Below are 72,089 nucleotides of genomic sequence, written 5' to 3'. Positions count from 1 at the left end.
TGGCAGGAAGTGGAGCTGCTGTTACACAAGGGGGCAGGAGGAATACTTGTGGAGCTAAATGATCCACTGAGGAGCCTCTGGGCGCTCCCAGGCTCCTTGTTACTTGTGAATGGACACGTGCAACTACCCCAACCTGAGAAGATGCCTCAGGAATGAAGGTTTGGGTCACACCACCAGGGAAGCCACCAAGACCTGCTAAGGTGATAGCTGAGGGCAAGGGAAATTTCGACTGGATAATGGAGGAAGGAGATGATGAGTATCTGTTATGCCCTGGAAACTACTCCAATTCCCTCTCCTCTAAGTTTTCCCTTAAGACTGGAGGCCATGGGAACCATGGAAGAGCTGCTCCCCAAACCTACCTGGAAAAGTAGACCTATGTAGGTTAAAGGGTGGACTGTGGCTGCCATGGGAACAGACCAGATCTCCTGCTGTGGGGAATGTTCCTGACTGACAATTCCTCTGTATCTATCACCACGTTCACACAGAGGCTGTTACAGCTGTGATGGAGCACAGCCGGGTACTAGGGCAGACCCATTCCTGTAGGGCATGGACTAACTCTGATGGGAAAGTCAAGGACTCCCCATCAGCCTGGTCAAATTTTCTTGGAACTGAGCTGCAGTTTGAGACTCTTCCTACCCAAACCTCCCTCCTTCCTCCTCTGTTTTCATAGGGGTGTCATCATGATCTGAAGCCTCTCTCAGCCTACTCCTGCTTTCTTTATGCCTCACAGCATACAAATCTCTTGCACATCTAATCCCATCTTGGTGTCTGCTTCTTGGTATTTAAGGCCATCAGACTGGGTGAGATGCTCAAGGTTGTGAGCGCAGATAGAAATGGGAAGGGAACCGAACTCTGGGGCTCTCCAGCACTGAGTGAAAGAGAGGGAAAATGAACAACAGAGACCAAGAAGAGGTGGCCAGCAAAGTAGAAGAAAAACCAAGAGAATATGATGTCCTTGAAACCAAGTAAAGAAAGTGTACCCGAGAAAAGGAATGATTGACTATGTCAAGGATGCTGCCAGATTGTGTAAACTAAGGATCAGGGGTTTAGCAAGATGAAGCTCATGGTGACTTTGACAAGAGCAATTTTAGTGAAGGGTGTGGATGCTGCCTGATTGGCCTGGGTCTAAGAGAGAATTGTTCCTGTTGCACAGAGGAACTGAGAAATGGGGGAGTGGCTGACAGGAGAACTGAGGTCAGAGAAAGGATGCTTAAGATGTTCAAGATAACAGCATATTGGTGTGCTGACAGGAATGACCCAGTAAGGATAAAACATTGATGACGTCAGCAGAAAGTGAAGCACTGCTGGAGTGCTTTTGAGTAGCTGAGAAAGGATGAGGTCACTGAAGGGGGAAGCTCTTCAAAGAGTCTTCGCTCCAACTCCCTGCTTCTCCCAGGCCCACGCCTCGCCTGGGGTCAGTTAAGCTCAAGTCCCTGAAATAGAACAAAATTTCCTCCCCTTTTAACTGAGTGTTGCATCAGCTGAGGCACTCACCGCTTGAATTTTCAGTTCCCTCTTTGTGTTTGTAATCTAGCGATTTCACTTAGTCTTTTGTGACTTTTGACTATATGTTTAAACTAATTTTAAAACTTTAACCCATTTTATGTTTTTGTACCTGGAATTTTTTCTGGTTATCTCAGTCTGCCATCTTATTGGAAATGGGAATCTCCTGGAGTGAGTTTTTTCTCAAGTGCAGATCTTATTAGGGTACTACTTTGATGGTTTACAGTTACCATAGGAATAAGATCCTGGCTTTTTATGATGACATTAAAAACCTGTTTTTTTCCTCTCTGGCTCCTAGCTGTCCATGTCTTGCAGCCTCAGGAAACACTAAGAGGTCCTAAGACTCACCGTGCTCTCCAGTGTCCCCTTGTCTTTGCGTATGTTGCTCTCTTCCCTGGAAAGGCATCCCCCCTTCATGTGTTTAAAGCTTGCTTACCCTTTAAGATCCATTTTGGGAGCTGATGCCTATGAGGAATGTTTCCAACTCCCCTTATCCCCGAGGCTAGTTTAAATGTCTGTCTCATGTGCTCCCACACCCATAGCTCTGGGAAAGCTTTTCACCCTGAGAATCCTTTTCTATTTACTTCTGGGTTTCCTCTGTCCACCCAGCTCCTGGCTGCCTCCAGTATTCCCAGTGCTTCCACATCCTTGGCATACAATACCTTGGTAAATGTTTGTGTTGGGTGCAATTAGGTTTTCTGTATGGGTCACATTAAGTCTCAAAATAGTTTCAAATTTCTGGAGAGGGAAATATATCTTAACAATTTATTTGTATAAAATATATTTTATTGATTGCTAAAGCCTTTATACAGCATTGGCATAACTCAGAGAAATAAAGAATGTTAGAATTTCAGATCTGGAAAGAATCTAGAGATTCTTAGAGATTACTTAACTCACCTCCTTTATTCTCTGGATAAAGAAATGTTTCTTTGTACCAGTTTCTGTGTCTATCCACAGTGTTTGAGGATGCCTCTGTCTGCTCACACTTTCTCCCTAGAAGGAGTATTTTCAGTGTCTTATATCTTTGATAGCAAATTGAGTACATTTGTATATGTTTGTTGGCAATTTAGCTTTCTTCATTTTTGAAATGTCTGTTCATATCCTTCTCCCAGTTTTAATTGGGATGTTGATATTTTTTATATTTATTTGTAAGTGCATTTTATAACTAAAGATATTAACCCTTTGTGTCTCACATACATTGCAAGAGTTTTTCTAGATTTGTTTAACTTTCTTTAGAGTCTCTTCTTCTGTACCAGTGGTCAAATATGTCAGTTATCCTTTTGGGTTTCCAACCTTGGTGCCATTCTAGTAAGGACCTTCTTCACTCTAAGATTATAAGACTGTTCTACGTTTAACATAGTACATTTTATTATTTTTTTTTTACATTTCAGATTTTAGTCCACCTAATTTTTTTTTAATGTGAGAAAGTAATCTAACTTTACTTTTCCTCACATTTTTTAGTGAATTGCTCCAATGCCCTTTTTCCAGTTTTAAATATTACTGATTCAAAATGAAGGCACTGGCAAAGTTTCATTAAGAGCACAGAGCTGGGGGGCAGAGAGGTCTGGATTTGCTTGCTGAGTGCTAGCTCTGCCTCTTCCCTGATGTTGTGAGGTTTTAATGGAGACAGTTTATGTGTGGCACTGGCACCCAAGGGGAATTTACTAATGTCATCATGTTGGGCACCTTTATGGCTTAGTAGTAGTAGCACTAATGGATTTTTTTTCTTTTTTGGACTCTATTTTATTCTGTTGATCTGTTTGCCAGGATTGTAGTGCTTTAATCTTTTGCAGTTTGTTAGAGTATTTTATTATCTAATAGGCAAAATCCCTTCTGTGGACTTTAACTTTTTGTAAATAATTTTAAACATCTTTTTTATTGCACATATAACAGTGCTTTTCATTGCTTCCCTTTTCTTGTCATTAGCTATTATAAAAGCATCTTAACGTTTTTTAGTATTTTGAGATTTACTACTTAGGATTTTAGTATTCAGGATGTAATTCTAATTCAGAATTTTAAGAAAATATTGCAGACAATGGATTTCAAAGAAAAAGTTGAATGGTTTAGGGTTATTAGGATTGGCTTGATGTATCATGAAGAAGAAATTAACTTGTTATTTTCCATTGCTTCTGAGAACCAAATGAGGAAATAGGCTTAAATTGCAACATGGGTTTTTGTTAAACAAAAAATTAAAAAAAACAAAATGTAAGTCTGGCTAGGGAGTGAAGCATACTGTCAAAGAAAATGATAAACACTCTTCTTGGATTTTGGAACATCTGGTTCTCTCTTATTTCTCTCTAGAATCTTGTCCTGTGGAGGGGAAGGGAATGAATTCCTGCTGATTGCTTAAGGGGCTTTCTAACTTTAGGATTACATGAATGTTAACCTTTAATGCAAGCTATCCCGCATTTTGCAGACTTTCCATGCATGTCAGGAACCAAAGTGCCACCATTCTCAGCAGAGAGTCTAGTTCAATCATAGTTTTGCACAATAATGTACGTATCTTAAAACACTTATTTTTCTTTGTTTTAATCAATTTCTCTTGACTTGTCATTAGTATTTCAAGCATACTGCTGAATCATTATCTCTCTCTCTTTTTTTAAAGTCTTTATTGAATTTGTTACAATATTTCTTCTTCTTCTTTTTTTTTTTTTATGTTTTGGTTTTTTGGCCACAAGGCATGTGAGATCTTAGCTCCCCGAACAGGGATCGAACCCGCACCACCTACATTGGAAGGTGAAGTCTTAACCACTGGACCTCCAGGGAAGTCCCGTGAGTCATTATCTCTTAAAACATGTCTCTTCCCTTGTTTATTTTCTCACATGCGCCGTGGAACAGGAAGCAGCAGGAAACGATCCCTCACTGACTACTGTCATTTAGTGCTCTGCAACTTCTTCTGCTATTTTTTTTTTTAATTCACACACACACTCACTTTATTAATGCTCTGCCCAGTCTACAGCACATTACTGATGCTGCTTTACATTTGAGGAAATAGCAAAATATCACCAGTGAGCTGGAAACAGAGAAATAATGGAGACTTAGGGCATTACAGTTTCCAGAAATGTCTTAGTTTTCCAGTAACTTCATTGCTTTGGATTAACATCAATCAACCAAATATTTCTAGAGTTAGTCTTATAGTGGGTGTTGTGTGAGATTCAAAAGTAGTATTTATTTATTTAGTTATTCATTCATCATTTAGCAAATGTTTACTGAGAGCCACCTGACAGGTGCTGGGGATCTACTGGAAAGAAATTACACATAAAGGTTTCAGTCTAGCCAGGTTGGCAGATGTAAGTGTTATGAGTGCTATGAAAAAAAGAAAAGCAGTCAAATTTATTTATTCAACATACCTTTCTTGACCCACCTCTGCTTCGTGCAAAGCATTAATGTTACATACATTGGGAAGTGGATCAGCAGAGGCTTCCTGTGAGAGGAGTTGAGCTGCCAGCTGAAATGTAGGGACTTTCTGAAGTCGTAGGTGAATGAGTTGCCTTTGTAGTGTGTGAGCCAGATGTCACCAGGGAAGCACTGGCAGAAATTTCCCTCCTGTCTTCCTACTGCCTGCCACCCTGAGAGCCGCACTTCACATGGACTGCCATTTCAAGGGAAGCAGCAGGAGCAACTATGGAAGCCACCTGAAGCTGGCAGGTGGAGAGGTCACCAGAAGAACCTGCAGTGGCTGTGGAGGGAAAAGGAGGCAGAGAGAGAAATCCTCCCAGCCACGGAAGGTTCTGAACAGGCCCAGGTGAGGGTCTCTATAGGTCTCTATAGCCATGTTCCTGCTCTGTGCTCTGAAAATGGGAATTTCGATATCTTTTCCAACTTAGGTCTAAACCCTAAATCACATCAAGAACGATGCCTTCCCTCTCCTCAACCAACCATTCATTCCAGCAGCCATCAAATCAATCAGCCAAAACCTCACGTTTCTCACATTGGCTGGCCTTTCTCGTCGAGCTCTTCCTCCATTTCTTTCCCCTTCTGGATGGTTTCCAACCTTGGATGCACATTGGAATTATCTGGGGGGTACTTGAAAATACTGATGCTTGACTTCCATCCCAGAATTTCTGACTTAAATGGTCTGAAATATGGCCTGGGCATCATGATTTTTAAAAGCTCCTGAAGTAACTATAATGTACTAACAAAGTTGAGACTCGTTAGTCTAAACAATAATGTGATCAGTGCACCATCTAATTCACCAAAAGAAAGAGAGCACTGCTAATCATGTTCATGTGTTTGTTGGGAAAAAAAAAAATCACAAAAGCTTAAATTAGAACCATAGGGGGTTTTTTGTTTTTCTAAATTAATTAATTTATTAAGTTCTGGCTACATTGGGTCTTCGTTGCTGCACGCAGGCTTTCTCTAGTTGTGGCGAGCAGGGGCTACTGTTCGTTGTGGTGTGCGGGCTTCTCGTTGCGGTGTCTCCTCTTGTTGCGAAGCACGGGTTCTAGGCATGTGGGCTTCAGTAGTTGTGTGGCTCACAGGCTCTAGAGTGCAGGCTCAATAGTTGTGACACATGGGCTTAGTTGCTCTGCGGCATGTGGGATCTTCCCGGACGAGGGCTGGAACCTGTGTCCCTGGCATTGGCAGGCAGATTCTTAACCACTGCACCACCAGGGAAGCCCCTGAACCATAGGGTCTTAAATAGACATTTGGTTTAGGACTGTTGTCTATAAAGAGTTTCCAGGGAAGAAGATGAAGATGGCAGCGGCTGGGGGTTGGTCCTGGGAGACTGAGGGCTGCAGAGGACAGGCTGAAATGTGGTGTCATTGGGAGCACAGACAGCCTCCCACATTATAAAGGACATGCTCCCAGGGCCCTATCCCAAGACCTCAGAAGAATGGGCAGCCACAGCCAAGAAGTATAATATGCGGGTGGAAGATTATGAGCCCTGGCTGATGATGGCATGGGGTATGGTGAGGGATCCATGGTGTGTCTGGGACCACCCAGACCTGAGGTTGAACCAAGTCACTGGGACCTGGACGTGTACATCAGGAACTGTGTGCACATGCCCCCATGCCTGCTTCTTGGAATCTCATGTGTAAGCAGCTCTTCAGCTTCGTGGCCTTCATGTGGTTCATGTTTTGGGTGGAGGAGAATTACCCCACCCACCAGCCCATGCGTGGAACCAAAGCAGCATCCTTATACTAATCTGCACCTGGAAGGGGTCCATGATCCCACCAAAGAGCCTGTGCTGGTGGTTTACTATGAGATCTGGGGAGGCTTTGTGCACCCTAAGTAACTCCCTCATCCTTAGAGATTGAACCTTAATGAAATCCCTAGTGAAACAGTGGTGTGGAAAGAAAAAAGAAAAGAAAAAGAATAAAAGAGGTTCTAATCCAACTGTGGAGTTGTCTTGTAGAAAGAAATCAAGAAGGAGGCAGTACAGTGTTAAGTCTGTGGTGGTGTCATTGACTGAGTGTTTTTGTCCCCCTTGAATTCATATGTTGAAATCCTAACTCCCAATGTAATGGTAAAAGGAGGTGGGGCCTTTGGGGGGTAACTAGGTCATGAGGGTGGAGGCCTCATGAATGGGATTAGTGCCATTATGAAGAGACCCCTAAGAGCTGTCTCTCCCTCTTTCTGCCATATGAGGATACAATGAGAAGATGGCAGCCTGAAACCCAGAAGAGAACTCTCACCAGTATTCATTTGGTTTCAGTATCTGCTTATTGTTTAAGCCACCCAGTCTGTAACACTTTTATTTTAGCAGCCCAAGCTGACTAAGACATGTTGTGACAATTAATCAAGGAAACTGGCATAAGGTAAGGCAAAGAGTTGTAAACAAGCATTATCTTGTTGGATTTATCAGGAGAGGGCTTGCCCAGGGTTTTATGAGAAATTTTATATGATTTAATCATTTCCTTCATTTGGGCATGTGAACAAATATAGCTTAATGCATTGAACAGTGACAGATAGTCCTATGAGGAGTTGATTGCCTTCTTCAGATAGCTGAAGGGTTGTGTCATAGAATGAAAATTAAATTTATTGTTTGGAGCCAGAGGGAAGAATGAGGATCAAAAAGGAAATGCTACATGGAAGCACATTTACATTCAATATGAGGGGAGAGATATTATCTTTTCAAAATGCTGCCAAGTAGTGAAATGGGCAGCCCCAAGAGGCAGAGACATTCTTGACTCACGAAATATTCAAAGATTGCTAAATCTTTTATTGGTTATTCTGTTTGTGAGAGATGTGTATATGTTAGAGAGATGGTAGGAAGAGTCATGACATCCACAAGTCAATGTGATGTGAATGCACCTGTTTAAACATGTACATATGTGTAACACATATTTAACAGTGTAGAACTTAGATTTTTCTTTATTAAAAAAATAAAACCTGAAATGAGAAAAGAGAATGCAGCCAAGGTTGAGGCTTGGATCCTATGAAAGTCAGGACATGGGTAAGGGTCTTTCTTCACATCTCTATTCCTTACACTGCTTAGTGTCACTTAGGAAAAGTGGCCTAGGATAGGGTTGGCAATCTACCATGTACATACAGAGGAGGGGCTTGGGTCAGCCATCAAAAGACTGAGATAAAATGCAGTGTGAACTTGATGTTCTCTAACCTTTCTGTAGCGTTCTCCTGCCTTGCATGAACCCTATTCCTTGACCCTCGAATCTCCAAACTATCATGCTGCCTTTCTACTGTCCAAAGCTGACCCCTACCTTCAGGGTGTCTGCTGCAGAATGCCATCTGTCTCATGCCTGTAACTCAGTCCCTCCCCCTCCAACCTCCTCTCCAAACTTTCCAGTCTGTTCAATCTCCAAAGATAATGATCTGAGAAAGTTATATCAATATTAGTGTTTTGAATGGCCACTGGCTCACCTATCCTTAGGAAGCAAGAATGTAAGTGGAGGTAATGTAAGTGGAGGGATATGTGTGGTGGATTTGGAGGGTAGAGGTTGTGCGTGGACCTGGGCAGAACCTTTTTCTTGTCCTCGATCCTAGGGCCAGGCAACCTGGAAGCCCATTTGCAAGACTGCCAAATTTTGATTTGATTTATAGGTATAGAGATAAAAAAGTGCTACCCTTCTTAGACAAGAATTTCTTTCTTTTACAAAACCGGGCGTGTTATAGACATCGTTCCTGTGTTATATCAGGAATAATTTCTATGAATAATAACTATGAAAAAATTCCCATAAACAGTTCAATTTTACCTTGGAAGAGAAAGTAAAAATGGTACATCTTCAAAGTAGCAGAACAAATATTTGCATTCATAGAAAGGACATCATCTGTTTCCTGTAATGAACACCACTCTTGCAACACCCATGGGGCTTAGGGCTTCTCTTAAGAATTTTATTTCAGTGGAATGCCATAAAAGGATGAAACTGGGAGCTTTTTAAAAATTTTTAAATTTTATTTTGGCTGCATTGGGTCTTCGTTGCTGCGTGTGGGCTTTCTCTAGTTGCAGTGAGCAGAGCTACTCTGCATTGCGGTGCGCGGGCTTCTCATTGTGGTGGCTTCTCTTGTTGTGAAGCACAGGTTCTAGGCGTGTGGGCTTCAGTAGTTGTGACTTGCGGGCTCTAGAGTGCAGGCTCAGTAGTTGTGGCGCACGGGCTTAGTTGCTCCGCGGCGTGCGGGATCTTCCCGGACCAGGGCTTGAAGCTGTGTCCCCTGCATTGGCAGGTGGATTCTTAACCACTGCACCACCAGGGAAGTCCCCAGGAGCTTTTTTCTTAAGAAAAAAATAGCAATAGATTTTCTTCTGTCTGGGAAGATTTTTTGAATCATTTTCCCCCTGGTTTTTATTTTTATTTTATTTACTTATTTATTTATTTAGAGTATCCTCATCTTTATTCGGGAAGGGGAGAAAGGGAATTCTGGGTTGTCACCCACCCTACCCTGCTCTGGGGGCTAAGCTTGCTGTCCCCAGCCCCTGTTTCTTTCGTGGGTGATGGGGGGAGGACCAGGTGGGCGTGGGCATCGGGAATTAGTGGAGGGTGAGTGGGCGGGAGGGGGAGATGTGGGACGCCCAGGGCGGGGAGGGGCAGCTAGCATTGTGTTTGCATGCAGTGTCAGGGTGGGAGGCCAGGTGTGCCCGGAGGGGCCGGCAGGAGGACTGTCAGTTACACGTGTGTGAATTGGGGAAGTGCAGGTGGTGTTGGACCTCTTGAGGCTCTGCTCCCTTCTGAACTGGCCTCCCACTTGCACCTCCAGGCCTCAGCTTGCCTAATCTGTGGTATGAGCAGGTATTCACCCTTTGAGGCTGAAGGGGAGGAAGAGGGAGGCCGGGAGTCGGGATTAGGAGCAAAGCCAGCGGGTGGCACACAAGCAGGGTGAGGGCCCCAGCAGGCGGCTACCATAAATACTACCAGAGTTTAGCCAAGCCCGAGCTATAATGTGTCTTGAGCTGAACCTTCCTCTCTCTCTGTGTCCGACTCCCCTTTGTACTCCACCCTCCACATCCCAGCCACCCACTAATCCAGCTTCTCGCCATCATCCTCCTGGTGGGTGTCACTATCATGCCCGTTCTTGTATTCCTTGGAGAGGTGGGCCGAGGAACCCAGCAGAGAGAGCGAGAGGAGGCCGGTGTCTGCGCTAGCTGCCAGCAGCGAAGGGGGCTGCAGCCTCCCAGGCAGTGGGGTCAGGGGCTGGGCCAGAGTCCGCAGCTGGGACAGCTGGTGGGCTTGGAGCTGCTGTCGGCTGATGGGGCTCAGCTCAGGAGCAGTGCCCTTCTTGGCCCCCTGCTCTTGGGGAATGTAGGACCGGACCTAGGCACATATCCCATTCAGCCTCTTGAAGATTTCAGCCTGCTTGTGCGTCTTCACGTTCAAGCCGTAGGACATTTCGTAGTACGTCACTGTCGACTTTAAAAAAAAAAAAAATGGGGCTTCCCTGGTGGCGCAGTGGTTGGGAGTCCGCCTGCCGATGCAGGGCACACGGGCTCGTGCCCCGGTCCGGGAAGATCCCACATGCCGCGGAGCGGCTGGGCCCGTGAGCCATGGCCGCTGAGCCTGCACGTCCAGAGCCTGTACTCCGCAACGGGAGAGGCCACAACGGTGAGAGGCCCGCTGGACAACGTGAGAGTTGCGAGTTAAATTTTATCTGGAGCAAAATGAGGACTACTGCCCGGAAGACAGCATCCCAGATAGCTCTGAGAAACTGCTTCAGAGAGGCAGGCGGGAAGGTCAGTGTATATGTGACTTTGGTGAAGGGGAATACATGCAATCAAGCGCATATTTTTGCAGAAGGTTGCTGCTAGTCTCGTGAAGGTTACTGCTACTCACAAGGAGCAGTTGTCACCGTGAAGGATTTTAGTGCTTTTCTAAATACGAGGAGATACAGGATCTGGGCCCGTAAAATTGTCTCCTGAAAATATCTAACTATCTGAAGGCCTGTTCTGCCAGTTTTTCCCAGAGCACCCAGTGCCTCCTGTCTGCTCTCCAGCTGAGCTCCTTTCCGGGGGTGTTGAGGGTCAACAGCTGCAGCTCGTGATTGAATCCTTGTAGGGGTAGACGGCAAGTGCCCATGGAAAATGCCAATTTGTAGCTGACATCACATAATGACTCTGCATCTCCAGCTTCTCGCTGGCCTGCTTGTCACATTTGAGTTTCAGACGGTGGTACTGCGCTTGCAGCAGCTGAAACTCGTCTTTGATATGGTGGCGGGACTCTGGGGTGGTGAATTTGAGTAGCTGGGTTAGGTGCGATGAGCCGGATGCCTGCTTTGTGGAAACACCTTGTTAGTCGCGGTGGGGGGCGCGGAATGCTTCCCAGCTGTGCGCCCAGGCTAGGACTGCTCGTGGCGCCAGGTGGCTGGGCCTGTGTCCAGGCGGCACGGATCCGCAGCTCCTGGGGCCGCCGCCGCAGCCTCAGGCGCCCGGCCTCACCCGCTTCCTGCTTCCTCCTGGTTTTTAAATTCTGTCTTTTACATGTCTTATCCAAATTTTGTAAATCAGACTTCTCTCCCTCCCCTAAGAGCAGAAATAGGTCTTTTCTGTGTGGAGGTGTTTTTTTTTCTTCCATTGGGGATCAACTCTCAAGACAGGATGTGGGTAAGAATAGCAAACGTCTGAGAAAGTGAGCTGCAATATATTTTATTTCCCCCTGCCATAATCAAGGACTAGCAGTCAAACACAAGTTAAAATTTCCTTCTCCTCAACACTGTCAACCTCACTTCTAGAAATTCTTCTGGGAAATTTTATCTGGTTGACAACTGGAAGAATAACGCAACACACATGTTCACACACATACATGTTCATACACACACACAGCCGAGCTCTCCCTTTGGCCTCACTTTTGCTTTCACAGGCATTTATGACCAGTTTGAAAGGGGACTTATAGTGAGGTGGCAATGTCCTAAAATCTCATTCTTTGAGGAGCATGGCCCCCAGTAAGAGTTACCACCTGAAGTCGCATGTTTCCCTCGTGTTGTGTTCCTGGGTTGGCCAAGCCACAGAGACTGGGCAGGAAAACGACCCATTGGCATATAGGTAGGCAGGTTCACTCCTGATTATGTAGAATAGATCAGGGCTATCTTTCATGTATTTATGAATTTATGAATCACTGGGAATCTTATTAACGTATAGATTAGAATTCAGTGAACTTCTGGAATAGGGCCCAAGATCCTGCATTTCGATGTGTTTGCAGGGGGAGAGGTGAGCTCCTCTCCTTCTACTCCAGTCAACTTGAGCTCCTCCCCATGGAGTCTGCATTTCTAACAAGTTCCCAGGTGGCACAGAGTTCCTCTGTGGCACAGAAGAGCACCTCTCCCTGACCTCCTCTTCTCTACCTTCCCATCAGAAAATTTTAGAACTGGAAGGGATCTTGAACATCTTGTTGAATTACTCCTAAAATACTGGCCTATGGAGTGGTCTCGTCTGAACCACTGGGGGAGCTTTAAAAACCTAGACTCCCAGAAGTTCTGATTCAGTCCCAGGCATCTGTATTCTTTCAAAGCTTCCCAGATCAACTGGAGGTGAAAAAAGGCTTTGAACTATTAACTGTCTCCTTTTATAAATAAGGAAACAGGTTGTGAGTGATTACGTGACTTGCCCAATAAGACCTAGTTAGTGACAGCAATGGGACCAGAACTTAGAGACCCTTTCCAGCTCACCGCCCTCCTATTTCCTCTTTGGCTGCCCAGGGCAGTAGCTTATGCTAAGAAAGGAAAGCAACTTCCCACCCCAATTCTTTAGGATGAATAAAAGCCAAGTCCAGTGCTGTTTACTGGCATGCCATTTCACCCAGAACATTTTCCTCTGCTGGAAGCAAGCCCAAAGAGGTCTAATGGGCATTTGTGTCTATCCTACTCTGGCAGAAAGTTGCATGGACAAGTGCACTGTGGAACCGGAAATGGACGTGTTTCACATCATATTCTCCTGGGAGATAATTTCATACTTTAAAAGGTTTTTGTTCCTAGGTGTTTTGGACACCGAATGAAAATATCTGTGCTTTCAGTGGTTTCCATGTAATCAACAATCCTAAAATTGACATGTTGTAATCCTTTCTTCCTAGAACCTGAAGCTTTCTTGTTTATTTTCATCTCAGCTGCCATAGCTCCTGGATTGGGTTGCCTTTATCTGGTCTCTTTAATTTTTGGTGAAACACTGAAACTTTGCACGAAGTCAACTTCTCCCTCCTTACTGAGCTGTGCCAATTCGGAGAATGGAACTGTGGTTTGGGTTATTCCTTCTGTCTGGGTAATTCCTGCTTTACCATTGTTGGTTCTTTGTCTTTGAGAAGAAGAAAATCTCTATTAATGTTAAAGAAAAGTATATGCTGGTCTTGTTCCACCTAAACAGCCCTGTTGTCCAGTGTGAGGAAGTTTCCATGCTTTACAAGGGTTTTCTCTACAGTATCTGCATCTCCAAGCTGGACCATCTCCTCTCCACTTACAGTGAGATGTCTCATCCAGAGAACCTCTCCTCCCCATCCTGAAGCCACTCTGGGCTGCTCTGGCAATTAGAAACTCCAGCCTCTGGTCACCCACTGAAGGAATTTCCTGGTAAACAGGACATCTTGTGACCCATCCTTGGGTTTCTCTGCTAGAGACAAATCTATTCTTGTCCTATGAATGCTGCCTCTAGAGAAAGAATAAACATAGAAAGAGCCTTCTTCGAGTGAATTTTCTTTCTAGAGCAGCTTTTAAGCAAGTGGCCTAAGACTAATTCTTGCTTAGGGACACTGCAGACATCTTCAGGGCACTGACTTTCAGCAGGTGCTTTCATTATACAGTGGGCTTAGCTTGGACTAAGAATGAGATGGCTGAGTGCCAGGCTCAGCTCCCCTCTGCATTGTCAGATGTCCTAGAGAGCTTCAGGCTTCCCACTCTTATAATGGGGATAATGTCACCTGGACTATTTAAAATGAGAGCATGAAATGGAAATCCATGGGACATCCAGATATTTGAGGATGTCCTCCAACATCTAAGACAAAAAGCAAAATAATCAAGGAGAAACCTCCCAGAGGAAGCAGAGGCAATGCAGCAGCAGAATACTTTGGAATAAGAAGATATGCTATCCATAATAAAATTACTTAGATGCTATATAAAGATGGAATATTCAGAAACAGCAAAAAAAGCTTTTTAGAAATTAAAAATAAGATAGCAAATAAAAATTTAAAGGGTTGGAACTTAAAATTGAGGATACCATCAACTTTAAATTGTAAGTGGAGCAAAAAGACTAGGAGATAGACAATAGGAGAGAAAACAAAACAAAATAAGAGATCAATCCAGGAGGTCCAACATCAGTCTAATAGGTGCCACAGCAAACGAGAACAAGAGAAAATGGAGGGGAAGAAACTATCAGAGAAAGAATACAAGACAATTGTCCAGCACTGAAGGATAAAAGTTTTCAAATTTAAAAAGTTCACTGAGAACCCAGCAAAATGGTTGAAAAAAAGATCACATCAAGGCAGATACTTGTGGCATTTTAGATCACTAAGGATAAAGCTAAAGCTTTTGACTTCTTGACTTCAACATTGGAAATTAGATGAAAATGGAGTAATGTCTTCAACCTACAGAGGAGAAATGAATTTCATCCCCAGACTATCCATCAAGTATGAGTATAGAATAAAAACAGTTTTAGACATGCAATTTTTCAAAAACTTTACCTGTCAGACACCTGAGGAGGCTCAAGCACAAAGGGAGTTCAAGGAAGATGCACAGAACTCAAAGCAGGAAGCGCCTAGGCCTCATGGGAACTGGAAAGTCTTAAGGCAACAACCTTCTCCATCTTTTTCTGTTCCTTTCTGGAGCTGTGGTCTCTTACCTCTGCACATCTTCTTTCTCCTTTCAATGTAGACCACTTCTGTGAGTCTTTCAGTTTTTGTTCAGGCTCTGGCTTGACTGGGATTCTGATTTTGCTGGTGCTCATAGGGAGAAAATGAAGAGAGGGAGGCTCTTGAATACCTCTGACTAATAAGCAAAGACAATCACAGATTTAAGTTCCAGAATGATTCAGAGAAGCTATAAATCATTAAAGACCACAGTGCTAGCTGTGTATTACAACTTGAGGTGAGCGGCAGAGCCCAATAATTGTTCCCCAATATCCACTCTCTTCTTTCTTTTGATAATCAAACCCCCACTATTTACTTAGGTACATGACTGCCCAGGTAGAGACATTCACAGGCCTCAGTTGGAACTAGATGGATGTGGCCATGTGACTAAGTTTTGGTCAATAGAATGTTAGCAGAAATGATGTGTCCACTTGTAAGTAATGTCTTGCCTTTCACTGCCTCTTTATCCCTTCCCACAAACCAGAGCATGAATGGAGCTTCAAACACGAAGATCAGACTCTGGGCCAAGAGTCATCAAACTTTAACCCATGGGCTAGATGTGGCCTGCCATCTGTTTTTGTAAATAAAGTTTTATTGGAATAATGCCATACCCACTCATTTATATGTCTATGGCTGCTTTCATGCTACAATGCAAGACTTGAGAAGTTATGATGGAGAATGTATGGCCCACAAAGCCTAAAATAATTACCATCCGGCCCTTTGCAGAAAAAGCTTACTGATTCCTATTCCTGTTCTATGATTATGGAGCAACAAGGGAGAAGGAGCCTAGATACCCAAATGACCCCATGGAATGGAGTCTATTATTTGCCTAGATTATCTGCCTACCTCTGGACTATTACCAGAGAAAAATAAATTTCTCTCATTTGAGTCCCTACATGTCTGAGTCACTTATAGCAGCTTATTTAAACTTAGTATGGTACAAAACAATATTGTAACAAATTTAGTTTCCTATAATGAACATATAATGAGTAAATTTAATGTTTCCATAACAAATAATTAAAGGTAGCTTAGCCACAAGATTAGGGTTATGTAAGACAACACTAATTACTTAAGACAGGATTTAAAGGGAACTCTTACAATCATAACTCGATAGAAAAAAATGTGAAAACAACTTACAGAATATGTATATATCTGACAGTATGGTGTCATTAATGTAGTTTAATATTTACATTCACAAGTTTTTCAAAGTAAAAGTCTTCTAAATATTCTCCAGTTTTTACTCTTATTGAATAAGACAAAATGACTGGTTCAGTCTTGTCTCTTCAGAGCAGCTGTCTACAGGGTCTACTTTCTTGAAGTTCTCCAATAAACTGCAAATTGAGACATGTTCTTTGCCTTCAACTACAATTTCTAGCCAAGGCTGAATTTAAAAATATGCGTCTCAAGGTCGTGCAATCGTTATTACTATCTACTTCCAGAACATTTGCATCACCCCCAAAAGGAATTCCATATATATTAGCAGACACTTCCCTTTCCCCCCTTCCTCCAGCTCCAGGCAACCATTAATATGCTTTCTGGCTCTATGAATTTGTCTTTTCTGGGTATTTCATATAAATGGAACATGTGGCCTTTTGTGACTAGCTTCTTTCACTTAGCAATCTCTTCAAAGTTCATCCATGATGTGGCATATATCAGTACTTCATTCCTTTTTTCTTTTTCTTTTTTTTTTTGCGGTACGTGGGCCTCTCACTGTTGTGGCCTCTCCCGTTGCGGAGCACAGGCTCCGGACGCGCAGGCTCAGCGGCCATGGCTCACGGGCCCAGCCGCTCCGCGGCATGTGGGATCTTCCCGGACCGGGGCACAAACCCGTGTCTCCTGCATCAGCAGGCGGACTCTCAACCACTGCGCCACCAGGGAAGCCCTACTTCATTCCTTTTAATGGCCAAATAACATTTTGTTATATAGATATGACACATATCATATATGGATATGACACATCAGTTGATGGACATTTGGGTGTTTCCATTTTTTTGGCTATTAGGAATAAAGCTGCTGAGTACAAAAAAAAATATGTCTTATAGTTTTCTATTTCTAAAAGAGACAGGGGGGTTAAGCCTAAAGGAAATCAGAGGTCAATTATGGAGAGCTGTAAAAGGTTGCCACAGGACAGAGCGAAGGGGAAAATGAACAAATTTAATTAACTATTCTCACAGCTGTCCTCTTTATGTCTGAGCTTTCTGCATTTCACCTGATAAACTACAGGATAAAAATTTTAAAACAATGCAATTTAAAAAAAAAATTTACTCCAGAAATGAAAATATGTATTCATATGAAAGCCTATATGTGAATATTTAGAGTAGCAAACTTGGAAACAAACCAGTCTTTCAACTGACGAATGGATAAACACTTAACTCAAGCAATAAAAGCAGGATAAACTACTCCTCTGCAATGAAGAGGAGTGATTATTGATACATACAAAACATGGATGCATCTCAAGTGCATTATACTAGGGAAGAAAGCCAGATTTAAAGGCTATCCACTGGGTTATTCCATTTATATTACATTCTGGAAAAGGCAATACTGCCAGAATAGAAAGATCAATCTTTGCCAAGGACTGAGAGGGAAGGGTTGACTACAAAGTCCAACACAAGGGAATTTTGGGGGTAATGGAAGGGTATGACTTGATTCAGGCTATGGTTACACAACTCTAGGCATTTGTCAAAGCTCAAAGAACTCAAAACGGAAAAAAATAAATTTAACTATATGTAAATTAAAATGTAAATTAAGAAAAAATAAAAGGACACTAGAGGTGATAGAATTAAAATAGCAATGTTTGAATATTCTTAACCATGAAATTATGCACGTATAATAACAGGGGCAGAGTGAAATACACACAATCTTGTGAAATCTACTCTTTGATATAGAGACACAAAGATGAAATTAAATTATTTATATGGAACTAAATTATCCCTCTCACTGTTTTTTTTTTGTTTTTTTTTTTTGCGGTACGCGGGCCTCTCACTGTTGTGGCCTCTCCCGTTGCGGAGCACAGGCTCCGGACGCGCAGGATCAGCAGCCATGGCTCACGGGCCCAGCCGCTCCGCGGCATGTGGGATCTTCCCAGACCGGGGCACGAACCCGTGTCCCCTGCATCGGCAGGCGGACTCTCAACCACTGCACCACCAGGGAAGCCCCCTCTCACTGTTTTTGTTTTTGGTTTTTTGTTTCCTTTTTTTTTGAATTTCACATAACAATTTATTTTTATTTTTTTTAACATCTTTATTGGAGTATATTTGCTTTACAATATTGTGTTAGTTTCTGCTATATAACAAAGTGAATCAGCTATATGTATACATATATCCCATATCCCCTCCCTCTTGCATCTCCCTCCCACCCTCTTTCACCCACCCCTCTAGGTGGTCACAAAGCACTGAACTGATCATCTTGTGCTATGCGGCTGCTTCCCACTAGCTAGCTATTTTACATTTGATAGTGTATATATGTCAATGACGCTCTCTCACTTTGTCCCATCTTACCTATCACCCTCCCCATCTCCTCAAGTCCATTCTGTACGTCTGCATCTTTATTCCTGTCTTGCCCCAAGGTTTGTTAGAACCTTTTTTTTTTTTTTAGATTCCATATATATGTGTTAGCATATGGTATTTGTTTTTCTCCTTCTGACTTACTTCACTCTGAATGACAGACTCTAGGTCCATCCACCTCACTGCAAATAACTCAATTTCATTTCTTTTTATGGCTAATATTCCATGGTATATATGTGCCACATCTTCTCTATCCATTCATCTGTCAATGGACACTTAGGTTGCTTCCATGTCCTGGCTATTGTAAATAGTGCTGCAATGAATATTGTGGTACATGACTCTTTTTGAATTATGGTTTTCTCAGGGTATGTGCCCAATAGTGGGATTGCTGGGTCATATGGTAGTTCTATTTTTAGTTTTTAAAGGAACCTCCATACTGTTCTCCATAGTGGCTGTATCAGTTTACATTCCCACCAACAGTGCAACAGGGTTCCCTTTTCTCCACATCCTCTCAAACATTTATTGTTTGTAGATTTTTTAATAAGGGCCTTTCTGACTGGTGTGAGGTGATACCTCATTGCAGTTTTGATTTGCATTTCCCTAATGATTTGTGATGCTGAGCATCCTTTCATGTTTGTGGGCAATCTGTATACGTTCTTTGGAGAAATGTCTATTTAGGTCCTCTGCCCATTTTTGGATTGGGTTTTTTGGTTTTTTGATATTGAGCTGCATGAGCTGCTTGTATATTTTGGAGATTAATCCTTTGTCAGTTGCTTCATTTGCAACTATTTTCTCCCATTCTGAGGGTTGTCTTTTCGTCTTGTTTATGGTTTCCTTTGCTTTGCAAAAGCTTTTAAGTTTCATTAGGTCCCATTTGTTTATTCTTGTTTTTATTTCCATTTCTGTAAGTGGTGGGTCAAAAAGGATCTTGCTGTGATTTATGTCATAGAGTGTTCTGCCTATGTTTTCCTTGAAGAGTTTTATGGTGTCTGGCCTTACATTTAGGTCTTTAATCCATTTTGAGTTTATTTTTGTGTATGGTGCCAGGAAGTGTTCTAATTTTATTCTTTTACATGGAGCTGTCCAGTTTTCCCAGCACCACTTATTGAAGAGGCTGTCTTTTCTCCATTGTATATTCTTGCCTCCTTTATCAAAAATAAGGTGACCATATGGTGCATGGGTTTATCTCTGGGCATTCTATCCTGTACCATTGATCTATATTTCTGTTTTTGTGCAAGTACCATACTCTTTTGATTACTGTAGCTGTGTAATATAGTCTGAAGTCAGGGAGCCTGATTCCTCCAACTCCATTTTACTTTCTCAAGATTGCTTTGGCTATTTGGGGTCCTTTGTGTTTTGATACAAATTGTGAAACTTTTTGTTCTAATTCTGTGAAAAATGCCATTGGTAGTTTGATAGGGATTACAATGAATTTGTAGATTGCTTTGAGTAGTATAGTGATTTTCACAATGTTGATTCTTCCAATCCAAGAACATGGTATATCTCTCCATCTGTTTGTATTGTCTTAATTTCTTTCATCAGTGTCTTATAGTCTTCTGCATACAAGTCTTTTGTCTCCTTAGGTAGGTTTATTCCTAAGTATTTTATTATTTTTGTTGTAGTGGTAAATGGGAGTGTTTCCTTAATTTCTCTTTCAGGTATTTCATCTTTAGTGTATAGGAATGCCAGAGATTTCTGTGCATTAATATTGTATCCTGCTACATTACCAAATTCATTGATTAGCTCTACAAATTTTCTGGCAGCATCTTTAGGACTCTCTATGTATAGTATCAGGTCATCTGCAAACAGTGACAGTTTTACATCCTCTTTTCCAATTTGGATTCCTTGTTTTACTTTTTCTTCTCTGATTTCAGTGGCTAAAACTTCCAAAACTATGTTGAATAAGAGTTGTGAGAGTGGGCAACCTAGTATTGTTCCTGATCTTAGAGAAATTGTTTCAGTTTTTCACCATTGAGAACGATGTTCGCTGTGGGTTTGTCATATATGGCCTTTATTATGTTGAGGTAGGTTCCCTCTATGCCTACTTTCTGGAGGGTTTTTTTCATAAATAGGTGTTGAATTTTGTCAAAAACTTTTTTCTCCATCTATTGAGATGATCATATGGTTTTTATTCTTCAATTTGTTAATACGGTGTATCACATTGATTGATTTGCCTATATTGAAGAATCCTTGCATTCCTGGGATAAACCCCACTTGGTCATGGTGTATGATCCTTTTAATGTGCTGTTGGATTCTGTTTGCTAGTACTTCGTTGAAGATTTTTTCATCTATGTTCATCAGTGGTATTGGCCTGTAATTTTCTTTTTCATGACATCTTTGTCTAGTTTTGGTATCAGGGTGATGGTGGCCTCATAGAATGAGTTTAGGAATGTTCCTCCCTCTGGTATATTTTGGAAGAGTTTGAGAAGGATAGGTGTTAGCTCTTCTCTAAATGTTTGATAGAATTTGCCAGTGAGGCCATCTGGTCCTGGGCTTTTGTCTGATGGAAGATTTTTAATCACAGCCTCAATTTCAGTGCTTGTGATTGGTCTGTTAATATTTTCTATTTCTTCCTGGTTCAGTCTTGGAAGGTTGTGCTTTCCTAAGAATTTGTCCATTTCTTCCAGGTTGTCCATTTTATTGGCATATAGTTGCTTGTACTAGTCTCTCATGATCCGTTGTATTTCTTCAGTGTCAGCAGTTACTTCTCCTTTTTCATTTCTAATTCTATCGATTTGAGTATTCTCCCTTTTTTTCTTGATGAATCTGGCTAATGGTTTATCTATTCTGTTTATCTTCTCAAAGAAGCAGCTTTTAGTTTTATTGATCTTTGCTATTGTTTCCTTCATTTCTTTTTCATTTATTTCTGATCTGATTTTTATGATTTCTTTCCTTCTGCTAACTTTGGGGCTTTTTAGTTCTTCTTTCTGTAATTGCTTGAGGTGCAAGGTTAGGTTGTTTATTCGAGATGTTTCCTGCTTCTTAAGGTGGGCTTGTATTGCTATAAACTTCCCTCTTAGAACTGCTTTTGCTGCATCCCATAGGTTTTGGGTTGTTTTGTCTCCATTGTCATTTGTTTCTAGGTATTTTTTTTATTTCCTCTTTGATTTCTTCAGTGATCACTTCGTTATTAAGTAGTGTATTGTTTAGCCTCCATGTGTTTGTATTTTTTATAGATCTTTTCCTGTAATTGATATCTAGTCTCATGGTGTTGTGGTTGGAAAAGATACTTGATACAATTTCAATTTTCTTAAATTTACCAAAGCTTGATTTGTGACCCAAGATATGATCTATCCTGGCGAATGTTCCATGAGCACTTGAGAAGAATGTGTATTCTGTTGTTTTTGGATGCAGTGTCCTATAAATATCAATTAAGTCCATCTTGTTTAATGTATCATTTAAAGCTTGTGTTTCCTTATTTATTTTCATTTTGGATGGTCTGTCCATGGGTGAAAGTGGGGTGTTAAAGTCCCCTACTATGAATGTGTTACTGTCGATCTCCCCTTTTATGGCTGTTAGTATTTGCCTTATGTATTGAGGTGCTCCTATGTTGGGTGCATAAATATTTCCAATTGTTATATCTTCTTCTTGGATCGATCCCTTGATCATTATGTAGTGTCCTTCTTTGTCTCTTTTAATAGTCCTTATTTTAAAGTCTATTTTGTCTGATATGAGAATTGCTACTCCAGCTTTCTTTTGGTTTCCATTTGCATGGAATATCTTTTTCCATCCTCTTACTTTCAGTCTGTATGTGTCTCTAGGTCTGAAGTGGGTCTCTTGTAGACAGCATATATAAGGGTCTTGTTTTTGTATCCATTCAGCCAATCTGTGTCTTTTGGTGGGAGCATTTTGTCCATTTACATTTAAGGTAATTATCGATATGTATGTTCCTATTCCCATTTTCTATATTGTTTTGGTTTCGTTATTATAGGTCTTTTCCTTCTCTTGTGTTTCTTGTCTAGAGAAGTTCCTTTAGCATTTGTTGTAAAGCTGGTTTGGTGGTGCTGAACTCTCTCAGCTTTTGCTTGTCTGTAAAGGTTTTAATTTCTCCATCAAATCTGAATGAGATCCTTGCTGGGTAGAGTAGTCTTGGTTGCAGATTTTTCTCCTTCATCACTTTCAGTATGTCCTGCCACTCCCTTCTGGCTTGTAGGGTTTCTGCTGAGAGATCAGCTGTTAACCTTATGGGGATTCCCTTGTGTGTTATTTGTTGCTTTTCCCTTGCTGCTTTTAATATGCTTTCTTTGTATTTAATTTTTGACAGTTTGATTAATATGTGTCTTGGCATATTTCTCCTTGTATTTATCCTGTATGGGACTCTCTGTGCTTCCTGGACTTGGTTAACAATTTCCTTTCCCATATTAGGGAAGTTTTCAACTATAATCTCTTCAAATATTTTCTCAGTCCCTTTCTTTTTCTCTTCTTCTTCTGGAACCCCTATAATTCGAATGTTGGTGTGTTTAATGTTGTCCCAGAGGTCTCTGAGACTGTCCTCAGTTCTTTTCATTCTTTTCTCTTTATTCTGCTCTGCAGTAGTTATTTCCACTATTTTATCTTCCAGGTCACTTATCCATTCTTCTGCCTCAGTTATTCTGCTATTGATCCCATCTAGAGTATTTTAAATTTCATTTATTGTGTTGTTCATTGTTGCTTGTTTCATCTTTATTTCTTCTAGGTCCTTGTTAAATACTTCTTGCATTTTGTCCATTCTATTTCCAAGATTTTGGATCATCTTTACTATCATTATTCTGAATTGCTTTTCAGGTAGACTGCCTATTTCCTCTTCATTTGTTAGGTCTGGTGCATTTTTATCTCGCTCCTTCGTCTGCTGTGTGTTTTTCTGTCTTTTCATTTTGCTTATCTTACTGTGTTTGGGGTCTCCTTTCTGCAGGCTGCAGGTTCATAGTTCCCGTTGTTTTTGATGTCTGTCTCCAGTGGCTAAGGTTGGTTTAGTGGGTTGTGTAGGCTTCCTGGTGGAGGGGACTAGTGCCAGTGTTGTGGTGGATGAGGCTGGATCTTGTCTTTCTGGTGGGCAGGTCCACGTCTGGTGGTGTGTTTTGCAGTGTCTGTGGACTTACTATGATTTTAGGCAGCCTCTCTGCTAATGGGTGGGGTTGTGTTCCTGTTTTGCTAGTTGTTTGGCATAGGTTGTCCAGCACTGTAGCTTGCTGGTCGTTGAGTGAAGCTGGGTGCTGGTGTTGAGAAGGAGATCTCTGGGAGATTTTCGCCGTTTGATATTACGTGGAGCTGGGAGGTCCCTTGTTGACCAGTGTCCTGAAGTTGGCTCTCCCATCTCAGAGGCTGAGCCCTGACTCCTGGCTGGAGCACCAAGAGCCTTTCATCCACACGGCTCAGAATAAAAGGGAGAAAAAGTAGAGAGAATTAGTAGAAGTAGGAAGAAAGAAAGAAAGAAAGAAAGAAAGGAAGGAAGAAAGAAAGAAGAAAAGAAGGCAAGAAGGAAAGAAAGGAGGGAGGGAGCGAGGGAGGGAGGAATGAAGGAAGGAAGGAGGGAAGGAAGGAAAAAAGACAGAAAGAAAGAAGATACAGTAAAATAAAATAAAGTATAATAAAATTATCAAATTAAAAAATAATTATTTAGGAAAAAAAAAAGGGACGGATAGAACCTTAGGACAAATGGTGGAAGCAAAGCTATACAGACAAAATCTTACACAGAAGCATACACATACACCCTCACAAAAAGAGGCAAAGGGGAAAAAATCATAAATCTTGCTCTCAAAGTCCACCTCCTCAATTTGGGATGATTTGTTGTCTAAAGGAGGGAAGGAAGGAAGGAAAGAAATAAAGAAAGAAGGTAAAGTATAATAAAGTTATTAAAATTAATTATTAAGAAAAAAATTAAAAAGAAAAACAATGGACGGATAGAACCTTAGGACAAATGGTGGAAGCAAAGCTATATAGATAAGAGCTCACACAGAAGCATACACATACACATTCACAAAAAGAGGAAAAGGGGAAAAAATTATAGATCTTGCTCTCAAAGCCCAGCTCCTCAATTTGGGGTGATTCGTTGTCTATTCATGTATTCCACAGATGCAGGGTACATCAAGTTGATTGTGGAGCTTTAATCCGCTGTTTCTGAGGCTGCTGGGAGAGATTTCCCTTTCTCTTCTTTGTTCTCACAGCTCCTAGGGGCTCAGCTTTGGATTTGGCCCCGCCTCTGCGTGTAGGTCGCTGGCAGGCGTCTGTTTTTTGCTCAGACAGGATGGGGTTAAAGGAGCCGTTGATTCGGGGGCTCTGGCTCACTCAGGCCAGGGGGAGGGAGGGGCTTGGAGTGCGGGGCGGGCCTGCGGCGGCAGAGGCCAGCGTGACGTTACACCAGCCTGAGGCCCGCCGTGCGTTCCCCTTGTCCCTGGATCCCGGGAACCTGGCAGTGGCGGGCTGCACAGGCTCCCCAGAAGGGGGGTGTGGATAGTGACCTGTGCTCGCACACAGGCCCCTTGGTGGCGGCAGCAGCAGCCTTAGCGTCTCCCGCCCGTCTCTGGGGTCCGTGCTTTTAGCTGCGGCTCGCGCCCGTCCCTGGGGTCTGCGCTTTTAGCCGCGGCTCGCGCCTGTCTCTGGAGTTCCTTTAAGCAGCGCTCTTAAACCCCTCTCCTCGCGCACCAGGAAACAAAGAGGGAAGAAAAAGTCTCTTGCCTCTTCGGCAGGTCCAGACTTTTCCCTGGACTCCCTCCCGGCTAGCCGTGGCGCACTATCTCCTGCAGGCTGTGTTCACGCCGCCAACCCCAGTCCTCTCCCGGCGCTCCGACCGAAGCCCAAGCCTCAACTTCCAGCCCCGCCCGCCCCGGCAGGTGAGCAGACAAGTATCTCAGGCTGGTGAGTGCTGGTCGGCACCGATCCTCTGTGCGGGAATCTCTCCCCGCTTTGTGCTCAGCACCCCTGTTGCTGCGCTCTCCTCCGTGGCTCTGAAGCTCCCCACTCCGCCACCCGCAGTCTCCGCCCGCGAAGGGGCTTCCTAGTGTGTGGAAACGTTTCCTCCTTCACAGCTCCCTCCCAGTGGTGCTGGTCCTGTCCCTATCCTTTTGTCTCTGTTTATTCTTTTTTCTTTTGCCCTACCCAGGTACGTGGGGGAGTTTCTTGCCTTTTGGGAGGTCTGAGGTCTTCTGCCAGCACTCAGTAGGTGTTCTGTAGGAGCTGTTCCATGTGTAAATGTATTTCTGGTGTATCTGTGGGGAGGAAGGTGATCTCCGCGTCTTACTCTTCCGCCATCTTCCCAGCACCCCCCTGCTGCTCTACCTTAAATTTTATATTGGATATTAAGTTTGGCTATAAAAATATAAAAGGTCAAACAGTTTTACTTGCTATTTAAGCTTATACAGATGTATCTTAAATTGCCTGGCTTGTCTTCCATTTTAAATATTTTTACACTATTTAATTTTTAAAAGTGTTAAATTGGTGGGTTGAAGATATTACCTTATAGATGTATATAGTATTTGCTGCTCATTGCAAATATATGTAGCTCTAAAAACGTAAGAAAGTGAGATTTTAATAAATAATAAATGGGAAAATAAAGATGAATCAATAATAAAATAGAAGACATGGGGCAAAGGCAGAAAAGCTTAAAAATGAAATAATATTTAGTGAGCAATAAACTGAGCAAACCATATAGAATGAGGAGGTTTAAATGGTAAAAAGAAAAGGTTTAAACTAATAAGATAAAAATCTTAAAAAAGTGAGGGTTGTCTCAGGTATGATATTCATTTTTTCAGTTTGGGTGTGCAAAAAAAATGAAGTGGGGGGGAGCTTTCCTTATATCTCCATAAGTAGGCTCAATTCAGTTTTTGCTAATGGTAGAAAACTTAAACTTGCCAATTCAATTTAATTCAGTCCTTCCAGTTTAAAACAGTCAGTTTTGTCTAATTGCTCTGTTCTTTTAACATTCTCCATCTTCCTTCTTCCTGGGGGTAGCCTGAGACTCTAGGGGCTGCACAGTGTCCTGACTGTGAGGGAGGGATGCCTGTGAGCGGGCCAGCCTCTGCCCTCACTGGTGTCCTCTCTCTGGGCTTGACCTTGTCCTGTGTCCACCCGGCTCCCTTGCTGATGTCTGCAACTCCATCATAGCTTGTAGTCAGCAAGTTCCACGTACATTGCTTCCTCTTTGTCGCAGTTATGAGCCCTCCTCCTTCTCAGCTCTCTGTTCTTCAGGGCAAATGCCAATTCCAGAGGCTCTTCTGTGCCACCCAGGTGTGCATGGGCCTCTTTGGGGCTGCTGTCAGGGCTACTTACATGGATATCACACTCAGCATTGCTAATTCATTGCCTTGAGTCAGGCTGGACTTGGGGCTCCTCTAGGGCCCTTCTCTCAGTTTACCCAGGGAAGGGAAGTACAAAACTCTGTTCTTGAGGCCCCCCAAACTCATCAGAAAGTCCTAATCAACCCTACAACATAGGGGCTCAGCCTGCAGGAAAAGCAGCCTGGGTCCAGGCTCTTCTCAGAAGCTGTGCATCTCAGGTTTACATCTCCCTTTGTAGCCACTGGTTGAATTCCCATTTCCTTTTAGGATGGGAAACATCTTTGATAACATCATGTACCTCTCCCCACAGAGGGACATAAATAACTTCCTCTGAGGCCTCCAGGCCCCCCAAATTAGAACACAAACAAGGCACTTCTGGTTTTTGACAAGTAGGAGACTAGCTCAGGCTGCTGGCCTCTTCCTCCAAACCCATCCCTGGAGGGGCCTCAGAGAGAGAGGGAGGTGTACGGAGCTGAAAAAAGTAAAAAAATATAAAGGGAAAATTTGAGTGAAACCCTCATGGGAAGCCATAAGGGGAATATAGCCTGGTAAGTGGGAGGTAAGGACGGAATGCTGGTCATATGCAGGCAGACATCCAACTCCCTGAATGTCCCTCCTCTCCCTCCATTCCCAGAGGCCAAGGAGAGTATAAAAAGGGGGAACTTTTAAATAGAACAGCCTCTGGGTAGAAGAGATAAGTAGGGATTCCTGAGGGGCCCAGTTACCTGATGAAGAGAAAAAGCAGGAGTGGTAATTTCAATCCGGGCACCACAGGCACTGAGGTCTGCCCTCATTCTTGCCCCTTAGGCCTGCTGGGAAAGCACAGGCTAAGGCCCTGGCATCAGCCAGGAGCATGTTGCTAATCAAGGCAGCTGTGGAAATGACTGCAAATTGTCTACTAATATTTGTTTTTTCACAAAATGAAAAAAGAATACCCATGTTTTAGCTGAACACATGATTACCCAGAATAAAAACTGAATTTCCCGGCCTCCTTTGTAGCATTCATATGACAAAGAATATTTTTTAACAACTATATGCTAATAAATCTGAAATTTATAAAAGTGAATTTCTGAGAAAAATAGAAAGCTAATATTGTCACAAAAAATAACTTGAACAGGCCAATAATCATTAAAGCAACTACAATTATAGTCATCAGAGATCTCCCCCAGTCACCCTAAAACCTCCAGGCTTAAACAGTTGCATAGGCATAGATATAGACAGAGGTTTAGATAAACAGCAAGATAATGCTGTTTAGTGCAAGTAGTTTCAAAAAACATGCCCCAGCTCTTTTCATGAAGCTGTTTTACACTTGTTTTCAAAATTGCATAAGGAAACGAAAAGCAAAGAAAGTTACAGGCCCATTTTCACTTATTAACATAGAAATCATAAGTAAACTATTAGTTAATCAAACCCAACAGTATATTGAAATATATTAGGTTAAAGTAGTTTCTCCCAAGAATGCAGGAATGGTCTAACATCTGAGAAATCTATTAATGTAATTCATTACTTCAATGCAGTAAAAGAGAAAAAATCACATTCATTTCAATAGTTATAGAAAAAACACTTGATAAAATTCAACACCTAAAATAAATAAGAAAATAAATAAACTCTAAGGAAAGAAGGAATAAATGAGAGCTTCCCTAATTTCGTGAAGTCTATATACCATAAACTAATGGTAATCTTCTTTCTAAATGGAGAAAAGTTAGACACATTTTTTTTTAGCTTAATAAACAAAAAAACAGGGATTATCACATTACCACTATTTTGTTGTCATGGTAGCAGATGTCCTGGCCACTGCAATAAGGCAATCAATCAATCAATCAATTGATCAAATAAAACATATAAGAAATAAAAAGATAGGAAAAAAGCTGTCACTAATGGCAGATTAAACAATTCTGTACAAAGAGAATCCAGGAGAATTGACAGACACATTATTGGAATTCATCAAGATTACTTGATAAATGATCCTTATACAAAAGTCAGTTACAGGGACTTCCCTAGTGGTGCAGTGGTTAAGAATCTGCCTGCCAATGCAGGGTACATGTGTTCGAGCCCTGGTCCATGAAGATCTCGCATGCCACCGAGCAACTAAGCCCGTGTGCCACAACTACAGAGCCTGCACTCTAGAACCCTCGAGCCACAACTACTGAGCCTGCATGCTACAACTACTGAAGCCCACGCACCTACAGCCCATGCTCCACAACAAGAGAAGCCACTGCAATGAGAAGCCCGCACACGGCAACGAAGAGTAGCCCCCACTCGCCGCAACTAGAGAAAGCCCGTGCGCAGCAATGAAGACACAACGACCCAACACGGCCAAAAATAAATAAATAAATGAATAAATTTATTTAAAAAAATCAGTTACATTACTTTACACCAATAAGTTAGGTCAATGTAATTTTTTAAAATAAAAATATCATTTTTAAGACCGATAAGAAACAGAAAGCACTGAGAAGCAAATATCACAAAATAGGTACCAGATCTTTGAGGTGAAGATGTTAAAGAAGACCTAAATAAATGGAAAGGTTTATTACTATTTTGTAAATAGGTAGATTAAATAGAAAAAGTTTATTTTTACCAAGTTAATAATGTTAATACAACAAATCTTGAATTAATAAATGTTAATACAATAAAAATTCCATTTTTGTGGAACTTAATAAGCTGACTCTAAGTTTTGTACAAAAGAACAAACGGCCAAGAAAAATTAAGACAAATAAGCAGGGAGACATGCCTTATCAGATATCAAAATTGTAATGACGTTAAGTAATTAAAGCAGTGTGATGTAAGTACAGAGATAGACAAATGGAATATGGAACAGATTAGAGAGTCCAGGAACAGACCCATGCAAGTAAGAAAACTTGCTAGATAAATAAAAGAGATGTCCATACAGATCAGCAGGAGAAAGATGGACTATGTGAGAAATGGTTCTGGGGAAAATAGTTAAGCACAGGAGGAAAAATAGAACTAGAGCTCCACATCTCACCACATACAAGAGGTGACCCAAGCTGAATTAGACCTTGACGTCCAAGGCAAAACTTTAACTCTTTTGGAGGAAAATTGAAGAAAATTTCTATATGTTAGGGTGTGAAAATATTTTTTTAAAAAGACAAAATAAGTTCAAACCATAAATGAAAGATTGGAATATTTGACTAGATTTTTTTCAAAATTCTGTATTACAGAAGATAGCATGGAGGAAATTTTAAACTACAGACTGGGATAAGGTATTTACAGTGCAGGCGATGGACACAGAATTGGTACTTAATATGTAAATGATTCCTAAAAAGAAAAAAAAGTTAACACAATATAGAAATGGCAAAGAATATAGATAGGCAATTCATGGAGGAACGGGGGTTTAACCTTAAGAGTAATCAAGGAAATGCAAATGAAAACCACAGTGAGGTACCGTTTCACACTTGTCATATTGGTAAAAATTTAAAAGTCTGACCATCCCAGTGGGTGGAGACAATATGGATCAACATTGCTGGGGTGGGAGAGGAGAGAGTAAGTTAGAATGATCACTAGAGCAATTTGGCAAAATTTAGTAAAATTGAGAATGCGTATTTGCTATAATGCTGCAATTTCACTTCAAGGTGTCTACCCTAGAAACTCTTGAACAGGTACACAAGGAGACACATAGAGGATGCTCACTGCAGCATTATTTGTAATGGCAAATAGGTGAAAATCACATTGATGTCCATCATCAGGAGAATGAATAAATAAATGATGATGTCTTCATACTAATTTATTGGCCATGTGATCTAGAAGTAAAATCTATTAATAGCAACAACAGCAATAGAAGTAGTACTAGTAGTACTAGTAGGAATGTATAGCAGTACAATAAATGCTTCAACATGGCTTAATTGCACAAATAAGGGAATGGGAAAAAGAAAGTCGCAGAGGACTGTATATGGTATAACACCATTTGTATCAAATTTAAAACCGTTAAAACCATACCATATAATGTCTATGGATACACACATAAGTTACGGGATTGTAGAAACATGCATGGGAATGATGAACACCAAATTCTGGATGGTGATTACCTTTGAAGGTGGAGAGAGGGAAATGGGATCAAAGAGCTGCAGTAGTATCTATTTTATTTTTGTATGCCTGAAAACAACAACTTTTTAAAAGGTTTACTTGGGCTGAGATCATACTTAACATTTCTCATCCACCCGGTGTTCATGCCCCTGTTCATACACACTGGCTGCTTAGAAACATGACTAATTTAAATCCAGGAAGACTTCATTTCAAACGCCCAAGGCAAGCAAGCAACCTCATTTCAAAAACACTTAAAAAAATTCTATTTTGTCCATTTTTGACACAGAAATAAGTTTCCTGAGAATTGGGGCTGTGCTGTATGTTTTCCTGGTCATCTAGCATAAGATAAAAGTAAAAAGTACATTATACAAATTAGTCGGTGATTCACTTCTCTGGAATTTGAAAATAAATTTTCCATGGAATATTTTAAACAGAGTGATTAACTCCCCACCCTAACCCACGAAATCCTATTTAATCCATGTTGTTGCTTAAATTGAAGACAATTATGACAAACATAAGAAATCATATGTATTTTTTTTCTCAGTACTACAAAATAACATCAGCCCCAGTAGAGGTCTACTTTCATTGAAACAGGAAAATACTAAAGTCACTGGTGTTCTAAATTTCCCTTTCTCTCAGAGTATTTAATAACCTCATCTCTTTGCAAATATACAACTCAATCCAATTCCAAATATGCCATAATTATGTTCTTCTGAAATGGATTTTCCTCAATGATGAAAATTCTTAATTCAAAGCCAGCACCTCCCAACTGATTTGCGGTGACTTCAAAGGGGAGTGTTGGGAAAACCCTGCCCCAAGTCAGTCCCTCTTCCTGGGTGACTGCCTGGATCTCACTCCCTCTCAGAGCCAAAACAAACCTGGTGGGAGAAGAGTGGATGCCCCACCTGGGTAGACAGAAGCTGCGGAAGGGAGACTGGGCAGAAGTAGCAGAGACAGCACTGCTGGGGAGGAGAACAGGGCATCATCAGGAAGATCCAGGTTGAAACCAGGAAGATGACAAGCTCTAAGGGCAAAGCATCATGGAACAAGAAAGAACAGGGTTGAAAAGCAGAGAGAAATGAAGTTGTTCAAAACCAAGTCTGCTGACCATGAGTTTGGGCTGGAGTTCCCGTAAGGTGGGAGCTGTGCACCTGAGCTGGGTGCAAGGGCTTGATGGAGACAGGACATCTGGGAGGAATTTCTTCTTGTCTTCTATCTGGAAATTGAGATCCATCTTTGCTCCCCCTTTTCATCCTTCTCCTTTTTCTCCTCTCTTCTTTCTTTCCTCCATCTTCTTTTCTTTGGAAAAAAAACTTTATATACATTTCACAACTCCAAATGGATAACTTAATATTTTATCAGATTTGCTTCAAATATTTTTAAGCAAAATATAAAGTGTTACAAATAAAATTGTCCCTCTCTTCAGTCCTATTCATCTCTGCCCAAGAAGACGGTCCTAGGTAAGATCGCTTACTTGACAGAATTCTCTAGTATGCAAGAATACAGGCTTGAGAACCAAATTGCCTGGGTTCAAATCTTGTCTCTGTCTCCAATTAACTGAGGCTCTAGTGTCAGCTGTGGAGTTGACTCGTGTCAGTCTTTGTTGGCCCTCAGTATCTTTGAATATTCCTCCAATGTTTGGGCGAAGGACACCTGCCAGCACCTGGTCAGATGACACCACAGAGAGGAATAGCACAGATATGCTTGCCCCAGCATGGAGCTGGCGGAGGCCACAGCAGCTGTATAGAAGAGTGGGGCAGGGGGAGATAAGTATTTTTCCTACCATGTGGGAACAGACCCTGGCATAGGACTCCAGCCAAGAGGAGAAAGGAGTTGAAAGAGAGGCATAATCTTATGGCTTTTAAACCCTGTGAATGTACCCATTAGAAAACTTAGTCAAAACAGTGCCCTGACAACCGACCAAACCAGATCCATATTCATTCTCCCTGGTGTGCAAGAAAAAAGGGAGAGGAACTAGGAGAAGAGAGGAGCTTTGTGGGCTTCCCCCCGCCCAGGCTAGGTGCACAGAGAGGTGTTCCCAATCCCTGGGTCCTGGGAGTCTGGGTCCCAGCTTCTTGTCAAGCTAAGACACCTATTACAATGGTAGAGTTAAATCTTTCGCCCAGAAATCTGCCCAGAAAAACTAGCTCAGAAATCTGCAGATAGAGAAGATAGAATATGCTTATAGGGACATCAAGAGAAGAGGTAAAGAATGACAGGAGTTTGGGTGTTAGTTAAAGTCTGTTTATTTAAGAGGTGTGGGAAGTTGTTGAACAATTCTTCTATTCTCTTATCCAAATGTTGGTGAAATGAATTTGCTGTAACATGTTAAACATGCTTACATGTATAAAATGCTCATCATAAAATCACATCAAGATAGCTAAAATCGGTCTTAAAATATTAAATAATTCCCCCTTCATGTCATCCCAGAATCATATTTTAAAGACTTGGAATAGTTCTGCTAGCTAATCTCTCAAGCCACCCAGGATTTAGACCACAAGATTCAAAATTCTAACTGATCACCTGGTATTAACTTATAATCCTGTCACTGGGATAATTAAGTTGTCATGAGGTAGATAAATGATATAAAATAGTATAAATGGTATAAACGAAATGATATAAATTCTTGGTTATTATAGAAATCTTAAAATGATTTAAAAGTAATCCATAAAGAAAAACTTTTGTTTATCTGACATTTACTAGCACCAGCTGTCCTTTTTCACAATGTCAGAATGCTCCTTATGTTTGTTTTTATGTTTTTTCAGTTTTTTAAAAAATAGACTTTATTTTTAGAACAATTTTAGGTTCACAGCAAAGTTGAGTGGAAGGCATGGATTTCCCATGTACCCTTTTACCCCCACTCATGCAGAGCCTCATTAGCAACATCCATCACAAGAATGGTACATTTATCCTTGTGTTTTTCTACTGCCAAGACTATGAATCAACAAGGTTTGATCTTTTAAAGCCTTTGCCATTTAGATGAACCTTCTTCATCCCAGCCTTGTTAACGATCATTGACAGGACTTCTTGTACTAAATGAACATCTTTTTAACTCAGCCAATTATAGCCCAGTTGACAATTGCAAGAGGGCAGTTGGAGAGAGAAACTCCAGACTAGGATTTCCCAAAAAGTAGGGAGTGAGTCAAAAAAAGGATGTGGTAACCGTTAAGAGAGTTTGAGCCATCGTGTCCCACTGCCAAAAAATATTTGGGGGGTAATACTAGCATCATATGATTCCTCAAGATAAAGAGTCATAATGTCAATTAAGTGTGTGAAAAACCACAGGCACTCTCTTGGAGACTTATGATAAGTATATTAAAGACTGAGAAATTCTTCATTAAAAGAACCTTGATAATTTTTTTCTAACCTAGTATTACCTAGATTTATTTGACCACAGGAGACTGCAGAAATGTCTGAGGAAAGGAGCCTAAAGAGATAACGAGATTGAAGCCACAGGAAAGGGATCATTAGTAGAGTCCAGTAAGAGCTCTTTAGGGACTTCCCTGGCGGTCCAGTGGTTAAGACTCCGTGCTTCCACTACAGGGGGCACAGGTTTGATCCCTGGTCAGGGAGCTAAGATCCTGCATGCGGCATGGCCACAAAAGAGAAAACTCTTTAACATTCCTGGCAGCCAAATGACGTAGGTATTATAAATGTACACATTTTACAGATGAGAAAATAGAGTCTCCAAGAGGTTAAGTTGCCTAGGGTCATTATTAGCTGGTTAGTGGCAGAGCTGGTCTTCAAGATCAGGTGTGATTCCATAGACTGTGTCCTCTCCACGGTGCCATATTTTTCTCTAAGTTCTGGTAATTTAGTTTTCTAAATATTTCCCCCACTTTTCTCTTCTTTTCATCTTTCCACCGAAGTAGTAGTGGATGATGAATCAAGTTTTTGGACATTTTGAATTGAGATTCACAGAGCATATGCTTCGTTTCTTCCCTCCATTTCATCATACATATTTCCTTTTCTGCCCTGAATACTCTGAGATCTCTTTCCCAACTCCCTATCTGCCTCCGCGCTTTTGCCAAATCTGCAGAGCAAATATTGTATTGAAAAAATTATAAATTGATGAAAATATTTTACTATGAAGAGAACATTGGCTTAAAAATAAGCTCCAGTAGTGGATGGACACTTTTAGTACGGATAAATATAAAAATTTTAATAACATCTGTTTCCTGAGTCACATTCATGTTTTAAAGTACGCTGAGTAATGAAAACAGTGTTATTGTCAGAATATGCCTTCAAGGCTTAATTGAAAATGAGGCTACTTCCAGTGCATGAGAAATCTGGGGACTGACCTTTCCTCCAAAATCTCATTCTGTTCAAAGCAAAATGTTTTAGTATGGTTACAATTGTCAATAGTGAGCAAATCCACAAACAACCTTGATCCATTACTACCAGACATTAGGATCATGCCCTCTCTTTGCTTTCTTCACCTGTACTACTTTCTCTTCCACCAGACTCCTGTTTATTTATTTTTCCCTATTTATGTGTTGAGTTTTTAAAAATCTTTTAAAATATTTGAAAAAATTTAAAAATAAATCTGTAGAGTATACTGTGAAATAATAGAAAATATATATATTGGTCTCTGCTCCTGGTTCCTGGACCAGGGCTTCTAAAACCCTTGTAAGTTCCTAAGTGTTAAGACTGCTAGGAGCATCTTTTGTTCCAATGATGTGACTCTGAGTGAGCTGCTAAATGGCTCCTGGATGAGGGCTTGCCATCAGAAAGACCAAGCCATGATTAGAAGCCTGGAATTTTCAGCCCCACCCTCCAATATCTTGAGAAGAAAGAAGGGCTGAAGATAGAGTTAATGATCTATCATGCCTAAGTAATACAGTCTCCATACAATCCCCAAAGTATGGGGTGTGGAGAGCTTCCAGGTTGGTGAACACATCTATAAGGGAGGCTGATGCACCCCAACTCCATGGGGACAGAAACTCCTTTGCTTGGGACCCTCCCAGACCTCGCCTTATGTATCTCTTCCTCTGGCTGTTCATCTGTCCTTTATTATATCCTTTAAGAAATTGGTGAATGTCAGTAAGTGTTTCCCTGAGTTCTGGGAGCTCTAGTAAATTAATCAAACCTGAGGAGGGGGTCACTGGAACCTCTGATTTGTAGGCAAACTCAGACAGAAGTTGTGGGTAACCTGGGAACCTACTAGTGATTGGCATCTGAAGTGTGGTAGGAGGGGCAATCTTGTGGGACTGAGCCCTTAACCTGAGGGATCTGATGCTAAGTCCAGATAGGCAGTGTCAGAACTGAGTTAGATTGTAGAACACCCAGCTGGTATCGTGGAGAATTCCTTGATGTGGGGAAAAACCTCCACACGGTTGGTGACCAGAGTGAAGTGTTCTGTGGGACCTAGTAAGGGAGACACATAGGAAAGAAACACACAGTAGGAAGAACTGGGTTATTCCCTACATAGGCAGATGGAAGACTAAGGTTTTTTCATTATATATACCATAAGAGAATTAAGGGGTAAACTTAAAGATTTCCATTCCTCTTTGTTAGCATCAGTTTATATATTGTCATTAGCAAAGTTGTGTTGGTTTCTTTTTGTGATATTCCCATATTCATAAACAAGCATGAGGGTGCAGTCAGTGGGATGTCTAGTTAGCAGAGTGGTCTTAAGTAAAGAATAGCATCTTTTATATACTAATAAGATTCTGATTCATATTAACTCATAAGACCGGAAAAATAAAAGAATAATTTGATTTTCTGGTTAGAGTCCAAAACAGAAATATCTTTCTGATGGGTGTATGCTTAGATGAAACAAAGCACAATCACTAAACACCAACCAGAGATTTGCAGCTCAAGTGCTTTGCCAGCTCTACGGGAGAAGATTACACCACATTTCCCTTTGCAAAATGTATGATCTGGTTGGGAAGACAGAACCAGCACACGAGGAATATGAGGGAATCATGCAAGGGAGTATGTAATTCAGTGTTAACTCTGTGGAATATACAGAACTGTCCTGACACGACATTTTGACATTTGCTTTTGACATCTTCCAATTCCTCATTTCTGTGCTCCTCTCCTTTTCCCTGGGTCTTCCTCTCTAACCTCCCAGGTAGCCAGAATATATACTCTCCTTGCCACCATATCTGACCTCAAGTGTGTATTTATTGAATTCAAGATGCTATAGATTACAAAATATACGATTATTTTTGTACCACTATGAAAAAATCATGTCAATTAAATTATATTACACTGCTGTCATTTAATTTAAATTTTTAAATCATTTAGAATTGGGCTTAGATAGATTTTTTTTTATATATAATACTCTTTTGCATACACAAAAAGGAAAATAAAGTTAATGGCTAAATTATTACAGTTTTCTCAAACCTTCACAACTTCCAATAAAATAATGTCATTAAACTGATTTTTATTGAGTTATAAATGACTAGTCCCAGATTCAATTTCATTTTAAGTCAACACGTATTTATTGACTATCACTATATATCCTGCACTACAGAGGATCCAAGAAGAAGTTCAGATAAAGTTCAGTAAAGAGGTTAAGATCTGAACTGGACCCTGTGGGATGGATGAGATTATACTTTTGGGGGATGAGAGGCAAGAAAAGGGAGAAAGTTGAAAAAATAAACCTCTGTGATGTGAATGATTGTTCAGTTGCAAAGAGATATTGCAAGTACCAGTCTGATATCAGAAACAGACAATTCACACAAAAATAAATAAAACCAAAAACATATGAACACAGAGATATCCATTAAAAGTATCCACTCTTCAACCAAAATGTCCAAACTGAAATAAAGTACTTTAAAAAATGAATAAAGGAATAAAAGCTGAAACATGGAATATTACACAGGTATATAAAAAAATGGAAACTATTTACAGTATAGTATCAAGTAAAAAAGTGGGATACAAAGTTATAGCATAATTACATCAATTTAAAAAATATATGCCTGTAACCCAAATTGCAGAAAGAACTTAGGTAGAAATACATATGATTCTTCCTTCTAGATTTTTTTCTTTGATGTACTATCTTGTATTAGTTTCTTTCTTAGAGGGTGTATTAGTTTCTTTCTTAGAGGATGTATTAGTTTCCTAGGGCTGCCATGACAAATACACAAACTGGATGGCTTAACAGAAATTTGTTTTCTCACAATCCTGGAGACTACAAGTCCAAGATCAAGGTGTCAGCAGGGCTGATTTCTTCTGAGGCCCCTCTCCTTGGCCTGTAGATAGCACTCTTCTCCCAGTGTCTCACATGATTGTTTTCTCTGTGTGTCTCTATGTCCTAATTTTTTCTTTCAAGGACACCAGTCTTATTGAATTAGACCCATCTATATGATCTTATTTTACCTTAATTACCTTTAAAAATTTTTTTATTGGAGTATAGTTGATTTACAATGTTGTGTTAGTTTCAGGTATACAGCAAAGTGAATCAGCTATACGTATACATATAACCACTCTTTTTTTTTCTTACATTCTTTTCCCATATGGGCCATTACAGAGTACTGAGTAGAGTTCCCCGTGCTATACAGCAGGTTCTTATTAGTTATCTATTTTTTATACAGTAGTGTGTATATCAGTCCCAGTCTCCCAATTTATCCCTCCCCCACCCATCTCCCGGTAACCATAATTTGTTTTCTACATCTGTGACTCTACTTCTGTTTTGTAAATAAGTTCAATTGTACCTTTTTTGAGATTCCACATATAAGCGATATCACATGATATTTGTCTTTCTGTGTCTGACTTACTTCACTCAGTATGACAACTCTAGGTCCATCCATGTTGCTGCAACTGACATTACTTTGTTCTTTTTTATGGCTGAGTAATATTCCATTGTATATATGTACCACATCTTCTTTACCCATTCCTCTGTGATAGACATTTAGGTTGCTTCCATGTCCTGGCCATTGTAAATAGTGCTGCACTGAACATTGGGGTGCATGTATCTTTTTGAATTATGGTTTTCTCTGGGTATATGCCCAGTAGTGGGATTGCTGGGTCATATGGTAGTTCTATTTTTAGTTTTTTAAGGCACCTCCATACTGTTCTCCATAGTGGCTGTATCAATTTACATTCCCACCAACATTCCCAGCAAGAGGGTTCCCTTTTCTCCACACCCTCTCCAGCATATATTGTTTGTAGATTTTTTGATGATGGCCATTCTGACTGGTGTGAGGTGATACCTCATTGTAGTTTTGATTTGCATTTCTCTAATAATTAGTGATGTTGAGCATCTTTTCATGTGCTTTTTGGCCATCTGTATGTCTTCTTTGAAAAATATGGAATGCTTCACGAATTTTCATGTCATCCTTGGGCAGGGGCCATGCTAATCTTCTCTGTATCATTCCAGTTTTAGTATATGTGCTGCCGAAGTGAGTACCTTCTAGATTTTTTTTTGACACTATTTTTATACCCTCTTTTTAATTATCAGTTTGAAAGTACATATGAGGAAAAGTGAACTCAGCAGGTTGGCTGGGGGTGGGAGTGGGGAAGAATGATATAGTAGGTAAATCAATAGGAGATTATAAAAAGAGAAGAAATTATTATCAAAATATTATTTAAATGCTAACATACACCTATTATACTTCTGCTTCATTTTAATATAATATTCTAATAAGTTATCCAAAGGAATCAGAAAAAGAGAAGCATGGTATAACAGAGATCACACTAGTTAACTGCCATGTATTTATATTTCATGACCAGTTTTTTTCATACACAATCTAATGAAGGCTGTAAATTTTTTTTTTGATTATAAACAACAGAAATTTATTTCTTACAGTTCTGCAGGCTGGACTTGCAAGATCAAAGTGATGGTCAATTCAGTGTCTAGTGAGAACCTGCTTCCTCATAGACCACAATCTTCTCACTGTAATCTCACTTGGCAGAAGGACAATGCTGTAATTTTTTTAAAGCACAGAATTGGAAAGCCATGGTGGCCATTGACATACTGACAACCTAAAATATCTACATTTGGATTTTTCAGATATGTATTATGTTTTCAGACTCAAAAATAGATTTTTCTATTTTATATATTACCATTTCACATACTCTTTATTCCTTTGTATAAATCCAAGTTTTCTTCCTGATGCCATTTTCCTTCATCCTAAACTTCCTTCAACACTTCTTGCAGTGCAGGTTTCCTGGTAAGAAAATGTGTTTATTTCACCTTAATTTTTTAAAGGACCTATTTGCTGGATATGTAATTACAGGTTAATAAATGTTGATGGGTCCCCTTTTCCTCCCCCTCTAGTAATTTTTAAAAATGTCATTCCATTGTCTCCTGATTTGCATTGGTTTTGATGACAAGTCAGTAATAATTCTTATCATAGATCCCTGTATGTAATGCATCTTGGGCTGTTTTAAATATTTTCTCTTATCATTAGTTTTCAACAATGTAATTACAATGAATCTTGGTGTTATTTTCTTTGTGATTATCTTTCTTGTTGTTTGTTGTATTTCTTAGAGCTGTGTGCTGATATTTTCCATCAAATTTGAAGAAAAAAATCGGGCGTCATTCCTCCAAATAATAGAGCTATTAGGACAGAGTTGATAGTTAATAGGATAGAGTTCTTTCTCACTCTATCCTATAAACCCAATTACACATATGCTATATCACTTGATATTGGTGGTGTCCCGATATCAAGTGTTTTTTTAGAACAGCTTACAGAAAAATTGAATGAAAAGTACAGAGAGATCTTTTTCTACCTGATAATTTTAAATTTTATGCTGGATTATGTATAGTATATTGTTAAGTGCCTAGATTTTATTGTCTTCTTTTAGATGGTTTTGAATTTTGTTCTGATGGCAGTTAATTTACTTGTGAATTGACACAGTACTTTTGAATCTTGTTTTTAACTTGGTTAGGGCAGATCTAGTCTTTATTTTAGAGCTAGCATATCCATTGTACTAAGGTGTGGCCTTTCTTGGCTATCAGCTGAGTACCAGAGGTCTCTCCTCTCGACTGGTTAGCACTCCATGTATCTCAGCCCTGTGTAAGCTGCAGGACCCCTGTGATGGTTTCCTGCTTGGCCTTCAGGAGTCTTGGACTGTGCAAGATCAGCTAAGAACTCAGTAGAAGTTACAAGGGGAACTTCATGCAGATTTCTAGAGTATCTTTCTGAAGCTCCCTCCTTTCTGAGAAAATTCCTCAGCTCAGTGAGACTACCAGCTCTGTTTGGGTTCCCCATCTTTGCATCATGGTAAGGAAAATTATCTCTGGTCAGAAAACAAGGGTGATGTGTGACTTAAATCATTTGTTTCCCTTCCATCAGGGATCATAATCCTGTACTGCCTCTTGTCCAACATTTGAAATGATTGTTTCATATATTTTTCTAGTTTTATGCTTGTTTACCACAGGTACCATTTAGTCTATCATAGTCAAAAACAAAATCCACTATAGAGTTTTTTATTTAAAAAGTTGTTTAATGATTGAAAATTTCAAACACATATAAAAGAAGATGGAGGAGTAAGATGAAATCCTAGATCACTCAACTTCAATAATTAGCAACTCATGGTCAATCTTGTTTCATCTATACCTATTCATTCAGTCACCTCACTTCTATCTTATTTTGAAGCATATATTAACCATCATATCATTTCATCCACAAATATTTCAGTATTTATCTCCAATAAATAAGATTTTTTACTAGAGCCACAATACCATTTTCATACTTTAATGAGTTAATAATTCCTTAATATAATCACATAAAGAGTAAGTGTTCATAAAAGGTAAGAGGTGAATACTATTTATATGTTCTTGGGTAATTCAGTTAACTTCTTGGTGCCTCCATTTCCTAATCTATAAAATGGGTCTGATGGAAGGAAGTTGGGCTAGGTGTTGTCTCAGGCCCCTTATCCCCATCTTTGTTCTATAACTAAAAATCTTGTACTCTCATATTAAAAGTCATTATCTTGGGTTTGAGTAGCTTGCATTATTTTAAAAAAAAGTAGATCATGGAGACCCAGAATGCCCCTCCCCAAGAATATGAAAGTGATGATGACTCTTACAAAGTGTTGGATTTAACTGAGTATGAAAGAAGATACCACTGGTGGAATCGAGTGTTTGGCCACAGTTCCGGACCTATGGTAGAAAAATACTCAGTAGCCAACCAGATTGTAATGGGTGGAGTGAGTGGCTGGTGTGCAGGATTTTTGTTCCAGAAAGTTGGAAAACTTGCAGCAACTACAGTAGATGGTGGCTTTCTTCTCCTTCAGATTGCCAGTCACAGTGGCTATGTGCTGATCGGCTGGAAGAGAGTTGAAAAAGGTGTAAACAAAGCAAAAAGACAGATTAAGAAACGAGCAAATAAGGCAGCACCTGAAATCAACAATATAATAGAAGAAGCAACAGAATTTGTTAAACAGAACATTGTGATATCCAGTGGATTTGTGGGAGGCTTTTTGCTAGGCCTTGCATCTTAAGGGTATGAATGTTCTATCATAGTGGAGTCACCTCTGAGAAGAGAAATGGTGGTGACAAGATGGTCTCGACATTACCCATTGACAGATTCTCCAGGATGACAAGAAACAACTAGCTGGACAGTACCAAACTCACTGCTTAGCATTTTGCCATCTGAAATTTGGCAGACTAGTATCTGCTATAAAACAATCTATATGATCTGTGTGTAATAGTATTCCTGAGCAAAACATGGCTTTCATTATCTTTTAAAAACTTGCATTTGCTTAAAATTTGCCTATAAAACACCACCATTGGATGTAGATATGGAGAGAGAAAAAACTCTGTTGGCTATATTCCCCAGTGAAGTATCATCCTCATTTTATTTAAAGAAGATGTTCTCCATTGTGCTTTTTACTATAGTGCCAATAATTTAAAAATTAGTATTATAGCTTCAACAGTAGGGCTGTCTTGTTTTTAAAGATATGTTTGCAGTAAACTGAAGAACTGTAATGCCCTTTTATGGAAGAATTTACAAATAATAGAATTATTAAAGATATTAAACAAATTTAATACCAGTTTTTAGGTTGTTTTTTCCTGCAATTCTTACTTTGCTTACTATGTAATAACTGTAGCAAATGCTCTTCTAGGGAAATGCTCTTCTAGGGAAATACTACATGTCTAAAGCTCTTTTTCTTTTTTTGATGTCTATAGTTGTAAAAGTATCTTCTTGTATATAAGCTTCTAACTTTTTTATTCATTTGTTTATCTTGGCAGCCTGGGTAGAATTAATTATTTTGAGGGTACATATAGTTGGGTCACTGATTCATTTTATTAACTTTGAGTGAACCTTGTTTTTCCTTAAAAAAAATCCTAATTATTATTTTGACCCCTTCTTTACAAAGAGGTAAAAATCACCTTAAAATACTTAGTAGTATAGTATGAATTTATTGTCTGAAGAACAGTGATTTTCTATATAATCATGAAATTGTAGTTTAAAGAGAATCATCTCTTTGATCTAGTCTGAGATGTAAATGCTGAGGCTTTCAGCTTTTTAGGTAGCATTTTATGTTGGTCCCAACACTAGGCCAGTTGACTTGTTTCTCGGGGCCGATATCACACTCCCTCAGAGGGTCCTTGGCCTAGAAAAGCTTTTTGTATTGTTTGTTTTGTCCAGAGTTCTACGTTGGAATTGCGAAAAACAGCAGAACAACGTGTGTTGGAATCTTCAGATTGGAAAGACTTTGCAGATACTCAGACTATCTCCTTTTTTTTTTTTTTTTTTTTTTTTTTGCGGTATGCGGGCCTCTCACTGTTGTGGCCTCTCCCGTTGCAGAGCACAGGCTCTGGACGCGCAGGCTCTGGACGCGCAGGCTCAGCGGCCATGGCTCACAGGCCCAGCCACTCCGCGGCATGTGGGATCTTCCCGGACCGGGGCACGAACCTGTGTCCCCTGCATCGGCAGGTGGACTCTCTACCACTGCGCCACCAGGGAAGCCCAAGACTATCTCCTTTGATAGGAAGTCCCTGTAGTATTTTTTGTGTATTGTAAACATAAGGCATTTCATGCTTTCAAGATTGTTACAGTTTGTGTGCTTTCATTTTTGCAAGACTCCTTAAAATTGAATGTGGGATTGATCTTCATTTTCTTCCTTTACTCTCTGCGCCTCAGATAAAATGCTAAATAAAACTCGACTTTCTTGATATGAAGTGATTTTGCTTATAAATACTTCATTTTTCTTCTTTGAGCTTTTCTCTGTTTCTGCCTTGCCTAGCTTTTCATGACTGTGCACTTAAAAGGGAAAAATATTCTACGTTAGGCAGAACCTGGGCCGCGCTTCTGTGTGCCATATCTGCGTGATACATTTCATCCGATACAGTGTGGTAGGCTACTGCGAGGGGCTCTAGGAGCCGGCTCAGTTTGTTCACTTTGGAAATATTTATAGTGCTTGTTCTGTGTCTGATACATTGGGAAAGTGAGGGGCACAAAAATATCTGCCCCCAAATAAAGACTAAATATTCCTATATGAAAAGTTACATACTAATATAGGAGAACCTGGCGTACGATTTAGTGGCAAATGAGTTGTAGAGATAACTACTTTCAGAGTCCAAACGTGAATGAAAAGTGAAAAAGAGCACTTCATTTTTTACCTATACATTTCCAAGTATTTGTTGATTTGTTTGAAAATATTTGTATACCAGTGTAAAATATTATCAGTTCTCTCCATACGCTCTCCTCTCTGTTAGTGCCCCTTGTTCTGCCTCGTGTCCGTGCCGTTTCCCCACGAGGTTGTACACTACTTGAGGCAGTCGTGTGTGGTGTTAATTAATCTATAACTTGTGACACACCCTGTGTAATGCTTTGCTCACCATAGGTATTCAGCTGATGTTGTGAATGGGTATGTGAAAAGCATATGACTGTGCTAGAGTTGGTGTCAACCTATAGGAAGTCTTCTCCGTATGGCAGCCCCGTGAATCAGAAGCTCCATCAGAAGTGACTTGGTGGGGCTTGGCCCGAATGAAAAGCCTATAGCTTGCCTTTGTCTAAAATGGGGACTTTTATGTTTGAGGGCATAAAGGTTGTTTGCAAGATTTGTTAAAACTTGAGTATGTGTGGGTCTTCCCTGGTGGCACAGTGGTTGAGAGTCTGCCTGCCGATGCAGGGGACACGGGTTCGTGTCCAGTCCGGGAAGATCCCACATGCCATGGAGCGGCTGGGCCCGTGAGCCATGGCCGCTGAGCCTGCGCGTCCAGAGCCTGTGCTCCGCAATGGGAGAGGCCACAACAGTGGGAGGCCCGCGTACTGCAAAAAAACAACAACAACAACAAAAAACTTGAGTATGTGGAATATAGATATTTTGTGGCTTAGGCTTTGGAAGATTTGTAAGAACATTTTGACTGATTTTTATTTTTTATTCTTAGAGCCCTCCCCACTCTCCTTCACAAAAAAAGATGATTTTGGGGGGCTTCCCTGGTGGCACAGTGGTTGAGAGTCCGCCTGCCGATGCAGGGGACACGGGTTCGTGCCCCGGTCCGGGAAGATCCCATGTGCCGCGGAGCGGCTGGGCCCGTGAGCCATGGATGCTGAGCCTGCATGTCCAGAGCCTGTGCTCCGCAACGGGAGAGGCCACAACAGTGAGAGGCCTGCGTACAGCATAAAAAAAAAAAAAAAAAAAAAAAAAAGATTTTTAACATTTTCTTATTTCAAATGCAATATGAATGAAATACGTTTATTATAGAAAATACAGCAGCATAAAGAATGTCGATAATATGATGTACCTAGAGATAATCATTGTCCATATTTTGATACATAGCCTTTGGAATTTTTTCTACATATATATGAATACATAGTATGTGTATTTTGTATTAAAAAAAAAGTAGTGTTCAGATTTTCAGTTGTCTCATGAATGTTGTAATTTGTTACACAGCTGCTTTGAATCAGGACCCATGTATTTAATAAGCACAATAAAGATAGGAAAGAAATCAGGAGGAAGTTGAATCATGCAAGTCCCTGGAGGATGGAGTTTCAAAAAGGAGGTATTATTTAACAACGACCAGTGCTGCAGGGAGGTCAAATAAGAAAAGGGCTACAAACAACAAGACTATTGGATTCAATAAGAAGAGTCTCAGTAAACTGCTTTGCTAGAGCAGCTTTGGTGGTAGTGGCTGGGGGCAGGAGGGAATGACTGGGTCCGGATCACAGGAGATTGAAGAGTAAATGAGACTTGAGGAAGTTAAGACAGGCATAAATAAAGCTTTCAGGAGGCTTGATATGAAGGGAAAGAGATGATGCTAAGTAGAGTGGAACGTAGGTCAAATTTGTTTTTTAAATATGAGAAGGTCAAAGCACATATTTAATGCTGACGGAAACACCAGCAGAAAAGACACGTTAAAGACACAAAAGCAAGGTGCTGATGTCTAAAGGAAGGGTCCTGAGGAGACAGGAGGGAATGGAAATCAGAGCAGAGGTGAAAAAGCCAGGCTTGTAAAGGCAAATGCTTCCTCCATGCTGATGGGGTGGTGAAACCAGATACAATTGTGTAAACTTGATTGTTGGGGCTCAGGAATCTGGGATGCACCCCATTGGATGGTATACAGTGGAAGCTGAGTTCATCCGCTGCGAGTAAGGTGAGGGTGTTAGAAGAGCAATGAGGTTGAAGAAAGGTTTCAAGGAGAGTAGCAGAGAGAGAGGGAAGAGGCTATAAGAAGTCTGGTCATGTAGCATTGAGGGCCCAGCAAGGGTTAGAGACAGATGTTTTGATGGGGCACCAATCTGTGCAGTGTGGTGATTTTCTTCAGCCACACTCAGGATACTGGATGTTTGTTACTGATGTATCTACAAAATAAATTTTTTAAAAAGCTCAAGGGACACAAGGAGAATTTGTTGCTTATTCCTTGTGCTCTATTGGTTTTGTGGTCTTCAGATTAGATAGCCACCTGTGGGGAATCTGGGACAGGAGCCTCCTGATTCAATGAGAGGTCTAATTAGGGAACTCTCCACTGTCTTCTGATTCAAAGATGCTCTATGTTTTAGCCTTGATTAATACCAAATGCCTTACTTAATCGTATTTTCCCCATCCTTCTCCACAACATCTTAATCTATAATTACTGGTCTTGTACACTAATACTCTCAGCACTGCCAGGTTGGCTTTCAGCCAAATTTGATGGCTGGGTCTTCCTTGCACCAATCCTGCCTAGGTCGTGATACCAAGTAGCCTTCTTGGGACACTCTGGTCTCCCCTCCCAGTGTGATCAACTTCAGAGCAACCTCAGTAAGGCATGCGTTCCCAGTAACTCAAGATTGATTAGTCTGTAACTTGGTCTGTTATGCTTTTCTCTGGGTGATGATGGTTAGGATTTTAGCCTTGGCTAAATAAAGATTTTTAAATGTAATTATATATACTGATGTCAATGATGAGTTGGCAATCTCTATATCTTCTTTGGAGAAATTCACTAACAAGTTCCCAAAGTAGCAAAGTGAATGATTAAAATCCGCCCTGATCTCAAATTTCAGAAACCTCTCAGTACCTTCTCAGTTGGTGGTCCTTTGCGGAGTTCTAACTTCCCTCTTAGAACTGCTTTTGCTGCATCCCATAGGTTTTGGGTTGTCGTGTTTTCATTGTCATTTGTGTCTAGGTATTTTTTGATTTCCTCTTTGATTTCTTCAGTGATCTCTCAGTTATTTAGTAGCATATTGTTTAGCCTCCATGTGTTTGTATTTTTTACAGTTTTTTTCCCTCTAATTGATATCTAGTCTCACAGCGTTGTTGTCAGAAAAGATTCTTGCTTTGATTTCAATTTTCTTAAATTTACCAAGGCCTGATTTGCAACTCAAGATATGATCTATCCTGGAGGATATTCCCTGAGCACTTGAGAAGAAAGTGTATTCTGTTGTTTTTGGATGGAATGTCCTATAAATATCAATTAAGCCCATCTTGTGTAATATGTCATTTAAAGCTTGTGTTCCTTATTAATTTTCATTTTGGACGATCTGTCCATTGGTGAAAGTGGGGTGTTAAAGTCCCCTCCTATGATTGTGTTACTGTCGATTTCCCCTTTTATGGCTGTTAGCATTTGCCTTATGTATTGAGGTGCTCCTATGTTGGGTGCATAAATACTTACAATTGTTATATCTTCTTCTTGGATTGATCCCTCGATCATTATGTAGTGTCTTTCCTTGTCTCTTGTAACAGTCCTTTTTTTAAGGTCTATTTTATCTGATATGAGTATTGCTACTCTAGCTTTCTTTTGATTTCCATTTGCATAGAATATCTTTTTCCATCCCCTCACTTCCAGTCTGTATGTGTTCCTAGGTCTGAAGTAGGTCTCTTGTAGACAGCATATATATGGGTCTTGTTTTTGTATCCATTCAGCCAGTTTATGTGTTTTGGTTGGAGCATTTAATCCATTTACATTTAAGGTAATTATCGATATATATGTTCCTATTGCCATTTTCTTAATTGTTTTGGGTTTGTTTTGTAGGTGTTTTCCTTCTCTTCTGTTTCCTGCCTAGAGAAGTTCCTTTAGCATTTGTTATATAGCTGGTTTGGTGGTGCTTTTAATTTCTCCATCAAATCTGAATGAGATCCTTGCTGGGTAAAGTAATCTTGGTTGTAGGTTTTTCCCTTTCATCATTTTAAATATTTCCTGCCACTCCCTTCTGACCTGCAGAGTTTCTACTGAAAGATCTGCTGTTAACCTTATGGGGATTCCCTTGTATGTTATTTGTTGCTTTTCCCTTGCTGCTTTTAATATTTTTTCTTTGTATTAATTTCTGATAGTTTGATAAATATGTATCTTGGTGTGTTTCTCCTTGGATTTACCCTGTATGGGACTCTCTGTGCTTCCTGGACTTGATTGACTATTTCCTTTCCCATATTAGGGGAGTTTTCAACTATAATCTCTTCAAATATTTTCTCAGTCCCTTTCTTTTGCTCTTCTTCTTCTGAGACCCCTTGGTGCATTTAATGTTGTCCCAGTGGTCTCTGAGACTGTCCTCAGTTCTTTTCGTTCTTTTTCTTTATTCTGCTCTGCGGTAGTTATTTCCACTATTTTATCTTCCAGGTCACTTATCCATTCTTCTGCCTCAGTTATTCTGCTATTGATTCCTTCTAGAGAATTTTTAATTTCATTTAGTGCGTTGTTCGTTATTGTTTGTTTGCTCTTTAGTTCTTCTAGGTCCTTGTTTCTTGTATTTTCTCCATTCTTTTTCCAAGGTTTTGGATCATCTTAACTATCATTACTCTGAATTCTTTTTCAGGTAGACTTCCTATTTCCTCTTCATTTGTTTAGTCTGGTGGGTTTTTACCTTGCTCCTTCATCTGCAGCATATTTCTCTGTCTTCTCATTTTGCTTAACTTCCTGTGTTTGGGGTCTCCATTTCACAGGCTGCAGGTTCGTAGTTCCCATTGATTTTGGTGTCTGCCCCCCAGTGGGTGAGGTTAGTTCAGTGGCTTGTGTAGGCTTCCTGGTGGAGGGGACTGGTGCCTGTGTTCTGTTGGGTGGGGCTGGATCTTGTCTTTCTGGTGGGCAGGACCGCATCCAGTGGTGTGTTTTGGAGTGCCTGTGAACTTAGTATGATTTTAGGCAGCCTCTCTGCTAATGGGTGGGGTTGTTTATTATATGGCATGCTAGTTTTTTGGCATGGGCCTTGCAGCACTTTGGCTTGCTGGCCATTGGTTGGAGCTCGGTCTCAGTGTTGAGACAGATTTCTGGGAGAGCTCTCAGTGATTGATATTGCATGGGGCCGGGAGGTCTCTGGTGATCCAGTTTCCTGAACTTGGCTCTCCCACCCTGGAGGCTCAGGCCTGACAGCAGCCTGGAGCACCAAGACCCTGTCAGCCACATGGCTCAGAAGAAAAGGGAGAAAAAAGAAAGAAAAATAAAAGTAAAAATTTTTTAAAACAAAAAAATTATTAAAATAAACAAATCCACCAATGATAACAAGTGCTATAAACTAAACTAAGCTAAACTTAAAAATCAGAAACAACTCAGTCAGAGTCCGCAGACCCCAAGTCTACAGTTGCTCCCAAAGTATACTGCCTCAATTTTGGGACGATTTGTTGTCTATTCAGGTGTTCCACAGATGCAGGCTACATGAAGTTGATTTAATCCACAGCTCCTGAGGCTGCATGGAGAAATTTCCCTTTCTCTTCTTTGTTCACACAGCTCCTGGAGTTCAGCTTTGGTTTTGGCCCTGCCTCTGTGTGGAGGTCGCCCTCGAGTGTCTGTTCCCCGCCCAGACAGGACGGGGTTAAAGCAGTGGCTAATTAGGGCGCTCTGGCTCACTCAGGCCGTGGGGAGGGAGGGGTATGGTAGTCATAATTGAAATGTGGGGGAAGCCTGCAGCGGCAGAGGCCAACATGATGTTGCAACAGCCTGAGGGCGCCGTGTTCTCCCGGAGAAGTTGTCCTGGTTCCCGGGACCCTGGCGATGGCGGGCTGCACAGGCTCCCAGTGGTGGGGGTGTGGGTAGTGACCTGTGCTCGCACACAGACTTCTTGGTGGCAGCGGCAGCAGCATTAGCCCATTCATGCCCGTCTCTGGGGTCGGAGCTGATAGCCGCGGCTCGCGCCCGTCTCTGGAGCTTGCTTAAGCTGGTGCTCTGCCTTCTGTGGGCACACGGGGAAGGAATCCCCTCTCCTCATGCACCCCAAAACAATGGTCTCTTACTTCTTCAGCTGGCCCAGGCTTTTTTCCAGACTCCGTCCCGGCTAGCTGTGGCACACTAGCCCCCTCAGGCTGTCTTCCTCCTTTCTTTTTTAAAACAAATGAGATGAACAAAGTGTAACCATTGATTTCTCTTTTTTTTTTAAAGTAAGTCACATACAGCCCTGTGTGCATCTTTTCTGGAAGACAAATTATACATATTGTAATGAGACGAGAAACCCAAATGCTCGGGAAATGCCCATGAGATGTGCTCATTTTTCCTGATTTAAGGTACTTTAGAGAGAAGCTGACCATTGATGGAGTTATGATTGGATGTGGCCATGGAAGGAAACAGGTGTCAGAAGCCCTCCCCACTTGGTATCACTCTTGGAGTTTGTGTTGCAGCAGAGTCATCTGTGCCTAACCCTTCTTTCCAGACAGTCAAAATATTCTCACCTTCCTAACAGAGGGCTTAAGATAGCTTTCTCTTGGGCAGAGTTAAAAGGCATAGTAAGGAAACCCTTTGATTTCTCTCTTGGTGTCTTGAAACTCTTACCTCCTTACTTACTCTAAAGCAGCCTTTCCCTGAGTGTAGTCCCAGCAGCATCAACGTCACCTGTCAACTTGTTAAAGATGCATATTCTCAGCCCCAGCCCAGACCTGGGTGGTGGGGCCCAGTAATGTTTCAACAAGTTCTCCAGGTGATTCTGGTGTATGCGAAAGTCTGAGAATCACCGACACAAAGACCAAAACGGCCTAGCCCAGAGGGAGTGGGCCATAGCAAAGGAGCTGGCAGAGAGCAGAGAGACTGACAGAAAGAGAAAGAGAAGTTAATATTGAGATCCCTAGAGGTGGGAGCTGGGAAGGGCACAGGCCTTGGGAAGGAGAGATGTCGCCCTCTCTGAAAAAGATTTGGGGACCAAAAAAAAATTGTTTTTAAAGTTTGCAAGTATAAGGGAGGAAAGTTGTAGACTTCATTCTTGACCACCTGTTCTATGTTCTTGGAGAATTAGGTGACTAGATGGGGAATGGAGCAGAGTTGGAGGCTTGTGAAATAGCTAGTGTAGATTTCTGAAACTAGCAAGAGAAAAGTGATTATAGTAACAGTCTGCTTGGCTCAACAGCATTAATCCTTAGGGAAATGCAAATTAAAACCACGAAGAGATATCACTACCCACCTATCAGAATGGCAAAACCAAACAAAACCGCTATACCAAGAGCTGGCAAGGATGCAGAGGAACGCTCATACATAGGTATTTAAGATGCACAGCCACTGTGGAAAACACTTTAGCAGTTCCTTTTAAAGTTAAACATATACTTGCAATACAACCTAGCAATTTCACTTCTAGATATTTACCCAAGTAAAATGGAAACCTATATTCAAATAAAAACCTGTAAATGAATGTTTATAGCACTTTATTCACAATGGCCCAAAACTGGAAACAACCCAAATGCCCATCAGTTGGAGAATGGACACACGGTAGCACATCCATATAATATAATATTATTCAGCAATAAAAAGGAATGAATCATTGATATTCTCAACAATATCTAATGAATCTCAGTGCTAAGTGAAAGCAGCCAGACCCAAAAGGCTACACACTGGATGATTCCATTTGTATGACATTAAGAAAAAGACAAAACTATTGTGATATGAAGAGATCAGTGCTACTCAGTGATTAAATGTGGAGATGACTACAAAGGTGTAGCATGGAGGATGTTTTTTTTGAGGTGATAAAGCTATTCTGTATCTTGATTGTCATGGTGGTTGCATAATTTTATACATTTGTCAAATTCGTAGAACTTACAGTAAAAAATGAATTTTATTATATGTAATAAAAAAAAAGAAAGATAAAGAGAAACTCCCTGGAATGTCCCCTCGACTGTCTCAAGACAGGATTTAACTTTTCAAGTACTACCGCTCTTTCATGGCCCGGTTCAAATGTTATCTCTCGTAAGAAACTTTTTCGAACCCACATAAGCCATTACTCATCATAATACTACTTACTTGGTCTGTGTCCCTGTAGCACTTTATTTTTGTCTCTGTTTTTATCACCTTATTTAGCGATATCCTTCTCCCCCTACCAAAAATAAGTGTGAGATACATAAGAGAAGGGAATATGCCCAGAGTCTTTATCTTGTTGCTATGCCCAGCACCAGCTTTAGAACCTTACACATAGGGCACGCTTAAGTATGTGTCAAAAGAAGAAGTGAATGGGATCAGTATTCTGTCTGTCTTTTTTTGGGGCCTCATCGCTTGGGGGATCTTAGTTCCCTGACCAGGGATTGAACCTGGGCACTCGGCTGTGGAAGCACCGAGTCCTAACCACTAGATCGCCAGGGAATTCTCTTGTCTGTCTTTAAAAGCTTTTATTATGGAAAATATCAAACATATTCAAAAAAGAGAGAAAGCAGTATAATAAACCCACATGTTATGCAAAAACTGCCTTCACATTCTCTATACCCCACTAGATTATTTTAAGCAAATCTCAGATATATCATTTCTTCTGTTAATACATCAATGTGTATCTCTGTGAAGACAAGGGCTCCCTTTTGTTTAATATGAGCACAATGCTATTTTCCCTAAACATAAACATATTAAACATATTCTTAACTTCCTTAATATCTATTATACTTCATATTGTCTAATATCCATTCACTGTTCAAATTTACCAACTGTCTCATGAGTGTCTTTTTATAGTTGTTTTGTTTGAATCAGGAGCCAAACAAGGTCCACACATTGCACTTTGTTGATAAGTTTCTTAAAATTTCTTTTCATCTATACCAGTTCCCCCTGCAGGTCATTTGTCCTGTAAAATTGCCCACATTCTGGATTTGTGGTTTAGGTTCATAGGCGGTGCTATATGTACTTCCTGTTGCTTCACATCAGGAAGCAATTATGCCCAGCTGTCTTTCTCTTTGTGACGTTAAGATTGATCTGTGGGTTAGACTAATTCATCTATTATAATGTTCCTCATCGGCTTTCCACCTTATAACTTTAGCAGTGAGGATCCATTATTTCATTAGGGGTTATTAGTGAGCGATAATTTAATTATATCACTCCTTCTACCTGTATTAGCTGGAATTCCATTCATATAGGAAAGGCAGAATAAACGCTTCTATCCTTTTATTTACCATTTTTTGTATAATGAATTAGTGTTCTAGTAATCTCCAAAGGTGACCGTTGATTTTAAAAAATATGTATCGGGCTTCCCTGGTGGCGCAGTGGTTGGGAGTCCGCCTGCCAATGCAGGGGATGCGGGTTCGTGCCCCGGCCTGGGGGGATCCCACATGCCGCGGAACGGCTGGGCCCGTGAGCCATGGCCGCTGAGCCTGCGCGTCTGGAGCCTGTGCTCCGCAGCGGGAGAGGCCACGGCAGTGAGAGGCCTGCGTACAGCAAAAAAAAAAAAAAAAAAACACACACACACACAAAAATAAAAAATATGTATCATTATGGACGCGTGGGATCTAACATGATGTATTTCAAACCTTGCATTATTTTTGATGCTTTAGTTGGCCCATCTTCAACCAGTAGGAAACTTTGCAATTTGTCTCTAACATTCTTTGATTGTTTCCTTTCTTCTGAAGTGACAAGATGTTCCAGATTTATCTTGCGTATTTCCTGCTTCAGAACTGGAATCCACCATTTAAGAGTCCAGGTTCCTTTTAGTGAGAAATGATACTGATAGTGTTAGTTGTTCTCATTTCCATAGGTTGACCATTGCTTCTAGGCCTTTGCAGTGGACAGTGATGGGAAAAACATCATGACTTCATTTCCCATCTTTAAGTGAGAAAAAAAAAAAGCTTGATTCGGCCAGCTTATTGTTCTTAGATGCTGCTGGATGGAATCAATGGTTAAAATGAAGTGCTTTGTGACCACCTAGAGGGGTGGGGTAGGGAGGGTGGGAGGGAGACGCAAGAGGGAGGAGATATGGGGATATATGTATATGTATAGCTGATTCACTTTGTTATACAGCAGAAACTAACACACCATTGTAAAGCAATTATACTCCAATAAAGATGTTAAAAATAATAATAATAAATAAGTAAATAAATAAAATGAAGTGCTCGCTAAAGTAAACATTTGGGACATTTGGAACAAAATCAGAGATCAGCAAAAATCGCAGAATAAGTGGAGTGAGAGCTCATAAAATAAAGTATAGAAAACTTATTAGTACTGAATAAACCATTGTTAAAACAAGAAGTAGAAAACTGGAAAAATTAAACAGACACTTAGCACAGGGCTCAACCCATGATATTTGCCCCCAGTAAATGTTATCTTTGTGAGCTGTTGTGGATTCCTTCCCTGTTTTTCTTGTTAACAAGATCTGGGTTGGAACACTTTAACATCTTGATTCCCTATAGAGTTTTCAAGTGAAAAGTGAACCCTGCTTCCTACAGGTGTTTGGTGTCTGAGCATGCATAGTGTGAGATGCAAAATCTTCTTAATACCCTAAGAAATTATAACTCTGGGTAGTTTCAACCAAAATATCATACACATTTAATGAACGTATGCATGTATACAAATCTTATCTTTGATGATCAATATCATATCTCGTATTTTACATTAGACCTTTTCATTTAAAAATGCTATTTTTTTTCCTTCCAAATGAGTAAAAGCTATAGTATCAAAACCAAAGTTTATTGCTTAGTGGCTCAACATTCGATCTACTGTTTCATCAATCTAGAGATTACTCATGACATTAAAGGTTTGATCTATTCTGACATTTGACACAAGAATTCAAACAGGATATTGAACCAATTTTAACAGCTTTGAAACCATAATGTCTGTGCTAAAAAATTATTTTCCTTATACAGAGGTTGCCTGAAGAAAGATGAAACTCATGTTTAAGTTAGAAACTTTCTCCTTTTATGGCTGTTAGCATTTGCCTTATGTATTGAGGTGCTCCTATGTTGTGTGCATAAATATTTACAATTGTTATATCTTCTTGGATTGATCCCTTGATCATTATGTAGTGTCCTTCTTTGTCTCTTGTAATAGTCTTTATTTGAAAGTCTATTTTGTCTGATATGAGAATTGCTACCCCAGCTTTCTTTTGATTTCCTTTTGCATGGAATATCTTTTTCCATCACCTCACTTTCAGCCTGTATGTGTCCCTAGGTCTGAAGGGGTCTCTTGTAGACAGCATATATATGGGTCTTGTTTTTGTATCCATTCAGCCAGTCTATGTCTTTTGGTTGGAGCATTTTGTCCATTTACATTTAAGGTAATTATCGATATATATGTTCCTATTACCATTTTCTTAATTGTTTTGGGTTTGTTTTTCTAGATCTTTTCCTTCTCTTGTGTTTCCTGCCTAGAGAAGTTCCTTTAGCATTTGTTGTAAAACTGGTTTGGTGATGCTGAATCATCTTAGCTTTTGCTTGTCTGTAAAGGTTTTAATTTCTCCATCGAATCTGAATGAGATCCTTGCTGGGTAGAATAATCTTGGTTGTAGGTTTTTCCCTTTCATCACTTTAAATATGTCCTGCCACTCCCTTCTGGCTTGCAGAGTTTCTGCTGAAAGATCAACTGTTAACCTTATGGGGATTCCCTTGTATGTTATTTGTTGTTTTGCCTTTGCTGCTTTTAATATGTTTTCTTTGTATTTAATTTTTGACAGTTTGATTAATATGTGTCTTGGCGTGTTTCTCCTTGGATTTATCCTGTATGGGACTCTCTGTGCTTCCTGGACTTGATTAACAATTTCCTTTCCCATATTTGGGAAGTTTTCAACTATAATCTCTTCAAATATTTTCTCAGTCCCTTTCTTTTTCTCTTTTTCTTCTGGGACCCATATAATTCAAATGTTGGTGTGTTTAACATTGCCCCAGAGGTCTCTGAGACTGTCCTCAATGCTTTTCATTCTTTTTTCTTTATTCTGCTCTGTAGTAGTTAATTCCACTATTTTGTCTTCCAGGTCACTTATCCATTCTTCTGCCTCAGTTATTCTGCTATTGATTCCTTCTAGAGAATTTTAAATTTCATTTATTGTGTTGTTCATAATTGTTTGGTTGCTCTTTAGTTCTTCTAGGTCCTTGTTAAACGTTTCTTGTATTTTCTCCATTCTACTTCCAAGATTTTGGATCATCTTTACTATCGTTACTCTGAATTCTTTTTCAGGTAGACTCTTCATTTGTTTGGTCTGGTGGGTTTTTACCTTGCTCCTTCATCTGCTGTGTGTTTCTCTGTCTTCTCATTTGCTTAACTTACTGTGTTTGGGGTCTCCTTTTTGCAGGCTGCAGCTTCATAGATCCCGTTGTTTTTGGTGTCTGCCTCCAGTGCCTAAGGTTGGTTCAGTGGGTTGTGCAGGCTTCCTGGTGGAGGGGACTACTGCTTGTGTTCTGGTGGATGAGGCTGGATCTTGTCATTCTGGTGGGCAGGATCACATCCTGTGGTGTGTTTTGGGGTTTCTGTGACCCTATTATGATTTTAGGCAGCCTCTCTGCTAATGGGTAAGGTTGTGTTCCTGTCTTGCTAGTTGTTTGGCATAGGGTGTCCAGCACTGTAGCTTGCTGGTCATTGAGTGGAGCTGGGTCTTAGCGTTGAGATGGAGATCTCTGGGAGAGCTTTCACCATTTGATATTACGTGGAACCGGGAGGTCTCCGGTGGACCAATGTCCTGAATGCGGCTCTCCCTCCTCAGAGGCACTGGCCTGACACCTGGCTGGAGCACCAAGACACTGTCAGCCACACAGCTCAGAAGAAAAGGGAGAAAGAAAGAAAGAAAAATAAATTTAAAAATAAAATAAAGTTATTAAAATAAAAATACAAAATAGTTATTAAAAATAAAAATATTAAAAAGAAATAAAAAAAGAAGAAAAAAAAAGAAAGAAGAGCGCAACCAAACCAAAAAACAAATCCACCAATGATAACAAGTGCTAAAAACTATACTTTAAAAAAAAAAAAGGACAGATAGAACCCTAGGATAAAAAAACAAATCCACCAATGATAACAAGTGCTAAAAACTATACTTTAAAAAAAAAAAGGACAGATAGAACCCTAGGACAAATGGTAAAAGCAAAGCTATACAGACAAAATCACACAAAGAAACAGACATATACACACTCACAAAAAGAGAAATAGGAAAAAATATATATATTGTTGCTCCCCAAGTCCACCGCCTCAATTTTGGGATGATTCGTTGTCTATTCATGTATTCCAGAGATGCAGGGTACATCAAGTTGATTGTGGAGACTTAATCCGCTGCTTCTGAGGCTGCTGGGAGAGATTTCCCTTTCTCTTCTTTGTTCTCACAGCTCCCAGGGGCTCAGCTTTGGATCTGGCCCTGCCTCTGCGTGTAGGTCGCCGGAGGGCGTCTGTTCTTCGCTCAGACAGGATGGGGTTAAAGGAGCCGCTGATTCGGGGGCTCTGGCTCACTCAGGCCGTGGGGGAAGGGAGGGGCACGGAGTGCAATGCGGGGCGAGCCTACGGCGGCAGAGGCCGGCGGGACGTTGCACCAGCCTGATGTGTGCCGTGCGTTCTCCCGGGTAAGTTGTCCCTGGATCACGAGACCCTGGCAGTGGCGGGCTGCACAGGCTCCCAGGAGGGGAGGTGTTGGTAGTGATCTGTGCTCGCACACAGGCTTCTTGGTGGCTGCAGCAGCAGCCTTAGCGTCCCATGCCCGGCTCCGGGGTCTGCGCTGATAGCCGCGGGTCGCGCCCGTGTCTGGAGCTCCTTCAAGTGACGCTTTTAATCCTCTCTCCTCGCACAACAGGAAACAAAGAGGGAAGAAAAAGCCTCTTGCCTCTTAGGCAGCTCCAGACTTTTTCCGGGACTCCCTCCCGGCTTGCTGTGGTGCACTAACCCCCTTCAAGCTGTGTTCACGCTGCCAACCACAGTCCTCCCACTGCGATCCGTCCGAAGCCTGAGCCTCAGCTCCTAGCCCCCGCCCGCCCCGGCGGGTGAGCAGACAAGCCTCTCGGGCTGATGAGTGCCGGTCTGCAACGATCCTCTGTGCGGGAATCTCTCCGCTTTGCCCTCCGCACCCCTGTTGCTGTGCTCTCCTCCATGGCTTCGAACTACTCCCTCTGCCATCCGCAGTCTCCGCCCATGAAGGGGCTTCCTAGTGTGTGGAAACCTTTCCTCCTTCACAGCTCCCTCCCAGAAGTGCGGTCCTGTCCCTATTCTTTCGTCTCTGGTTTTTCTTTTTTCTTTTGCCCTACCCAGGTACCTGGGGAGTTTCTTGCCTTTTGGGACGTCTGAGGTCTTCTGCCAGTATTCTGTAGGTGATCTGTAGGAGGTATTCCACATGTAGATGTAGTTTTGACGTATTTGTGGGGAAGAAGGTGATCTCCATGTCTTACTCTTCCACCATCTTGAAGGTCTCTGCTATAATATTTGTCTTTCTCTGACTTCACTTAGTATGATAATCTCTAGGTCCATCCATGTTGCTGAAAATTGCATTATTTCATTGTTTTTTATGGCTGAGTAATACTCCATTGTGTATATATATACCACATCTTCTTATCTTTTCATCTGTTGATGGACATTTAGTTTGCTTCCATATCTTCGCTATTGTAAATAGTGCCGCTGTGAACATTGGGGTGCGTGTATCTTTTCGAATTAGAGTTTTCATCTTTTCCAGATGTATTCCCAGGAGTGGGATTACAGGATTATATGGTAGCTCTATTTTTAGTTTTTTAAGGAAACTCCTTCATGTTTTCCTTAGTGGCTGCACCACATTACATTCCCACCAACAGTTCAGGAGGGTTTCCTTTTCTGCACACCCTTCCAAAATTTATTATTTGTAGAATTTTTGGTGGTAGCCATAGCCATTCTGACAGGTGTGAGGTCATATCTCATTGTGGTTTTGATTTGCATTTCTCTAATAATTAGTGGTGTTGAGCTTTTCATATGCTGGTTGGCCCTCTCTATGTCTTCTTTGGAGAAGTGTCTGTTTAGGTCTTCTGCCCATTTAATGATTGGGTTGTTTGGTTTTTTGATATTGAGTTGTATGTGCTGTTTGTATATGTCAGAAATTAATCTCTTATCAGTCACATCATTTGCAAATATTTTCTTCCAATCTGTCAGTTGTCTTTTTATTTTATTGATGGTTTCCTTTGCTGTGCAAAAGCATTTAAGTTTGAATAGGTCCCATTTGTTTATTTTTGCTTTTATTTCTTTTGCTTTGGGAGACTGATCTAAAAAACTATTGGTATGATTTATGTCAGAGAATGTTTTGCCTATGTTCTCTTGTAGGAGTTTTATGGGGTCATGTCATATTTATATCTTTAGACCATTTTGAGTTTATTTTTATATATGATTTGAGAGAGTGTTCCAACTTCATTGATTCCATATGAGGCTGTCCAGCTTTCCAACACTACTTGCTGAAGAGACTATCTTTTCTCCATTGTATATTCTGCCTCCTTTTTTGAAGATTAATTGACTGTAGGTGTATGGGTTTATTTGTGTGCTCTCTGTTCTGTTCCTTTGATCTATATGTCTGTTTTTGTGCCAACACCACACTGCTTTGATTACTGGCATGCTTTATTTTTTAAAGAAACTGCCACACTGTTTTCCAGAGTAGTTGTACATTTTGCCTTCCTACCAGTAATGCAAAAATGATTTGGTTTCTCCACATTCTTTCCAGAATTTGGTGGTGTTACTATTTTTTATTTTAGCCATTTTGATAGGTCTTTAATGATAGCTCATTGTGGTTTCAATTTGCATTTTCCTCATGGCTAATGATGTTTAACATCTTTTCATGTACTTACTTTCCATCTGTATATCTTCTTTTGTGAAATGTCTTTTCATGTCTTTTGCCTGTAGATTGTTTGCTTTTTTTCCTGTTGAGTTTTGAATTCTTTATGTATTCTTTATATATTCTTTGTTTGTAAATATTTTTTCCCACTATGTGGCTTTCCTTTTAATTCTCTTAACAGAGCTTTCTTAGAATAAAAGTGTTTAATTTTGATGAAGTTCAATTTATCAATTTTTCATTTTATGGATCTTGCTTTTGGTGTCAAATTAAGAAATCTTTGCCTACACCTAGATTTCAAGGATTTTCTCCTACGTTTTTTTTCCTGAAAGTTTTATAGTTTCATGTTATCATTTAAGCCTATGACCCATTTTGAGTTAATTTTTGAATAAGATGTGAAGTTTAGGTCATTGTTCTGTTTTTGCCTATCAATGTGCAATTTCTTCAAGTGCTATTTCTTGAAAAGCCTATCTTTTCTCCATTGAATTGCTTTTTCATTTTTGTCAGAAATCATTTGGGCATTTTTGTGGGTCTATTTCTTGGTTTTCTGCTCTTTTTCTTAAATTGGGGTATAGTTGTTTTACAATGTTGTGTTAGTTTCTACTGTACAGCAAAGTGGAGTTCCCTGTGCTATACAGCAGATTCTCATTAGTTATCTATTTTATACATATTAGTGTTTATATGTCAATCCCAATCTCCCAATTCATCCCACCCCCTCTTTACCCCCTGAGTGACCATACATTTGTCCTCTACATCTGTGTCTCTATTTCTGCCTTGTAAACAGGTTCATCTGTACCATTTCTCTAGATTCCACATATATGCATTAATATACGATATTTGTTTTCTCTTTCTGACTTACTTCACTTTGTATAACAGTCTCTAGGTGCATCTACATCTCTACAAATGACCCCAAAAAATTCATTCCTTTTTATGGCTGAGTAATATTCCATTGTATATATGTATCACATCTTCTTGATCCATTTGTCTATCAATGGGCATTTAGGTTGTTTCCATGACCTGTTGTAAACAGAGCTGCAATGAACATTGGGGTGCATGTGTCTTTTTGAATTATGGTTTTCTCTGGGTATATGCTCAGTAGTGGGATTGCTGGGTCGTATGGTAATTCTATTTTTAGGTTTTAAGGAACATCCATACTGTTCTCCATAGTGGCTGTATCAATTTACATTCCCACCAAGAGTGCAAGAGGGTTCCCTTTTCTCCACACCTTCTCCAGCATTTATTGTTTGTAGATTTTTTGATGATGGCCATTCTGACTGGTGAGGTGATACCTCATTGTAGTTTGATTTGCATTTCTCTAATAATTAGTGATGTTGAGCAGCTTTTCATGTGTTTGTTGGCCACCTGTATGTCTTCTTTGGAGAAATGTCTATTTAGGTCTTCTGCCCATCTTTGTATTGGGTTGTTTGTTTTTTTGATGTTGAGCTGCATGAGCTGTTTGTATATTTTGGAGATTAATCCTTTGTCAGTTGATTCATTTGCAACTATTTTCTCCCATTCTGAGGGTTGTCTTTTCGTCTTGTTTATGGTTTCCTTTGCTGTGCAAAAGCTTTTAAGTTTCGTCAGGTGCCATTTGTTTATTTTTGTTTTTATTTTCATTTCTCTAGGAGGTGGGTCAAAAAAGATCTTGCTGTGATTTAAGGCAAAGAGTGTTCTGCCTATGTTTTCCTCTAAGAGTTTTATAGTGTCCAGTTTTACATTTAGGTCTTTAATCCATTTTGAGTTTATTTTTGTGTATGGTGTTAGGGAGTGTTGTAACAGGTAGTGGTCGAGCTTTCCCAGAACCACTTATTGAAGATACTGTGTTTTCTCCATTGTATATTCTTGCCTCCTTTTCAAAGATTAGTTGACCATAGGTGCCCAGGCTTATCTCTGGGCTTTCTATCCTGTTCCATTGATCTATATTTCTGTTTTTGTGCCAGTATCATTCTGTCTTGATTACTGTGGCTTTGCAGTATAGTCTGAAGCTGGAGAGCCTGATTCTTCCAGCTCCGTTTTTCTTTCTCAAGATTTCTTTGGCTATTCAGGATCTTTTGTGTCTCCATACAGATTTTACGATTTTTTATTCTAGTTCTGGGGAAAATGCCATTGGTAATTTGATAGGGATTGTATTGAATCTGTAGATTACTTTGCATGGTATAGTCATTTTCACAATATTGATTCTTCCACTCCAAGAACATGGTATATCTCTCCATCTGTTTATATCATCTTTGATTTCTTTCATCAGTGTCATACAGTTTTCTGAGTACAGGTCTTTTGCCTCCTTAGGTAGGTTTATTCCTAGGTATTTTATCCTTTTTGTTGCAATGGTAAATGAGAGTGTTTCCTTAATTATAAAATGGATAACTAATAAGAAAAATAATTAAATTTAAAAAAAAGAACGTTGTTGGCTGTGGGTTTGTCATATAGGGCCTTTATTATTTTGAGGTAAGTTCCCTCTATGCCTCCTTTCTGGAGGGTTTTTATCATAAATGGGTGTTGACTTTTGTCAGAAGCTTTTTCTGCATCTATTGAGATGATCATATGGTTTTTCTCCTTCAATTTGTTAATATGGTGTATCACATTGATTGATTTGTGTATATTGAAGAATCCTTACATTCCTGGGATAAACCCCACTTGATCATGTTGTGTGATCCTTTTAATATGCTGTTGCATTCTGTTTGCTAGTATTTTGTTGAGGAGTTTTGCATCTATGTTCATCAGTGATATTGGCCTGTAGTTTTCTTTCTTTGTGACATCTTTGTCTGGTTTTGGTATCAGGGTGATGGTGACCTCATAGAATGAGTCTGTGAGTGTTCCTCCCTCTGCTATATTTTGGAAGACTTTGAGAAGAATAGGTGTAGCTGTTCTCTAAATGTTTGATAGAATTCGCCTGTGAAGCCATCTGGTCCTGGGCTTTTGTTTGTTGGAAGGTTTTTAATCACAGTCTCAATTTCAGTGCTTGTGAGTGGTGTGTTCATATTTTCCGTTTCTTCCTGGTTCAGTCTCAGAAGGTTGTGGTTTTCTAAGACTTTGTCCATTTCTTCCAGGTTTTCCATTTTATTGGCATACAGTTGCTTGTACTAATCTCTCATGATTCTTTGTATTTCTGCAGTGTCAGTTGTTACTGCTCCTTTCTCATTTCTAATTCTATTGATTTGAGTCTTCTCCCTTTTTTTCTTGATGAGTCTGGCTAGTGGTTTATCAATTTTGTTTATCTTCTCAAAGAACCAGCTTTTAGTTTTATTGATCTTTGCTATTGTTTTCTTTGTTTCTATTGCATTTATTTCTGCTCTGATCTTTATGATTTCTTTCCTTCTGCTAACTTTGGATTTTGTTTGTTCTTCTTTCTCTAGTTCCTTTAGGTGTAAGGTTAGACTGTTTGAAATGTTTGTTGTTTCTTGAGGTAGGATTGTATTGCTATAAACTTCCCTCTTAGAACCGCTTTTGCTGCATCCCATAGGTTTTGGGTCATAGTGTTTTCATTGTCATTTGTCTCTAGGTATTTTTTGTTTTCCTCTTTGATTTCTTCAGTGGTCTCTTGGTTATTTAGTAGCATATTGTCTAGCCTCCATGTGTTTGTGTTTTTTACAGTTTTTTAACCTGTAATTGATTTCTAATCTCATAGCGTTGTGGTTGGAAAAGATGCTCGATACAATTTCAATTTTCGTCAGTTTACCAAGGCTTGATTTGTGATCCAAGTTGTGATTTATTCTGGAGAATATTCCCTGTGCACCTGAGAAGAAAGTATATTCTGCTGTTTTCAGATGGAATGTCCTATAAATGTCAAGTCTATCTGGTCTATTGTGTCATTTAAAACTTGTGTTTCCTTATTAATTTTCTTTCTGGATGATCTGTCCATTGGTGTAAGTGAGGTGTTAAAGTCCCCCACTATTATTGTGTTACTGTTGATTTCCCCTTTTATAGCTGTTAGCATTTGCCTTATGTATTGAAGTGCTCCTATGTTGGGTGCATATATATTTACAATGTTATATCTTCTTCTTGGATTGATCCCATGATCATTATGTAGTGTCCTTCCTTGTCTCTTGTAGCAGTCTTTTTTTTTAAGTCTATTTTATCTGATACAAGTATTGTTACTCCAGCTTTCTTTTGATTTCCATTTGCATGGAATATCTTTTTCCATCCCCTCACTTTCAGTCTGTATGTGTCCCTAGGTCTGAAGTGGGTCTCTTGTAGACAGCATATATACGGGTCTTGTTTTTGTATCCATTCAGCCAGTCTATGTCTTTTGGTTGGAGCATTTAATCCAGTTACATTTAAGGTAATTATTGATATTTGTGTTCCTATTACCATTTTCTTAATTGTTTTGGGTTTGTTATTATAGGTGTTTTCCTTCTCTTGTGTTTCCTGCCTAGAGAAGTTCCTTTTGCATTTGTTGTAAAGCTGGTTTGGTGATGCTGAATTCTCTTAGCTTTTGCTTGTCTGTAAAGGTTTTAATTTCTCCATCGAATCTGAATGAGATCCTTGCTGGATAGAGTAATCTTAGTTGTAGATTTTTTCCTTTCATCACGTTAAATATGTCCTGCCACTCCCTTCTGTCCTGCAGAGCTTAGGCTGAAAAATCAGCTCATAACCTTATGAGAATTCCCTTGTATGTTATTTATTGCTTTTCCCTTGCTGCTTTTAATACTTTTTCTTTGTATTTAATTTTTGATAGTTTGATTAATATGTGTCTTGGCATGTTTCTCCTTGGATTTATCCTGTATGGGACTCGCTGTGCTTCCTGGACTTGACTGACTATTTCCTTTCCCATATTAGGGAAGTTTTCAACTATAATCTCTTCCAATATTTTCTCAGACTCTTTCTTTTTCTCTTCTTCTTCTTCAGGGACCCCTATAATTCGAATGTTGGTGTGTTTAATGTTGTCCCAATGGTCTCTGAGACTGTCCTCAACTCTTTTCATTCTTTTTTCTTTTTCTGCTCTGTGGCAGTTATTTCCACCATTCTGTCTTCCAGCTCACTTACCTGTTCTTCTGCCTCAGTTATTCTGCTATTGATCCCTTGTAGAGTATTTTTAATTTCAGTTATTGTGTTGTTCATCACTGTTTGTTTGTTCTTTAGTTCTTCTAGGTCCTTGTCAAACATTTATTGTAGTTTCTCCATTCTATTTCTGAGATTTTGGATCATCTTTATTATCATTACTCAATTCTTTTTCAGGTAGACTGCCTATTTCCTCTTCATTTTTTGGTTTTGTGGGTTTTTACCTTGCTCCTTCACCTGCAGCATATTTCTCTGTCTTCTCATTTTGTTTAACATACTGTGTTAGTTGTCTCCTCTCCCCAGGCTGCAGGGTCATAGTTCCCATTTTTTTGGGTGTCTGCTGCCAGTGGGTGAGGGTGGTCCAGTGGCTTGTGCAGGCTTCCTGGTACCTGCGTTCTGGTGGTTGGCCCTGGATCCTGCCCCTCTGATGGGCAGGATCACAGCTGGTGGTGTGTTTTGGGGTGTCTTTGAGCTTAGTATGACTTAAGGCAACCTGTCTGCTAATGGGTGGGGTTTTGTTCCTGTCTTGCTAGTGTGAGGGGTCCAGCACTGGAGTTTGCTGGCCATTGGGTGGAGCCAGGTCTTGGTGTTGAGATGGAGACCTCTGGGAGAGCTCTTGTTGATTAATATTCCCTAGAGCTGGGAGTTCTCTGGCAGTCCAACATTCTGGACTGAGGTCTCCCCGCTTAGAGGCTCAGGCCTGACCCCTGGCCAGAGCACCAAGACCCTGCAAGCTGCACAGTGTGGAAGAAAAGGAAAAAAAAAAGAAACAAACAGACAAACAAAACCCCAAGTCTAATGGTAAAAGCAAACCAAACAACAAAAACACACAAATAAACACACACACACACACACACACACACACGAGAAAACAAAAAAGAGAGCAACCAAATAAACGAACCCCAAAAGGAAAACAAACACTAAAAACTAAAGTAACAAAAACAAAAAATCAAAAACAAATCAAAAGCAGAAAGCAAACTAAAAAAAAAGGCAAAGAAAGCATAAAACAAACACACAGAAATGACCAAAAAAGGAATAAAAACAAAAGAAAGAAGAAAACAAAAGGAAAAACACAAAACAACCAAAAAGTAAAGTAAAAATAGAAAATATAGTTAAAAAAAGATTAAAACAAAGGAAAAAAACTAAAATAAGTAAAAACACAATCTAATGAAAAAGTAGAAGTATAAAAAAATAAAATATATTAAAAATAAAAGCATAAAAAAGAAAATAAATAAAAGCTAAAAGAATTATATAAAAAGAACAACAGAACAAAACAAAACAAAACAAAAAAATAGTAATGATAATAATATTTTCCTGCAGTCTCAGCTGTCAGTGTCCTTGCCCCCACAGTGAACCAATCCCTGCCTACCCGGGACGTCTTCAGTACTTCTAGGTAGGTCTCTGGACCTGCTGTTGGTACTGTGGGGCCAGCTCAGACTCTGACCTGGTCTTATTTGACCCCAAAGTCCACAGCCTCAATTGTGGGAACACTTGTTGTCTATTCAGATATTCCACCGACGCAGGGTTACCAAGCCGACTGTGAGGATTTACTACGCTGCTCCTACAGCTACATGGAGAGATTTCCCTTCTTCTTCTCTTGCACTGCCCCTGGGGCTCACCTTTGGTTTGGGCCCGGCCTCTGCATGTGGGCCGCTCTCAGGAGTCTGTTCCCGCCCAGGCGAGAGCGGGTGAAAGCCTCAGCTGATTAGGGCTCACTTGCTCACTCAGGCCGGGGAGTGGGAGGGATACGGCAGCCACAGTTGGGAGGTGCGGGGAGTGCCTGCAGCGGCAGAAGCTGGCAGGAAGTTGCAACAGCCTGAGGCGTGCTGTGTATTCTCCTGGGAAAGTTGGCCCCGGATCACAGGACCCTCGGCAGTGGCGGGCTGCACAGGCTCCCAGGAAGGTATGGGCAGTGACTTGCACTTGCTCACAGGACACTTGGTGGCAGCGATGGCAGCAGTAGAGGACCTGCCTCTGGGGACTGAGATAGCAGCCGTGGCTTGTGCCCACCCCTGGAGCTCATGTAGGTGGTTCCCTGCCATCTGTGAGTGCACAGAGAAAGAAGCTCCTATGGTGGGCCCGCCCCTCTCCTTGCGCACCCCCCCAACAATGGTCCCTTGCCTCTCTGGCAGGCCCAGGCTTCTTCCCAGACTCCCTCATCTGTGGTGCACTAGCGCCTTCAGGCTGTCTTCATGCAGCCAACCCCAGTCTTCTCCCTGGGGTCTGACCTCTGAAGGCTGAGCCTCAGCATCCAGTCCCCACCTGCCCCGGTGGGTGAGCAGACAAGTATCTCAGGCTGGTGAGTGCTGGTCGGCACCAATCCTCTGTGCGGGAATCTCTCCACTTTGCCCTCTGCACCCCTGTTGCTGCGCTCTCCTCTGAGGCTCTGAAGCTCTGCCCCCATCCTCCCCAGTGAAGGGGCTTCCTAATGTGCAGAAACTTTTCCTCCTTCTCAGCTCCCTCCCAGAGGCACAGGTCCCGTCCCAATTCCTTTATCTCTCTCTTTTTTTTTTCTTTTGCCCTACCCAGTTACATGGAGATTTTCTTGCCTTTTGGGAGATCTGAGGTCTTCTGCCAGCATTCAGTAGGTGTTCTGTAGGAGTTGTTCCCCATGTAGATGTATTTTTGATGTATCTGTGGTGAGAAGGTGATCTCCAGGTCTTACTTCTCTGGTATCTTGAAGGTTCCCCTGTACTGTGTTCTATTGATCTATGTTTTTATCCTTCAGTACCACACAGTCTTGACCGTTGTAGCTATACAGTAAGACTTGAACTCGGATAGACTGATTCCTCTCCCTTTATTCTTCTTTTTCAAAGTTGCTTTAGTTATTCTAGTGATTTTCCTTACCATATACATTTTAAGATAATCTTGCCTATATCTACAAAACTCTCTTTGAGATTTTTGATAGAAATTTTATTAAACATCAATATCAATTTGGGAGAATTGACATCTTTACTATAATGACTCTTCCTATCCATGAACGTATTTCTCTTTGCTTATTTGAATTCCCTTGACTTCCTTCATCAGCATTGTGCAGTTTTCAGCATACAAGTCTTATACATGTTTTGTTAGCTTTACACCTAAGTATTGCTTCTTCTTCTTCTTTTTTTTGTGATTACACATGCTGGTGTCTGTGTGTTAATTCCTATTGTATAGCAATACAATTGATTTTTATATGTTTATCTTGTATCCTACAACCTTGCTGAACTCATTAATTCTAGGAGGTTTTGCTGTTGTTGTTGTAGGTTCCTTGGGATTTTCTGCATATATCATCTGCAAATAGGAACAGTTTTATTTCTTCTTTGTTCTGTATACATCTCACTTCCTTTTCTTATCTTAATGCACTAAGTAGGAATTCAGCATTATGTTGAATAAGACTGATGACTGTGAGCATTCTGGCCTAGTTCCTGATTTTAGGGAAAAAGCACTCAGTCTTTCACTATTAAGTATGATGTTAGCTGTAGATTTTTTAGAGATGCTCTTTATCAAGTTGAGGAAGTTCTCTACTCCTATTTTTTCTAAGAGTTTTTTCTTAACATCATGAATGAGCAAATGATTTTTAAATTTGTCAAATAATTTTTCTGCATCAACTGATCACATCATGTGATTTTTTTCCTTCTTCTTTAACCTCTTTTTTTAAAAAAATTTATTTATTTATTCACTTAGTTTTGGCTGTGTTGAGTCCTCATTTCTGTGCGAGGGCTTTCTCTAGTTGTGGCAAGCAGGGGCTGCTCTTCATCGTGGTGCGCGGGCCTCTCACTGTCGCGGCCTCTCTTGTTGTGGAGCACAGGCTCCAGACGCGCAGGCTCAGTAGTTGTGGCTCACGGGCCCAGTTGCTCCGTGGCATGTGGGATCCTCCCAGACCAGGGCTCGAACCTGTATCTCCTGCATTGGCAGGCAGATTCTCAACCACTGCACCACCAGGGAAGCCCTAACCTCTTAATATGGTTAATTGATTGCTTTTCATACATCAAACTAGCTTGCATCCCTGGAAGAAACCCAACTTGCTCATGGTGTAGATTATTTTTATATATTGCTAAATTCTGTTTGCTAATATTTTTAAGGGCTTTTGCATCTATAATAATAAAGGATAATGTTCTCCAACTCTACCCCTGGGGGTGCCTTTCTTCCCAGGATTGGGGGAAGCATCAACTGTTGGTTGGTGGTTATGGTCATGGTGGTAGCATTTCTTATGTATCTTTCTCTCTTCATCCTCCTCCCCCTTTTTTGGTCAGAAGAGATAAACCACAGACAGTGTGAGGTGTGCATGGGGGAGGGTTTGTTGGGTGAGTGGGGAAGTGGAGGGAGGGAAGCAGTGTGATGTAGATCTTGATTAGGTGGAGATGAGGCAGTTCTTACCGAGATCTGGGATTCAAATTGTGCTTCAAACAGAACACCCCACCCACCCCTCAACCACCACACGCACGCGTGCACACGCACACACACGTGCACACAGCACTCAGGTTTTAAGAAGAAATAGCAAAATTGAAAAAGTACTGGGAGCACAGGGTATGTTTTCTTTTTTCTCTTTCTTAAGCTCCCACAAAAGCAACCCATGAATCTAAGATCCTGAGAACTTCCCAATTTAGCCTGGCCAGAAGGAAAACAAAGTTCCCTGTTCCAGTGTCCTGGGAATAAAGCTCTGATGACTCTCTGACTTCAGCAGAAGCTTTCAGAAAATATAAACTCTAAAGTTATTAATTCATTATTTTGTTAGATGTGATGACCCTTTGGATGTGCTATTTCTACTAATCTGACTGGCAAGGCGAATATTCTCTTGTCATTTTTTGTGTGTCCTGCTCAATGTTGTGCACGTCATTCTGGGAACAATTAGAATGCGAATTCTCCCTATCCATTGCCTTTATAACTAGGTGTGAACATTACTTAACATTTAAAAAATTCTGTGCAAAATGGCCTCGGTTAGAATAACTTTAATAATACAATAGTGTTTCCTTTAAGTCTTCTCTATTATTTATTGCCAAGTCACAGAATAAAAAAAGGAATGGAATTTATTTTATGTGAGACACAATTCAAATCACAAAATCCTGGGGGATGAACTGAGATTGACAGCATATTCAAATTCATTGCTTTAATAGCTAAAATGAAAGTACAGTATCACTTTTGTCCTATTGAAATCCATTTTGATAATCTCCTAAATTAGCCTCTAAAAATACATTTTTGTGTTATGCTTAATTAATAAACACACCAACCAACCCATCAACCCACCCTAACGCTAAACATGACTGAAGACAATTAAGTAGCTTTGGAACGTAAAGGCACAGTCCCTCAGCAGGGCTAATTTTGTTAGCGTTCTCAGGGCTATTGCACTTTTAGCTCTTCTTCCCATGTGGGGCATGCACAGACTGATTGGATTTTGTGGGGTCTTTCTTTAAGATAAAATATAGAACATATGCAAAATTGGGTACATGGCTTTAAAAATATGCCTGTGCTTTTTCAGGTCATGGTGAATCCATATCTCTCGTACATGGAAATGGACCATGTATTCCAAACAGTGTGTTAAAAATTTCCTAATATGAGCTATTTTTCTGCCACATAGTCATGAAATGTTTCTTATATCATCTGTAAGTATCTCAGACTCTTTTTCCCTCTTGCTTAGCTACTGTTGGTTTGATTAGGCTGATGTTTGAAAATCAACCAGGAATGCACCAAGAGCTATTATATTCATCATTTTGCTGAAAAGTATCTTGAGCCAAACAGACTCTTTCCTATTGTCTGTAGTCTTTCTCATCTATAATCTTCAGTGACCCTTTCACTGTCACAGTTGGTCAGCTGTAGAGCTAGGAACAGAGACATCGTCTTCTGACCTTGGCCTGGCTTGGAATGTTTTCCTAGAGTTGTGCTGTGAAACACACACACACACACACACACACACACACACACACACACACACACACAAAAGCAATTTAAAAAATGTCCCCAAGGACTCCTCTTAACCCACATGCATTATTATTGTTGCTCATTTCTGAGCTCAGTAACAATTCCTAATTGCTCTGAAGGCAGACTGGGCTCTGCATCTTTGAGCAAATTGCTGATTTCACTAAGCTGTTTCTTCATCTGAAAAATGGGGATAAAGAATAGGCCCTTCTAGGGACTTCCCTGCTGGCGCAGTGCTTAAGAATCCCCCTGCCAATGCAGGGGACATGGGTTCGAGCCCTGGTCTGGGAAGATCCCACATGCCACAGAGCAACTAAGCCTGTGCGCCACGACTACTGAGCCTGCGCTCTAGAGCCCTTGAGCCACAACTACTGAGCCCGAGTACCACAGCTACTGAAGCCCACGTGCCACAACTACTGAAGCCCACGTGCGTAGAGCCCATGCTCTGCAAGAAGAGAAGCCACCGCAATGAGAAGCCCATGCACTGCAATGAAGAGTAGCCCCCACTCGCCACAACTAGAGAAAGCCTGTGCACAGCAACGAAGACCCAACGCAGCCAAAAATAAATTAATTAAAGTTGCTGTAATTAAGACTTTGAAAAGAAAAAAGAATAGGCTCTTCTCATAGGGCTGCTATGAGGGTTAAGTGCAGTAGAGCGTGGGAGAACATTTAGAGAGGGGAGCACATTTGTTCGATGATTGTTCCCTGAGCTGTGTGTGAAGCACATTGAACTTTTTAAATTTTCACATTAACAAGGGATACATTTAATGCTCTGAACAATGTAATGCTGACTTACTTCTTGATCACCTTGAATTTTAGCTGTTATCTTGTTCGTGCCACTTCTTGTTCAGGCCACTTCTTGTTTTCACATTCTTTCCACCAGTGATGACCCAAACCATAATACCAACACACACTTTTCCCAGGAAGCTGTTATTAAGCATGGTTTCTCTGCAATTGTGAAAATTCTGCCAAAATTGCTTAACAAGTGGCAGGTAATAGTTTACCCTGGCAGGGAGTGATGTCAGCCTCAGCTTTTAAAGATGCAGGTGAATGTATCCTTTAAGCAAATGTGTATTGCATGTTTGTTGTATGTGAAGCGTTGTTTCAGACACTGGGGACACAGGTGAATTGGATCCACAAGCTCCTGCTTTCATGGAACTAAGAATCTAGAGGAGAAGGTGGACCAAGAAAGAGAAAGAGAAGGAAGGAAAGAAGGGAAAAGGGAGGGAGAGAAGAAGGGGGAAGAAGGATAGAGGAAAAATGTTAAACACAAGAAAAATGCCAGATACGGAAGCATCCCAAATTACCACACAGTGAATGAGGTAATGTGAAAGAAATGGTGGGAGGACTATCTTTGTTTGGGTGGCCAAGAAGGTGACATTTGAGTTTCAGTGATTACAAAAAGAACCAGTAAGAGCAACATCAGTGGAGAGAACATCCCTAGACGAGGGAATGATT

The 72,089-nt window shown here is 40.5% G+C and overlaps 1 non-coding gene and 3 pseudogenes across 1 annotated transcript; 2 read left to right on the top strand and 2 right to left on the bottom strand.

Annotated features, from left to right (window-relative positions):
- Positions 1-6,248: 6,248 nt before the first annotated feature.
- On the top strand, positions 6,249-8,314 carry LOC111173321 (NADH dehydrogenase [ubiquinone] 1 beta subcomplex subunit 8, mitochondrial pseudogene; annotated as a pseudogene).
- Positions 8,315-9,533: 1,219 nt separating this feature from the next.
- Positions 9,534-11,861, bottom strand: LOC111173322 (TLE family member 5 pseudogene; annotated as a pseudogene).
- Positions 11,862-38,768: 26,907 nt separating this feature from the next.
- On the bottom strand, positions 38,769-38,875 carry LOC115803663 (U6 spliceosomal RNA). Its single transcript, XR_004024435.1, has one exon. It is a non-coding gene; the product is annotated as a U6 spliceosomal RNA (small nuclear RNA).
- A 1,013-nt stretch (positions 38,876-39,888) lies between these two features.
- LOC149750294 (FUN14 domain-containing protein 1 pseudogene) lies at positions 39,889-42,999 on the top strand (annotated as a pseudogene).
- The last annotated feature ends 29,090 nt before the right edge of the window (positions 43,000-72,089 follow it).

Source organism: Delphinapterus leucas, chromosome 2, assembly GCF_059928025.1.
Source record: "Delphinapterus leucas isolate spDelLeu-1000000601 "Yukka" chromosome 2, BTC_Dleu_Yukka2, whole genome shotgun sequence".
NCBI classification, from domain to species: Eukaryota; Metazoa; Chordata; class Mammalia; order Artiodactyla; family Monodontidae; genus Delphinapterus; species Delphinapterus leucas.
Note: the sequence above shows the minus strand (reverse complement) of the source record. Positions and strands in the feature narration are given on the sequence as shown.